This window comes from Ricinus communis, chromosome 10, assembly GCF_019578655.1.
Source record: "Ricinus communis isolate WT05 ecotype wild-type chromosome 10, ASM1957865v1, whole genome shotgun sequence".
NCBI lineage: Eukaryota > Viridiplantae > Streptophyta > Magnoliopsida > Malpighiales > Euphorbiaceae > Ricinus > Ricinus communis.
In genome coordinates this window covers 21,261,138-21,324,596 of record NC_063265.1, presented here as the reverse complement: position 1 = coordinate 21,324,596, position 63,459 = coordinate 21,261,138, and the positions used below count along the sequence as shown (strand labels likewise).

Genomic DNA, 63,459 nt, shown 5'->3' with positions numbered 1-63,459 from the left:
CTTAAATAATTCTAATACTTAAGTTCAAGATCCGGAAAATCTTAAGCAGATGTGCCCTATTAATCTTTGTAATGTAGGTCATAACATAGACAATGGTTAATAGACTAAAAGGTGTACTGCCTGAAGTTGTATCTCCTGCCTAATGTAGCTTTTTTCTTGGTTGATAGATTGTTAATAATATTATTATATTCCAAGAAATTATTCATATGATGCATAATAAAAAAGTTAGGGAAGAGTTTCATGGCTCTCAAAATTGACCATGAAAAGGCCTATGATAGGCTGTCATGTGGGTTTTATCCAACAAACTCATAAATTGTTGGGTTTGACTGATCCTCAGATTAGAAATATCATGAAGTGTGTCCCTAGTACTTCTATCTCGGTTTTATGGAATGGTTCTCCATAGCATAAGTTTAAACCTTTGATGGGGGGTTCGCCAATGTGATCCAGTTTCACTATATCTTTTTGTTCTTTATATAGAAAGACTCTCCCATTTGATTTTGGATCTAGTTTATAATAAAAAGTAGAAGTCATTTAAAGTTTCAAGGATGGGGCTTTAAGTTTCCCATTTATTCTTTACAGGCGATATTTTTCAAATAAAAAGAAAAAAAGAAGTCAGTTTTCACGAGGTACAACTAGGAATTCCTAGATTTCATTGGCTTTCGGGGCTTTATGACATTTTGTCGGGCTTCCCTCGACTCTTCCTTCTAAATAAAAAAGGCACCTAATGTTTCCCGTCTCTATTTATATTCAATTATACGCCTTCCAGGAGAGATAAGGCGAGGGCAAAAAAGAATTCACGCAACTATCGATGCTCCGTCTCCTTACAGACTATAATCCACACTGTTCTTGTTCTAGTTAAAGTCCTAATTTTGAATCATGCATTTTCTTTTAAGGTCTTACCCTGGAGTTCCATCGTTAACCCCTTGTTTAGCGCTCGCCAGCCAATGAGAAAGTTTTCAAGCATAATTTATCACCCGACACATAACGATAGGGGACTGATGAAGCAGTCCAAATAGGAAACCATTTCAAACCAGTCGATAGAGGAATCGACGAGAATGAAGGTACATATCTACTAATAAGTGACACAACCTTCGTTCTCAACTCTTCAAGAAGAGAGTCGAAAGAAGCGTAAAGCTCTTTTGTAATCGAGCGAAACTGAGAATATTGTGTCTTCTTTACTAATATCAGTTTCAACAATAAAAACACAGACAGATAAAATCTTACGAGCCTTAGGAATAAGATGAAAGACTTTCTGTATCACAATAATGGATGGATCGTACAAGTAGATTTCAAGATACGAGGACGCTGGTTCAAGAAAGAGAAAAACAAGAAGATTGAATGAATTACCCCAAACCTGCCTTCGCCGCCGTCGCACGAACTATTTATGATGGCCGTGTCTAGGTTAATTGTGGTGCTACCATTCCTTTATGATACCTTTCGGCTTCAGTAAAAACTCTTCCTCCTTAGTTTTTATCATGACTGCACTGTCTCATTTTATGCTTCTTCTTGCTCTATGCAGGATCATCATACCAGCGCCCTAATTAGTCATGGTCGTAAGCGTGGAGGGCTCAATTATATGGACTGTCTCCATCTGCCTTCTTCCGCTACTGGATTTGCTTGCGTGGGTGTGTCTTCCTCTTCTTTTTTGGTTAATCTATGACATCGTCAGCTGGGTAATTTGTCTCGTGATCGTTTGAGTCTCGTATTCCGTATGTACATGTTCTTGCTGCTCGGATGAGTATTCTTGTTTATATCACTACGGCTATCAACACTTTCTTTTTCCTATTAACAAAACATCCCCTTTTTCTTCGCTCTTCCGGAATCGGTACCTGGGGATCTATTCTTATACTTATATAGAATATAGAAGAATGACATTCCCTTCACCGAAAGCCTAGAAGTAAGCCATAACTCTTAATGATGCAAGGAATAGCTATCCTTTGATGCCCCCTCTTGTCTTTGCTTAACACACTCCCCCCGAATTTTCCAGCTATATATCAGGTTCGAACAGGTCATCATCAGGGCAAGTCCTGACTCGGCCTTAAGGTCAACCAAGACAGACAAACACGCCAAGCGGAAGTTTAGGAGAGATGGGGAGACCCAACAGCTGCCGGTCGGGGCGGGGATAAGCTTGCTTCTTCACAAACTTATCCCCCCAAACCAATCCTATCTATAGCGCTAGCGCTTCGCGTTCTTTCTATTCCATCCCATTTCATTCTAGGATAGGCGGCTAATTTGTGAAATCCTTCATGTATATGTCAAGTAATGTTTTTTCTCAATTGGCTGATGCTCTATCAAACATGGCCGATATTCCTCTTGTGTCAAATTTGGGCAGGTATCTTAGTGTAAACACTGTTCATGGTCGTCTTTCAAGGACCCATTTTAATAAGGTGTTTCAGTGAATCAATGCTTGATTAGCTGGGTGGAAAGCAAAAACTTTATCTTTTGTAAGTAGAGCAATACGGGTTGAGTCCGTGTTAACTAGCATTCCCTGTTTCACTATGCAAACATTATTATTTCCTTCTTCTGTTTGCAATGAGATTGAAAAACTTGCTCGCTAATTTTTATGAGGTAACAATAAAAATAATCCTAAATTTGTTAGTCTAGTTTACTAGGAGCTAGTGACCACTCTAAAGCTGCAAGAAGGGCTTAGTATTTGTAGAATCGAGCAAATCAATATTGATTTTTTAGCCAAGTTAAGATGGCAACTAATTTCTGGAGAAAATAGTCTCTGGGCTTAAGTCTCAGGTAACAAATACCTAGGGCCTGTGAAGAGTTTTGAAGGGATTCAAAATAACTAAATACTTCTTGTGTGTGAAGATGGATCATTAAAACAATATATGTGATTAGGAAAGAGTTCAAAATAAGAATTGGAAATGGCGGAAGGCAATGTTTTGGACAGATGTTTGGTTGTTCTTTTTCCTTCTAGCATCAATTGCTCTCTCCTATAACCTCCATAGATATTCTCTGAGTTGTGGCTGACTATTAAGTTGTTGGTTTGGGGTGGAACTAGTCCCTTCTTTAAAGCTTCTTGTCGTATGATTTTTTCCATATCTTAATGTTGTTTATCTTAGATTTAATGATGATGGTAAAAATTCCATTTTCCGGTCCTTTTTGGATAATGGTATTGTTCATTGTTCGCTCAACTTATCAGTCTCAACTTTCTTTATTTTTTAATGCTAATGAAAGATTGTGAAAAAAATTCCAGAACCTTTAGGTTCCCCAATGAGTTAAACCTTTTTTATTGATGGTTTGCCATGGTAAGATACTCTTTAATATAGAGAGGTTTAAAAGAGGTTTTTCTTCTTATGCCCATTGTGAGTTGTGTAACTTGGAGGATGAATCCCATGTCCATATTCTTATAGATTGTCTAAAATTGCAATAACTATGGAACTCTATTGTTGGGTGTAATGGGCAAGTTAGCTGAGGTAACCTGTACCTCGTTCACTAGATTATGGAGAACCTTTATTCTTCTCATTCTAAGCATATGTCATTTCAATGAGGTGTTTTCTTTGCTAATATATTATGGTGGTTGTTGAAGTGTCGATGCCAGGCTCTTCTCCAACATGAAGAATTAGAATTATATGCTAAGAAAATATAGTTGTACATTTCATTTAATCAAATCCAAGATGCAATGAACAAGCAACGGTTGGACTTAAGTTCCTGATTGAGAATTAGGGTAGTAAAATGGATTAGTTAGAAGAAGTCTATGACAGGTTGGTGTATGCTCCACATTAATGGTTGTAGTAATGGATTAAATGGTCAAGTTTGAGGTAGTGGAGTTCTTCGGGACTATAATGGACTTTGGCTTAATAATTTTGTCATCAACATTGGACATTATAGTGTTGTGGGGGCGGATTTATGGGTTGTATTATAAGGTTTATCCCTTACTTGGAGAAAGGGTACTCAATGTTAAGGTGGATTCATTAATAGTTGTTCATTGACTTTTCAAAGTTTCCATTTGTTGTAGTATTCATGTTAATATTGTCAAAGCTTGTCATGACCTTTTAGATCTAGATTGGTCAGTGGAAATATATTATAGGGAGGCAAATCAAGTGGCTGATTTTCTTTCTAATCATGCTTTAAGTTTCCCTTTGGGTATTCAAGAGATTTCTTCTCCTCCGGCTGAGCTCAGCTTGCTATTATGGAATGATTTTATGGGCATTTCTTGGCCTACAGGGTTTATAAAAGAGAATACTTAGTTGTTGTTTTTTACTTTCTTTTATTATCGTGGTTATTGCCTTCCAATGTATCTAAAAATGTACAATTAATTATTCATTACAAATTAAATTTCAGTAATATAAAATAAAATAAAAATAGAAAATAAAATTGAAGTATAGAAATATATAAAAAAATTGATGCAGTTTAAATAAAAAACTTAAATAGCTTTAGTATCTTCTTAATAAAATAGAGTATCTTTTTTCTTTTTTCAAGGCCGTTTATAGATAGAAATATAAAATAATATAAGAATATATAATATTTAAATCTTTTTATACAATTAATAAATAAAAAATAAATAAATCACTGAAAATGAAAGATAAAAGCTATAAATGAATGCAAATTATAGATTAAAATGAGTGAAAGCAAAAATAAAAAGAATAAGTAATTAAACTATAGCAAAATGAAAAATACAAAATTTATTATTAAACTCTCATTAAGTAAATAAAAATAAATATAAAAAGAAAATAAATCAAATGAATGATAAAGTTGTAAAGGAATTTTAAGACATAGTAAGAAATATCATAAAAAAGATAAATAAAGTAATTAAATCATAATAAGAGAATTACATGCAAGAAAAATAACATAAAATAAATGATGTTATAAATCAAAATTTTTAATTGATATCATCTCTCAATTATTTTTAAATATCTAATTTTTAATTTAAGATATGGCACTCAAATTATTTAAGAAATGTCTAATTACACAAAAATTATAAATTTAGTACCTTTTAACATTTTTCATAACTTTTTGATTTTTGTAATTTTATGTACAAATGTTTTAGTTGTTGTAAGCCGATACATCTACTAAAATTTAGCTTGATCTTGCTAATGTGACAATCCAAATGCATCCAAAAGTATTATTAAGTTAATAAAATTCCAAGATAGCATATTCATAATACAACACTAAAATTTGCATAGATTGCAATAAGGACATTTTACCAAAAGTTCACGAGAGATAGGTAGTTGAGTTTACCCAGGGGCGTGCTTGGCAATCCTTCACCGCAGGTGGAAATTAGGATGTCAAAACCATAAAAGCCTCCTCCTTTGTTGATCATACCCATAAATATCTTCGTTGGTTCATGTCTTATTCAATTTTTGGTAGGGGTGAGAGTAACGGTTCGGTTAGGAAAACCAAGTTGTTTTTTCTTTGATGTATGGAGAACAAGCGTCAAGTGCCATATAGTAGATAGTTGGCGGATCAACTTTATTCCATAGCCCAAAACAAGGTAGGCAATATTGTGATAGGGGGTTTGATGACTAGGATAGCTCTTGTTTTTAGTGCTTCCATCTGAAAGAGAATGCCTTCCCTCCACTTAAGCTAGGAGATAATGTCTATCTGAAAGAGAATGCCTTCCCAAAAGATAATGTCTATTTTTCTTGGTGAAGATGGAGGTCATCAAGGAGGTGGCACCCAATGAGTTTTGATTCCTTAAAGCTAATGGGGAGCCAATTTGGGAAGAGTAAGATTCAGAGGACTTTCGGCAAGGACGGGATGGGTCCTCTAGGAAGCATCCTCGAAGCAATAGAGTGGGTGACTCTTCTTCTGTTTGTTGGGTCTAACAAATTATTTCTCATTTTGACGCCAAGCTTGATGCCAAATTTGGTGAATTTGATGCTTGGTTTGAACATTTGGAAGGAAAATACGACACTCTTCAAGTCGATGTCAAGTTCTTCAAAGACCAATTCCTTAGCCCTCATTGATTTCTTTTTCATTATTTTTAAGCACATTTCAAACTTTTTATGTTTATATCTTTTAGTGCTTTTGGGAATATTTCTTGTATACTTTCCTATTTGGCCTTAGTTCTTTTTATTGGTGCTAAAGGGGGAGAAGTAGTTATATTTCTCTTTATTTCCTTTTATCTTTTGTTCATTCTCATTTAATCATTAATGAAATATCTAGTTATATTCGAGTTGTATTTTGTGTTGATGATTATCCATTGTGAATGAATAATTCTTATTGTAATTCATATTGTGGTTTTTATTATTTGAATTAAATTCTTAAAGAATAATAAGCATAAACTCCTTTTGAAATGGGGAGAAATTAATTTTAAAATAATTATTTGTCACTATTAAAAAAAAGAGCAAATGTTATGGTTACAAATCATTAAGAATGACTAATTTTATGTTTTAGTGTTTATGTGCAAGGAAAGAAAATTGGCTCTTCTAAGATTAGGCAGATTCATGGCTGTGAACTTTTTTATTCACGGCTATGAAACTTCAGTTTTCTACTTGTGAACAAAAGTTCCTAGTCTTGAAGATTTTCACCTCAAACAGCAAAAAAGGCAATAGCATTCACAACATCATTCCTAGCCGTAACGAGAGTTCATGACCGTGAAGAAATGTTCACGCGTATGAAAAATGCCTTCCTCCCAAAACTTGAAGAAACCACATAAGAGTTCACAACCAAAGTTCGCAAGCCGTGAAACCTGCATTCCCAGACGTGATCAAATCTTCCCAGCCGAAAAGCAAAAGTTCACGCCCGTGAATGATGGCAACTCTCTAAATCTTCAAGAAATCACAAAAGAGTTCACGATCAAAGTTCCCAAGCCGTGAAACCAGAGCTCCCAGCCGTGAAAGCAGTCTTCATGACCTTGAATAAATATTCACAGCCATGATGGGTTCGAGCTTTTAAAATCTGTTTTTCGCGCTAATGCTTCACGGCCGTGAAGAATTCTTCTCACCCGTGAAGCTGCATTTATGAAGGTTCTTGAAACAACTACTTTTACATTTAATAAGGGTGCAGTGTCCCTATTTCACTTAGAATTATTTAAGGATCATTTTTAAGTGATCTATGTTAAGCAAGAGCATTTATTTTGAGCCTCCATTGTGCATTAACTCTCAAAAATTTCAAATCTTCATCTTTTTCATCTTGTATTAAAGATTTAATTGGATAGTTGGGTATTTAATTCTTGCATTCAAAGCTCAAAAGAAGAGATTGAGTGTTTGGGTAAGGGTTTAATAAGCTATTGTAACTAAGATTGAAAATCTTAGAGTGGGTTAGTATCATGACTAGATCTGTGGGCCTGCGACCGGTGCTAAAGAATGGGTAAGCGTAAAGCCACCGAGACCCGTAGCAAGCCTGAATAATCAATAACTCAATTAAAAATATAAATTTATCTATTATAATAATAATTTGTTACTAATATTTAACCACACAAATACTACATATTTAAATCAGTCCTTCAGCATAATTAGATAACTATTGTCCAATTAGTTTAGCATGCCAAAGAAAATAAAAGGTTTTAGGATCATTTCTCCGGAAAATCTAGATTTTCAATAATCAGATATATAAATAAATTCAATTACATTAAGCCTGAAGAAGGAGGAAGTCGAGTTGCCAAGGAGAAGAACTGCGAAAGACCTAGTTGACACCTAAAAGATTAAATTGAGACTGTCAATCTCGAGAGTGAGCTGAAATCATATAATCAGACTATACTAACAAACACTCATACAAAATAAGGTAAATATTTATTTATATATACATATATATAAGAGTACATAGTATATATACACGTTATGTCATTACTACATAAAATTTAATTAATCAGAAGTTAGACGAGAACAGCAGTTGTTCATTCCATAATCCTCATGCTGTAAACTCAAGGCAGGAGAGATCCTCAAGCTAAGACCGTATAGAGGCACCTCACCATGTGAGGTCTTTCTGCTCTTTTGGATCTCGGTAGCCGAGTTAGCCCTTTTGGATCATAAAAGAACAGATCGTGCAGACAATTAGTTCATTACCATGGATCAAGAAGAAGAGAAGGAAAAATTTAGAAAGCCATAAGGGAGAATATTATGCTCATAGATGAAAAGAAAACTTGCTAGGTTTCATTACATATCGACTTCTCCTCTTATAGAGGAGTGTAAATATAAAACGACAGAAAAAGATAAGGTGAGAATCTTATCTTTGACACATGTCTTCCTTAGAGGAAGAGTTGAGATTTCCCACTTACAAAAGATAAGTCTAATAATATACTGACAGCTCACCGACAGCTCACATGCATATTAAGACGACAAGTCTTAATAATGCATTTACTTTACACATGTGAAAGACAGAAAATAATGCACCGAAAGATGAATTTGACACTTCATCTTTTATTACATATTATTATTGAGGAGAAGGCTTGTCTTCACGTCCAGCGCACACACCATTAATTTAGAAAACAACATCGCTAGTCATCGTCATCCATAGGTTGAGAATCTTGCATGATGGCATCCTTCTGTTCATTGGTCAGATCCGGATCATCTAGTGGAGTTGGAAGTATGGGAAAAATGGAATGCTCAATAATGGGATGTTCAGTCTCAGTCCATAAATGTCCATTGTAAGTGCAGACTAATGGTGTAGAGACATCAGTCGTCCCTAACTCATTTCTTAGTTGCAGAGCCTGCTTTTGATCTCTTGTCATTGTTGGAGGAGCAAGATACAAAGGCACTTCAATCGTCCTCCAATAATGACAGATATTTTGAGTTGCATAAGTGTCTTATGAAAACTGAAGGTAAGGCCTGTGAAGGATGAAAATGGCATGATATCCTAAAGCTTTAGGATTATTGTCTGTAAATAATTTGTTCTCATGAATAACCTTGAGAAGTTCCCTTGTCCATTGGTACGGGGTTTTGAACCAAGTAAGGTATCTCCATGGATATGTTCCAGAATTTGTCTTATTATTGAAGAAGTGTAAAAGATCCATAACGGGTATTTCAATAGCATGATAACAAACTATAGAAAGGCACCATAAGAACCACAATTCACTTTCGATCTGTGGATGGGTAGGAGAAAGGTGATAAATCAAACACCAAGGGTGATCAAGGTAAAAGAAGTTGGGTTGAATGGGCAGTGAGAAAGTTTGTTGGAAAGTTGCCAAATAATGGAACATCCTATTTCTGGCAAAATCAGTAACTTGTCTGGTTGTGAGGTTGGCGGGAAGATCTGGTGGAGAGGGAGGTTGCATAGTGGGTTTTGAGGACGAAGAGGCCATGAAGATAATAGGAAGATTGACTGTTGAGGTGAGGAGGACTATAGGCTGATTTTGTGGCTTTGAGAGTCTGGATAAGAAATCTGGAATGAGATTTCTCGTCCCTTTTATATGCTGGACTTCAAAATCATACCTGCTGAACCATGATTTTAACCTCAATAATTGAGGTTCTGGTAAGGTCTTTTGGTTGGATTCAAGGATTTTTGGGAAAGAAGAATTATCCATCCGAACCAGGAAGTGCTGTCCAATCAGAAAAAAACTCGAACTTCTTTATCCCATATTTGACTGCCAAGATCTCCTTGTAGGTTGTGTGGTAATATTTTTCTGAAGAAGAAAACTGTCCTGATGCGTAACCACACAGTTGTTCTCTGCCATTGAGATTTTCAAGGAGGATGGCCCTCCACGCATAATCAGATGCATCTGTCTGAAGGATAAGATCTCCTGTAGATGGGATAGTGACAGGTGGAGGATTGTGGGCCAACTCTTTTAGTTTTTGGACAGCTGTAGTCTGCTCTGTTCTCCAAGGAGGAGGGTCCTTTTTTAGCATCTTAGAAAGATGACATTTGTAGTTGGACAGGTGTGGTATGGCTTCTCTGATGTAATTGAGAATCCCCAAGGAGGAGGGTCCTTTTTCTGTCGTTTTGTATTTACATTCCTCTATAAGAGGAGAAGTCGATATGTAATGAAACCAAGCAAGTTTTCCTTTCATCTATGAGCATAATATTCTCCCTTATGGCTTTCTAAATTTCTTCATTCTCTTCTTCTTGATCCGTAAAAGAATATGTTCAATCTTCCTCTCTTTCTCAATGTTCTCTCTCTGCTACCACTCAGGAGCAGTATGTTACCCTTGAGATCCCAACTTCTTTTATAGAACAATGGAGGAAACAGGGATATACACATCTCCATCTTGGAGCTGTCAGGCTAGTCCTCTCATATCATGGCAGGATGGGTCTACCGGTTACGGCCCGTATGTCGCTACTAGACACCAGATATCTTACGTACGAACATGCAGTAATTGGCACGATAGTCACAACACTTAACACTGGGAGTGTTGTTTTGACTTTCTTCCCTAATTTTAATCTCTCTCTCAACGATCCCTATCTGTCAACTGCATTCAAGGTCCAAGTCCAGACAACGGGAGCAAATCAAGTGACTGATGCTCTCTCTGCGACCCTGCACCATCAGATAGTCTACAGATTACAAGATCATGCCTTTAATCTCCAGAGCCCAGGCTTTCAAGCCTCCTCGGATGCTTTATTCATTATGGCTGACTCTGGCCAGATTCCTACAATAGTCCAGGCCCCAAGGCAGTTGGAAAAGGAAGATCTACAGAAGCTGATCCCAACTGAATGGGTGACCAACTATGAAAAGCTTCAGGCATCTCAGGCCAAGCCTGTTCAAGCCACCGACCCTCTTTTTGTTAACCAAAAAGATGGTACAGTAAAGACGATCTTTACAAAGACAGGAGAATCTTCTTCTGCACCTTCTATCTTCCAAGCATCAATGATACAGCCTGTATCTAGACCTAGGGAGAAGATCCCTATCCACTCATTCCAGTCCTATGGACATCAGATCTATGCTGCCAGAATAAAAGGTCACTTCATCTGGAATGTTGACCCAGGAATGTGCCGACCAGGATGCGCTTGTTAAGATGATCTTGATTTTGCTGAACCATGTTTTCAATATTCTAAGAAAGATCCAAGAAATATGGCTCCAGAGACTCCATGTTCAGTCATGGAACCGAGGCCGGATGACCAGGATCCAGACGGTCCTCAGATTGGCATCCACAAGAGACAAAAAGAAAATCAAAGTAAAGCCCCTCTTCCAATGTTTGATGAAGCCTTAGACCTTCTTGCAAAAGAAGGAAAGACTGTCCTTGACATCACTTTTGATGAACTGAAGGCACTTTTAGCTCAACTAGGAGTCAAGTTTGAAAAAAGTTCTTCTGTAACTTGCAGAAAAGAGACTCAGTCTGATTTACCGGCAGTACAACCACCCCATACAATCCAAAGCTGTTTCATGCTCCAGCCAGAAGACTTCCCTCCTCTAGAGAAGACTGAGAATAAGAGATCAGAAATCCTTCCTTCAAGGATTACTCCTTCCGGATCCATAGAGCCCCTCACTCCTCCAGAAAAGGTTCTGAATTGGCAGACCTCAAATTCTATAGTCCAGAATTCCTATCTAAAGAAAAAAAAATGGAAAACTGGATCAGGCTCTACATTTGGCTCATAAGCTAGACCATAAGTTGGATACATTCTCTCAGGAAGTACTCCAACTCTATTCATCTCTCACTGCCAAATACCAGGCTCTGGATAAAGAGCTTCGAGTTCCTCAGCCGATCACTCCAGCCTTCATTCAGAAGGAAAAGGAGATTACAAGGCTAAAAAAGCAAATTGATCAGATTGAACATGATCTTAAAAGAGATCAGCCTCCTACAATTCCATCCTTCACATCAGTAGCCTCTACATCTTCTGCTATTACCCCCTCATATTACTCTTCATTTCCTTTCCTACCACAGCCAGAACACCAAGAAACCCTCTACCAACCTTTTGGCACTTTCTCTCATTTTTACCCAAAAGATTTCGCAACCCATCAAAAGAAAATCTCTCCCCCTCCAGTTTCTAAAGAAAAATTACCAGACCAATCACTCATCAGTCCTTATGATTCTGACTCCTCCTCAAACACTTCAGAGATGGCCGAAATTACAGAAATTCTGATGAATACCTCTACCACTGAACCCCGCCCAGAAGTAGTGGAACCTGAGGAGGAAGATGCACAGTCATTTTTTGCTCCTACTAGAGCTCCATACCCAAGGTCAAAACTAACAACTGGCGTGGATTGATCTCCAAATGACCTTTGATGGAGCCGCACTGAAAAAGGTTCTTACTGAGTTTGTCACAAGGTTCACAGGCAGCTTAAGAGATTGATTTCAGTCACAACTTGAGTATACCAGGCTTCAATTTGTGACACTACCAACTCCATCAGCGGCGGTCACAGTCCTCCATAATCAGTTCCTTGGAAGTTATGATCTTATTATACGACAACAAAAACAAGAATACTTTGATCGAAAATGTTGTTCGTTGAAAATAAAAGACCTGGAAAGACATTATTTTGCTATGTCTAAGCTTTATTATGTCATTGGAGGGCATGATGGTGATGATACGTTGAAGTATACTTTTATCACCTCATTACCAGATGAGATACAACCAGAGGTCAACAACATGATTGCTGCAACAAAGAAACCGGTCACCTCCATCACCCTTGGAGAAATTTGGCAATTCACTCTCTCTTCCATCAAGAGACTCTGTGACCAGCAAGAATTGTTCAGAAGGTTATCTCAGCGAGATTTGATACTACAAAAGGCCTGTAACAAAAATCATCTCAAGATTAAATGCAAGGCCTCAAATTGCGTCTGCTCCAATCATAAAAAGAAGATCGGGCATCATTTTCAAAAATACTCGCGCAGAAACAAAGAATTCAGAGAAAGAAAGACGCGCTCAAAAGGGTTCAGATTTTTTCGGAAAAGGAGGAATCAAGGTCACAAATCTGACAGATGTTATATCTGCAGAAAAAAGGGACACTATGCTAAGAATTGTCCCCAGAATCCGGAAAAATCAGCAAGGATGATACAACAAGTCAGCATGTCTATGTCTCTTCCAGACTCATTTGAAGAGGATATAGAGTCGCTTCTATCAGAACAGGATAATCTTACTCCAGAGTCTTTTTGGGATCGAGACAGAATATTCAGACTCCACTGAATCCTTAGAAGAGTCCTCTTCAGACTCGGATGACAGCGAGATCCTAATTCTAATGATCAGTCTCTCTTTGAGAGAAGAAAAAGAAAAAGATATCTTGAGAGATGTAATGCAGTATCCCTTCTTTCTAGATCCACTTCCTAAGTTATCTCAACTTTCTACCAAAATTCCTCCAGTCCCCTATGTTCCTATACAAGTTCTGCCTTCAAAATATGTAAAACTTGTTTCAGTCATAGCTTTCTTTGACACTGGAGCTCAAAGAAGTATGATGAATCCCGAAGTCCTTCCATCTGAATACTGGAAGCCTCATGATCAGTTTTTCAGGGCAGCAAATGGTCAAACCTTCAAGACTACTCTGATTACAAAGCAGAAAATCGGGATACAGTTTTTTCCTGATTGCGTGGTATGGACGCATATCATCGGTTCAGATCTTCCAAGCAAAGACCTCCTGATAGGGTTTGATATTTATTATCAGGCTCAGAAGCTCCAGATTCTTCCTAATGGTATAAAATTCAAGAGGCAATTTCATCCATATACAGAGACCTCTAATCTGTTCACTATAGCAGATACAAGTCCACCATTTTTACAATACACAGAGAAATTCCTTCTCTTTTGCCCAGAATCCCATTCACATTTCCAATATCCTCTTCCCCCGTGGAAAAATCCCCAGTTCTATATCAGCCTCCCTTTCAAGCTCAATGAAGATATCAACCCAACAAAGGCCACACACCTAAGATTGTCCCCTACTGATCTAGCCCTTGCTAGATCAGAATGCTTAACCCTGTTACAACAAGGCCTCATTGAGCCCATAACCTCACAATGGGCCTGTCAAGCCTTCTATGTGGAGAAAAGATCTAAAAAGATCCGAGGAAAAAAGAGACTTGTTATAGACTACAAGCCTTTAAACCATTTCTTGCAAGATAACAAGTTTCCTCTCCCTCGAATCTCGAACCTTAAGGTCCATATCCAAAAGGTCCAGTTCTATTCCAAATTTGACCTCAAAGCGGGTTTTTGGCAATTGGGTATCCATCCCTCAGAAAGATATAAAACAACCTTTTATATCCCAAATGCCCAGTATCAATGGACAGTCATGCCCTTTGGGCTCAAAACGGCCCCTTCACAATTTCAAAAGACCATGATAGAAATCTTTGGACCTATCCTTTACTCCTCTTTGATCTACATTGATGACATTCTCCTATTCTCAGAAACAGCTGAGGAACATCATCAACTCTTGAAACAGTTCCTCGCTATTATTCAAAAATATGGCATCATGCTGTCAGAGAAAAAGAGTCTTATTGGCCGGCAAGAAATAGAGTTTCTTGGCATGCATTTCAAAAATGGCCAATACACGTATGATCCGCATCTGACAAAGGAGCTTGAACACTTCCCAGAAGAGAATCTCTCAGTAAAGCAAATTAAACAGTTCCTTGGGATTCTCAATTACATTAGAGAAGCTATACCACACCTGTCCAACTACACATGTCATCTTTCTAAGATGCTAAAAAAGGACCCTCCTCCTTGGGGAACAGAGCAGACTACAGCTGTCCAAAAACTAAAAGAGTTGGCCCACAATCCTCCACCTCTCACTATCCCATCTACAGGAGATCTTATCCTTCAGACAGATGCATCTGATTATGCGTGGGTGGCCATCCTCCTTGAAAATCTCAATGGCAGAGAACAACTGTGTGGTTACGCATCAGGACAGTTTTCTTCTTCAGAAAAATATTACCACACAACCTACAAGGAGATCTTGGCAGTCAAATATGGGATAAAGAAGTTCGAGTTTTTTCCGATTGACTTCGGATGGATAATTCTTCTTTCCCAAAAATCCTTGAATCCAACCAAAAGACCTTACCAGAATCTCAATTATTGAGGTTAAAATCATGGTTCAGCAGGTATGATTTTGAAGTCTAGCATATAAAAGGGACGAGAAATCTCATTCCAGATTTCTTATCCAGACTCTCAAAGCCACAAAATCAGCCTATAGTCCTCCTCACCTCAACAGTCAATCTTTCTATTATCTTCATGGCCTCTTCGTCCTCAAAACCCACTATGCAACCTCCCTCTCCACCAGATCTTCCCGCCAACCTCACAACCAGACAAGTTACTGATTTTGCCAGAAATAGGATGTTCCATTATTTGGCAACTTTCCAACAAACTTTCTCACTGCCCATTCAACCCAACTTCTTTTACCCAGATCACCCTTGGTGTTTGATTTATCACCTTTCTCCTACCCATCCACAGATCGAAAGTGAATTGTGGTTCTTATGGTGCCTTTCTACAGTTTGTTATCATGCTATTGAAATACCCGTTATGGATCTTTTACACTTCTTCAATAATGAGACAAATTCTGGAACATATCCATGGAGATACCTTACTTGGTTCAAAACCCCGTACCAATGGACAAGGGAACTTCTCAAGGTTACTCATGAGAACAAATTATTTACAGACAATAATCCCAAAGCTTTAGGATATCATGCCATTTTCATCCTTTAGAGGCCTTACCTTCAGTTTTCATAAGACACTTATGCAACTCAAAATATCTGTCATTATTGGAGGACGATTGAAGTGCCTTTGTATCTTGCTCCTCCAACAATGACAAGAGATCAAAAGCAGGCTCTGCAACTAAGAAATGAGTTAGGGACGACCGATGTCTCTACACCATTAGTCTGCACTTACAATGGACATCTATAGACTGAGATTGAACATCCCATTATTGAGCATTCCATTTTTTCCATACTTCCAACTCCATTAGATGATCCGGATCTGACCAATGAACAGAAGGATGCCATCATGCAAGATTCTCAACCTATGGATGACGATGACTCTGACAGTATTTTCTAAATTAATGGTGTGTGCGCTGGACGTGAAGACAAGCCTTCTCCTCAATAATAATATGTAATAAAAGATGAAGTGTCAAATTCATCTTTCGGTGCATTATTTTCTGTCTTTCACATGTGCAAAGTAAGTGCATTATTAAGACTTGTCGTCTTAATAATGCACTTACTTTACACATGTGAATCTTAATATGCATGTGAGCTGTCTGTGAGCTGTCAGTATATTATTAGACTTATCTTTTGTAAGTGGGAAATCTCAACTCTTCCTCTAAGGAAGACATGTGTCAAAGATAAGATTCCCACCTTATCTTTTTCTGTCGTTTTGTATTTACGCTCCTCTATAAGAGGAGAAGTCGATATGTAATAAAACCAAGCAAGTTTTCCTTTCATCTATGAGCATAATATTCTCCCTTATGGCTTTCTAAATTTCTTCCTTCTCTTCTTCTTGATCCATGGTAATGAACTAATTGTCTGCACGATCTGTTCTTTTATGATCCAAAAGGGCTAACTCGGCTACCGAGATCCAAAAGAGCAAAAAGACCTCACATGGCAAGGTGCCTCTATACGGTCTTAGCTTGAGGATCTCTCATGCCTTGAGTTTACAGCATGAGGATTATGGAATGAACAGCTCTCGGCTCCATATTAGTTCCTTAAATCCATTTTGATCACTTAATTACCAATACAGTCGGTGCCCAAAGAGCTAAGTTTGACCAGGGACCTTTCCTCTGGCTATTTCTGAATCCGTAAGCTCGGAGAGCTATGCTCAAATTGGGCATATCGTATATAAACATGTCTCTATTTTTTACCGATGTGCATGCAGTTCTGATGTAACCCATCAGGTGGCACGTTCTACTGTTGTTCTTATCTCAAAATATTTATAGACAATAATAAAAATATTAACCACAATAATAGTTAATAAATTATATTTCTAAAGTTAAAATCAAAAATTATCATGGAATAATAGAAAAATATCAATAAAATAATAATAATAATAATAATAATAATAGTGACAATGACACCAACATTAGTACTAATAATGATAATAATAATAGTTCTAGTAATAATAATAATGATAAAAATAAAAAACATGGGAATATTGATGATAATGATAAAATTAATAATTATAATGATAATAAAGCAAATAAATGACATTAACAGAAAGCTAATTGACTACATAATTTTAACTCACAGATACAACGTTCTCTTATTATTGCTCAAGCGTTTAGTGCAGCTGCCAGATGGGATGAAGGATTTAGGAATCCATAAATATTAATTAATAATATTATTTTTATATAAAATAATCCTCCTAACTCTAGACTCTTTAAGAAGCTTTGGGTTATCTCCTACTAAAATCCCGTCTAGGTGGTATTAATAGATTTTCACCTAAATTTCAGAATAGGACCAATAGCTATGAGTCTTCAATCTTTATTAAATCTTAGAATCACTAATCTCAATCATTATACAAGTATAATTTGTCATCGACCTTAGCTTAAATTAAAATTTAAGTTATATGAGCATTGCCATAATAATTAAATATTAATTTATTCCTTGATATTATTTAGTCAGTCCAAACTAAAGTCTTAAAAAAAATTACACATCGACTTGATAACTAAATATCAAACCGTAATTAAACATAATAACAACTAAATAATAATTACTCCTAAAATTGATATTTTGACTAATAACATTATTTAATTAAAATAAAATTAAACGCTAAATTTAAATTTCTTGATTAACTGTAATTAATCTCAATCAAATCTCCAATTATGAGTCTAATTTTTTTCACTACTCGCAAACTTTTACGATTTAATAATAATTTTCTAAATTCTAACTAATTACACAAAAATGAATAAATAATAAAATAATAAGCTCGGGTTCGAAGTTTACTATACTGAGAGGTAAAATAACTCCATACGGTCACACGGACGCCTAGAAGCACAAATTAGAATTTCGCCCATCGACACGTTTGCTGAGGTCACCGGGCCCGATCGCTGGAAAATTTCAATTGGTGACAAAAATTCAATCCGAAGGTACCAAATTGAAGATCGATACATAAAGAGTCCAAATATGTGGTTACTTCCGCCTAACAACCATAAGAAGGCCATCAAATGATCCAAAAAATGAATATCTCTAGGGAGACAAGTCCACATCCGATCATCGGCTGAAACGCGTCGTTGGGGGTTGCGAATCTCTAGACACAAGTTTTTGAGGGTGAGAAAACTGATTCTGGTCTCAGTTTGACCAAAAAATACCGTCATGAGGGTGTTCTAGCGACGACAGTGAGAGGCGAGCTTCTTGTTGGGTTTTTTTTTATTTTTTTTATTTTTGACCCATGAGAAAAGCCCAACTATTGAGCCCATTAAAGTCTTATTTAGACTTTCTATTTTGGAAGCATATTATTAAAAAAACCGGGTCTGCCACTATCTAAAATATAAGGACAGAAAAGAGAGGAGAAGTATATAACAAACACATAACAGAGAAAGAGAAAAGAGAGAGGTGAAGAGAAGAGAATAGACAGCAGCAGAAAAGTTCCATTTTCCGTAGATTGAACCGTTGGATCGTCGTGATTTTTGGACAGCAGCTACACATCATCTGGGCCAATATTTTGGACGGTGGAGATCGGGTTTTGAGGTCCGGAGGTCGGGTTTCGTCGGTCTGGACAGTAGCTAATTTTCTGGTGATATATTTCTTATCTTGGCTCTATTTTGATTCCATACACCTTGATGTGCTTACTTCCAAGGATATGATGATTTTGTATGCCTTTAGTATTATCTAGAGAAGACTTTGTATTGCTCCTTTGATGATGATAGTGGATTTAAGCGGCCAAAATGGTCCCGTGGTTTTTCCCTAGTTTATGGGTTTTCCACGCTAAAATTTCGGTGTCTTTGTGTTTGTTGTGTGCTTACTGTTTTAGCTCAATATCTTGGTGCATAGCAGTGGTATTGTGTGTGTTCTAATTACATTAAGAACACTCTATTTGTTTGCATCCTCAGGGGTTCATTCAAGTTGGGAAAGTTTAGACAAACGGAGATTAATTCCGCATTTATTTGTTTACCGTTTGTGACTGTTTTTCCCATCACTTCTTCCCTCCTTGTTTCGTCAATCTCTAGCAATTTCAGGTGGAACTAATGGTGGTGATGAGCTCGCAACGTTGAGGAGGCTCTATGGTAAGCGTTTGACGTCGAACGACGCTCAGAACGAGAAGAACAGAGGGAATGGTGGCAGCGGTGGTAGTGAGGTATGCTGTCGGTGAGAGATATTGCTCAGGGGCCTCATTGTATATTTTGCAACAGTCAAACTTACCATTGAGCTCCTAAGATAAAAAGAAAAAGCTACAGTACTCCTAACATATATATATATATATAAGCATATAAAATTTACTAATTGTGGGGTTTAAATAGTAAATTCTTATTTTGTGTCTAATTAAATAATAATTCATTAATTTTCACCACAAAGAGGCACCTCGCCATGGGGGTCTTTCTGCTCTTTTGGACTTCGATAGCCGAGTTAGCCCTTTAACTCAAAAGCTACATTAAAATAATATATATATATATATATATATATATATATATATATATAAATTAAGTTAATTTACATGAAGATAAAATCCAAATTAGAATAAAAATAAATTCAAAATACAATGAATTAAAAATAATAATAATAATAATTTGAGAAAAATATAATTATTGAAACATAAGTAGTAAAGATAAATAATAATAATTTAGTACATCTAAATATGCATCAAAATATTTAGTGGTCCAAAAATATTAAATTACTGCAATACCCCTAGAAAGTAACATTTAAATAAAATAAAATAAAGTAAAATTTAGAGTGTAAGCCTAGGAAAACACTTCAGTCAGAGTGTGAGTCCTTGGAAAAATACTTTGATTTATTCTTAGCCGTGTAAAAGAGTTAGGATTGTAATTCTATTTTTGATAGTAGAAATCTCAAGAGAATTCTTGAGGAATGGATGTAGGCAAAAGTTGGCCAAACCACTATAAATTTTAGGTATTGTGAGTTGTGCTTATTTTTCATTCCTTGTTTATTTTGTTTTGGTTTTTGATTTCAACCAATTCACTCTCCTCTTAGTTGCCTTTAGAATTACACTATTTATATCGTAATGAAATATACATTCGTAATCCTATAAGAAGTTGATGGGAAATTTTAAAACTTTAATTTCTTAATACTAATAGAATTAATTAATAATTAATCTTCTAATTCTAATATAATTAATTAGTGATTAATCTTCTAGTCCTAATAGAATTAATTAGTGATTAATATAATCCAATCCTAATCCTATCTTAATTTTATAAACATTCCTAATTCTAAAAGAAATTGATGAAATTTTTTTAAATTGATTAAGAGACCTTTATAATTAATCAGTAATTATTAATTTTATCCTATCCTAATTATACATGTAATTAATTGATTTGTTAATTCTAATAGAACTAATTAGTGATTAAATCTAATCAAATCCTGACCCTATCAATTTTATATATATTTTTAATCTTATAAGAAATTGATGAATATATATACTTATAATAGAATTCAAATAACTCACTACAAGTTTAAAAGAAAAAAGTATAATATTTTTAATTTAATTTAATTAATTAATTAATTTATGTGTATATTTTTTAATCCTATGATATTCCCTTATACATTTTTAATTCTATAAAAAATTGATGAATTACTTTATATCACATTATATATATATTTATGATGAAATTTAAATAATTTAATATAAATTTTATAAAAATTAAAATAAAAAATTATAGAAAAATACAATATTATTATAATAATGCTTTATTAGTAGAATTATTTACTATTTATTATTATATTATATACCAATTTTTTAAATAAAATTATTTTATAATTTGATAATAATTTATATATATAAAACACGTGCGACCGGGACTTAACTAAGTTGTTAAATTGGGGGTTGTTCCTTGCGGTTGTGTTATTAGAAACGAAATTATAGAAACATATAGGTGGTGGTGATTGATTGGGACTATCGTTGCTATCTATCGGACTATTGTTTGTTGGTACACCACTAGGTCAAAACTTGGTCAATGTCTTTTAATTCTCTTTTACTTTTGGATAATTATTATAGTTTATGTTTCAGTTTGAGTTTATTTTCACCTAGTTTTGACCCACTTGTGTCAAACAAACAAAAATCCGATAGTAAAGATAGTCCCAATCAATCACCACCACCTGATCTCTTACGTGGGTCCTAGACTTTCACCAGGTCTCCACGTGGCAGATTCAGCCGCTTCATGCTCAAATAATGTTCTTTCTTTTAATAAAAATAAAATCAAATAACAGCATGATCAGAGGAGAAGGAGCAGAAAATTTCCACTTAGAGGAGAGAGTTTGATAGAAACGTAATTCTTTATCGATCAAAAAGAGTCCCTTTTCTCTCGCGACTTTCAATCTGATTGTAAGGTAAAGATCAATCAAAACCTAAAAATTATCCAATTATTCATATATTTATTGCTTTCCTTTGTTGTTTTTTTTCTCTCTTTTGGCTTCCAAATGACTCATGTTGATTTCGTTTTCCTAATACATGAATTAATGGATGAATTTTCTGTTTTTCTATTATTAGTATCGTTTTAATTATATGCATTCAATTGATCGATATCTGTTTAAGCTTTTGGTTGGGGTGTGTGTGTGTGTGTGTGTGTGTGTTTTTACATGTATTGATCTCATTAGTATACATGTCGTTTTCTAGGGTTACGCTTCTATTGTGATCAGTGTAGAATTTGATATTTATTTGGTAATATTTTTTTTTATATCTTTTTAGTTATGAATTTTTTATTTGTGCATAAAGTTCTCAGTTAAGGTGTTTCTTTTTAGGGATTTAATGTGATGCAGTTAGGGTTTCATTTTAATTTCTAGGAGTATTGATTTTGAAAAGTTCAAATTTTCCTTCTACTTTGAATTCAATACCTTGGCTTCTAAAAGAAAGAAAAAGAATCAGCAATTTTAATTATAGTTTTCAGTTTACTTGCTGCAAGATAGACATGCTTTTAGTTTTGATAGATAGAAGTACTTTGGGCTTTTATTCTTGCTGATTATGTGATATGCATGATAGTATAAGTTGTCTTTTTGGATGATTTGGTGTATACAAGTACAGGTTGCTTAAAGAATATAAAGGTGGTGTACTGGCTTGCATGTCAGACTTTCTGCAGGCTTGTCCAGAGGAGGGTTGTCATATTTGGAAATTAAACTGAAGTCAAATTTTCCCTCTTCCTGGGTTTTCTTGGGGTGGAGATTTACTTCGTTGACTCCAATATTAATTCTAGTTGTGACTGTTTTGGATGGCACGTTATATGATCCAATTCCCTTTATTGCATTATTGATGAATATGATTTTGATATAACCTATACTTTCTGAAGAATTTCACTATTTATATTTAATTGAAGAGTAGTTCATGTGGTTTACTCGTTTATTCTTGCCACAGGTCGGACATGATATTTTGATGTTTTAAGAGCATTAGTATATGAAGCTTACTGCATCATCTTTTTAGTGTCAGAAGTGAATTGCAGCTGCTTTCTTAAACAACTATCATTGTTTCGGAATCTCAAAGAATGTCGAGTGGACCAGCAAGAAGGGTCTCACCCAAAGATATACAAGTGGTCAGCAATTGAGCATTGAAATTTTTATTCTTAAAGCTCTTCTATTCTTTGTAGTTGGACTCCTAGTTCTTGTTTGCACTTGAACTGCGTCATTTTTATTTTTTCAGTTTTGGAAATAGAATTGTTATGTGCCACGTAAACGGCCAGTGGGGAAAGTCTGCTATGTATAACTTAAGAGAAGTACAGGCAGAAGACAGGAAAAGAGACACAGATGTTCAAATTTCGGCTTTCCTTATCAACTTAAAACAGTCCTTAAAGTTCTATTTGTTATACACATTATTTAGGTAGTATAGGTGTTACGGGCCTTCTTGAGCACCTTATTCACAATCACTTTAATTTTCTGAGATATTTCTAAGGCCAATGAAGAGAAATGTTGTCGTATTATGATTGTTATAGTTGATTTTGGAGGTCAAAAGTGGAAAAATACTTTATAAGATTAGGCTAAAACCTCCATCCTTTCCTTTTATTTCTAAATTCTCTGGTCCTTTGATTTTAAAGCTGAATAGGGGTGAGCACAGTTAGAAGCTCAGCAGTCGATGATTGGGTTGATCTTGGGCATTTCCTTAGTCCGGCTCATTGACTATGTCAATGAATGATTGATCATCTAATTGTGAGAAGAGTATCGAGTTCTTTGATTAAACTAGATATTATTTAATAATAGAATGTCTTTAAATTAACCTTGACATTTAAGCTCAGAGCTAGCAATTTAATAATTCCATAATTCTTTTGTTTGCTGACAATTTAAAATTTGATTTTAGCATGTATTTTAGGACTGCATGTTGATCAATGAAACAAGCCTATGCAAGCCCCAAATTATCTAGGGTAGTTTCGAATGTTATTTGTTTATTTGGACTATGTTTATATACAGTTTGGGTTATAAGTTCAAATGATCAGAGCCTAGTTCTACTTACAACGAACATTCATTCATTTGTCTACAAAGTTTTCTCCAATTCCATTATTTTTAAATCTGTGTCTAAGAATCAGATGCGGTTGGTGGTTGTTGAAGAAAAAGAGTACCTACTTTAATACAAAATAAGGCTGGAAGGAATTTAGTGAGTAGAGATTTTTTCTTTTTTTCATTATACATTCCAGAGTTTGCTTTCTTGTAGTCTGCATATCAAACAGCTATATATCAGGTGTGATTAGAAAGATTACAAACTTTGTTGTTCTTCTATTGGGGTTTCTTATCAGTAGTGCAGAGGTTTTTATTGTTAGTCCAGATCTGCAACTTGCTGATAAAAAAAGTAGACGCTTATGGCAACATGCTGAATTAAAAATCTGGAAAATTTGGTATTGACTACTCAAATGTTTATTTCCAAGCAAGTCACTTGAACATTAATATGTCCAGCAAAAATAATAATAACAGAAGGGATTAGAGAGAAAAAAAATCTGTGCCTCAGAATATTCTGCATTATTGATACCTTCTGTAGCTCCTCATTAATTCTTTGAACCTTTTTTTAATGTCAAAAGGGGACAAAAGTGGAAGGGTTTCTGCACTCATTGTATTTTCTGTTTCCTTCTTTTTTTCTTTTTCTTTTTTGGTTGTATAAATTGGCAGTTATGAACATTGATTTATGTATTATGCCATTTCTCTTTGTTTTATGGCTTATTTATCTCTGGTTCCAGGTGCAAAATCTTATAGAACGCTGTCTTCAGTTGTACATGAACCAGAAGGAAGTTGTGGAAACTCTGTTGGCTCAAGCGAAGATAGAACCGGGCTTCACTGAACTTGGTAAATATTGAGTTTTTTTTTATCAATACTAATGATAATTCTGGTTTTTTTTCTTATTATATATATATATATATATATATATTTTGAAACATCCAATGAATAAAACTTAAGTTGTATTCTCTACCTTCCTTTGGTATTCAGTCAGCTTGCTACTACAGTTAGATGAGACTTGAGAGCAAGGGCGGAATGATTTTTTTGTTTTCTTTTTCTCTCTAGGGTGGGGTTGGGGAAATGGTGGGGACAAAGTTTAACATTCAGGTACTTCATGGTAGTCTAGAACAGCTTAAATCATCTCAAATAAGAGAGTGGTGAAACAGAGTAATTATGAGTAAACAGTAAAAGAAAATAGGACATCAAAATTGAAATCGCATGAGGGGCCAAAAGAGTGGTAGTGAGTGAATAATAATAATAATAATAATAATAATAATAATAATAATATTGATGAAAAAAGGTAAAAAGTAGACAGAAAAAAATAGTTATGCTTTTAAATTAGAACTTTGCAATGAGGCATAACAACTATACCAATTTAATATCATTTGCTAATTGATATTGTTATTTTAAGAGGTTGTTTGATTCAGAGGTTTGATGTAGCTGATAGTTGTTTTTCACTGAATAACTATATTAAAGTGTTTGGTAAAGTTTTAAGAAACAACAGCTGATAGCTGATTTAGTCCCAATAAGCTGCAGATTGTATTAGCTTTACTTTAGAGTTTTTTCTTATCAGCTGATAGCTTGTTTGTTTTATTTATTTATTTGGACACTATTATTCTTATTAAAACTTATTAATAATAACTTACTTTAAGTTGATTTCATATAGTTAATTTTTTATATTTTATAATAAATAATTGTTATTTTGAAATTATTCTTAATAGTTAAATAATTGTAATATTTATAATTATGGTATTTAAAGTTAGAAATTTTTATTAGTAGAATTTAAAGTTAAGTTTTTACTTTTAAAATAATTTTTATAAATATTTTTAATAATTAATACAATTGAGCTAAAAAAAATTAACTACAATATTTTAATTATTGTAAGCTACTTTTATTAATTTGTATCATTGAATATAATGTAATAAAATAAAATATATTTAACGATAAATTATACCCTCAATGGTTATTTAATATACTAACAGCAACTGCTAATAAAATTTACCAAACGGTTTAATTTATCAGCTATCAGCCACAAGCTACCGGCTGCATTGAGCAGCCGAACCAAACAAACCCTAAATATGCAAATTCATTGGCAATTAAAATTACTTATATATCTTATATATTATCCGAGGATATTTTTTACTCAATTTGATTGCTATTTATTTGTTTAGTACTTTATTTCATTATAAATTCATTGCAGCTTGATCCATAGATTGTCCCATAATTGATTTTAAATATTCCAATTAAGCTCATCTTTAAAGTAATTGAAGGACCAGCGTCTCTCAGAAAAGGAATTAGCAATTATAAGACGTTCCCTCCACTTCCTTTTCTTATTAGTTTTTGACAAGTAGGAAATGTGGAGGTGGCTGACCTTGGCTGATAGGGTATAGTGAACTATGTTTTATCATTTTCTGAATAAATACTTGTACTACATTTCTGTATATTTTAGGATATTTGGTGATTGGTGGTTTATTGATTGAGGACAGCATTGGTTGAACTGTTCTCCAGTTAATTTGCGGAAAATAAAGTATTTTATAGGCTGAAATCTGCTTTTAAGCAGGGAAAAATCAAAGAAAAGATGCTAAGCTTCTAAGGCCCCTTTTAGCATTATGGTAGGGCAAAGCGCTTTTTCTGAAAAAAGAAATTCTGTTTTTGTTTTTTAAAGTTCTGAAAACTGCTTTTGGAGAGAAGCAGGCCAATTGATACTTTTCCAAAAGCAAGTTTGACAAAAGCAGTTTATAAAAAAATAAAAAGTTCTAAACCTGCTTTTTTTAACACAATAAAAATCCCAAATAGGCCTTAAGAGTTGCACTTAAGTAGTTCTTAGCAGTCACACTTGGGGCTTCAAGGCTTCACACTTAGGGTTGAATTTAATCAAACAATTTTATATAGCAATACTGCAACTAGAACTAACAATTTTTGACATGAGTTAAAACAACACAACATGTATTTTAACAGGTTTGAGTTTGGGATAAACATGTTTGGGTTATAAGTAGGTTGACCTGTTTGTGACATGGAAAAAAAACTAGGTTAAAATAGGTTGATGTACCTAACCAACGAGTGACATGAATAAACATATTTATTTAAATAGGTTAACTGGTTAACAGGTATTACACGATACATATTAACATGTTTAAATACATTTTCTCTCTCTTCATATATTTATATAAGTAATTTTATCATTTATAAATATCCAATTATGTTTTAAAATAATAACTCAAATTATATCCAAGTATGTTTTAAAATAATAATTCAAATTTAAGTCATTTTATACGTAAATAAATATATTTTTGAAATTTAAACAATTAATTTTTTATTTAAGAATATATTTTTCAAAATTTAATTCTTAAAAGGGTTGGATGGTCTACTCATATAATCTAGTTAATGAACGTGCTGGTATTTGAATTTGATGTTTTGAGATGATTAGTTAAACAGGTCGTGTACGGGTTAGTCATTTTTATGTTATACATGTATTTTGACATGACACAACACGAAGTGCCAATCTTAACAACAACTTCTATTAAACTGAAATCTGAAAGTTGAAAAGTTACAATACAAGCCTAGAATTTATTGGCTAAAAATAATCTTAATACTACTAGGATAAAAATTCTAAATTAGAGAATTTATGATTGAATACTAATGAGGAAAATATTCTACTAATTCTAATTATGATAGGATTAAAATTTGTAATATTACTAGCGCGAATAGAATTCATAAATACAATTGAATTCAACTTCCTAAGTAATAATTTAGGAGAAGATTCATAGTTAAGAATTAATTGTTATATTTTTTCCTGCATCATTCTCCCCCAATTGAGTAAACTTGATCTCGAGCTTTGAGTAGCCGAAATAACAAAAACTCTTGGTTTTTTGCATCCTCATTCTGGATGGAATTAAGATCAATTCATTTCACATATGTTTAACAATAACAAGGATGACATGACAGTACTCCTCTTGATTTGACTGTCAATTGAGGCTGAATGTTCTTGTCAACAATCATCTTGCAATTGGAACATAAACTTCCCCCTCAAAATCCTTGATGCTTTGATTTGTTCATCATGTTTAATATCTTCTGCATACAAATTTCAGAGCAGCTGCTCACTGCCTTGAGATGTAATTTCTACATTTGCCTCTTTCTCATGTGAATAAGCAGCCCGCAAAGTCTCCCCTGGTTGTTCCCTTTGTCATTCCTCCTTTGCTTCTTAATATTTTAAAACCACCAAATTTACTTCTTCATGCTCATGTGCATCTTGAAAATTCTGATCAATACAAAGAGCTGGCTTTTGTGGCAAACCATGACTACCAGTAGTCTTGAGAGTTAGGGGTTTGAAGGCAACCTTCTAGCAACTCATCTGGCTTAGCTTCTATTGAATCCATCTTAGGACTTGTTGAATTTCTTCCATCATTGGATCAATCAAACTCACCATTGGCTTGCTGATACACACTGAAGCATACCTATTCTCATGCATCTTTCAATGATATTATAGTGGTAAAAAATTTTCTTGAAGCATTCTTTACATCTCTTGGCAAATATTTGTGGCTTCCTCAGTCTTTTAATATTGTACTTGATACTATACCACCACATTTTAGTTAATCCATGAACTTTATTTTACCAAACCTTATCTTTCGATCATCAGTTATATTATACCAATCAAAGTAGGATTCTGAAGAATGTAGCCAATCCCTAAATACAGCAGGATTTATTTTACCTTCAAAACATGGAAGTCTGGCTTCACTTTCTTAGTGAAATATCCTGCCTTGGCATTGTTATACATTAGGTCTAGCTCCAAATTGCAAAATTTGATTAATTCATTCACATTCTTCAACAGTCCTGCATGCAACTTGTTTCTTCATAATGTTGTCCTGCTTTATTTGTGATAAAGACATGGAGTTTTACATAGTGATCAGACTCATAGAACCATATTGTCTTTTTTTTGGTTTTTTTTTTTTTTCATTTATGGCCTCTCTTTAGAAAATAAAATGAAGTGAAAAGGTTGTAAAATATATAAATAGGAGTTCCATTCTTTTTAATGTTTTTGATAGACAACCCTCCTGAGTGGTGTCTTTCATTGACTAGGGAGACATTAAATGATTTATGGATACCTTTATTTTTTTTTTTTTGGGTATTTTTACTGAATTTTTCCATTTGTTTCAATTTTCATTTTGTAAATTAGGATCTCATTTCATGATTTAAGATTTTGGTCCTTCTGGAGTATTTTTACTGAATTCTTCCATTTGTTTCAAATTTTCACTTCTCATTTCATGATTTAACAATTATGCTTTCTGGTCCTTCTGGAGTCTTGTATGTAAGTTTATCAAGTAAGTGTTCTTTTTAATCTAGGTTAGAGTGGTACTTTCATTCTAGTCCTTCTGGAGGCTTGTTTGTAGATTTATGAATGATATAGTTTCAGTTCTTTAAATTAATCTTTGAGTAGTATTTCACTAATTTTTGACCTTATATCCATTCAATTTATTCGGATTAAAGTTTAAATTCAAATTATCACATTTATATGATTGGATTGAAGTCATCTTTTAGTATAAATTAGTAGATTTGGTTCTATTCATCACAAAATTGAAACCTGTAAATTCACTCCCTACACCCCACCCACCCACCCACCCCTACCTACTCTTTCTCCTTTTGTTCCTCTGATGGAAATTGTGATTTTGTAGCATGAAAGTACACCTTCAGGTCATAAGATTTCATTTTATTCAGTTTGTAACTTTGTTTTGTAGTTTGGCAAAAACTTGAGGAAGAGAATCGGGAATTCTTCAAGGCATACTATTTGAGACTGACAGTGAAACACCAAATAATAGAATTCAACAAGCTGCTTGAGCAACAGGTGAGATTGATGCGTCAGATAAATCCTGCTGCTTCGATGCCCACTTCTAATGGTACTCATATTCCACCAAGTAAGACTTCTTTTCATCTGCCTGGACAATGTTAATGCTTAGCTCAAGTGGAATTTAGGTATGGAAAGTTTAGAATATTGAAGTTACAGGAGAAAAAGAAGGCCGGGAGTAGATTAGGAGGGAGATAAGGGGAGGTAGTGAATATGAATTTAACTCCCTTAAATTCCTTTTGAGTTGTAGCTCTCTCTCAACTGGGTGCAATGGAGAAGGGTCCATATCAATGACCCAGTTAGTTTAGAATTGAAAAGTTTTTGCTGTATAGCGAAATTTTGAAAGATAAAAAGGTTATCTGTAGATTAAACGAGAGGGTACACGCCTGTTTTCTCTTTGTTGAAAACATGTTTATGAAATTCCTCATCAACTTTTTTATTCTTTCAAAATAATCATTCAAGATGGCTGAATTCTTTTTATTACATGTTAAAAATAATTTCTATTCTGACATTCTTTTATAGCAGATGATAATACTAGGTTTCTATTATTTTGGCTTATTTATGGTGTTACCCTTCTTTTCCCTTTCCTGCTGTTTCTTATTAGCTTTTGGTTTTGTGTTGAAGAGCTGTACATGATGTCAACTTATATTCCATATTTAAAAGTTACTCTTCTCGTAATTAATTCAATACATCAATAACCATAGAGCTTCGTGATCACAATTTAATATTTTGATTTTGGGAATGATTGGTGATTTCCCACTGCAAGATAGGGTGGAAAAAGACGGGATTTGTTAAACGTCGGATTTCTTGGAAGTATCACTGTCTCTAATCTCTGTGGGGGATTCATATGCCTTAAGAAAGGAAGATTTATAAATAATTGTTCAATGAGCATATTACAGATTTGCTTATGGAGAGTTATTGGTTCAAGAATCATATCACCCATCAGATGTTTAGATAAATTAATTTTTTCTCTTGTGTAATAGTAATTTGGGAATAAAGCTTCATTTACAGCTCTTGGCTAAGAAACACATTTTGATTAGCTGTATTCTATTGAAAGCCTAAAGAATGCGGTCACCATCTGTTCATGCAACAAAATGTAACAGCACTTAAAGTCATTTGTAAAAGGAGGTTAAATAAGTTATCCTTTTCTCTTTTCATGCATAATACTCTCGATAATATTGTTTCCTTTTGAATTCGAATTTGTTTGTTACTTTAACAGAAAAGAAAATGTTTTGCATGACAGTCTGAGTAATTGATTGCTGAATCTACATCATCTGAATGGCCCTGTTAAATTGATTACAATACGCATTTGATGCCCATGGAACCAGTGGCATTTCATTTGATGAATCATTTTACAATATGATATGCTATGTCGTTCCAAACCTGTCTTAGTTACTTTGGCTCCCATGATCTTGGCAACTGAGTTTATTTCCCTACAGTGCATCAAAATTCGGCATGCTATGCGTCGGATCACAGTGGATCAGCTCTGAAGCCCGAGAACATGCATCATCTCTTTGGTTCCAGTATGACTAATGCATTCACCAATGTTGGTTCATCACTGCATTCAAGTATGCATACTGCTGTTGAAATGTCTGCTCACGTCAATAGAATTGATGCCCCTCCAAACATGCTTTCAACGCAGAGCTCAAACATTGGTTTGATGCAAGGATTAAATGGGGGAATGATCAAATCTGAAGCTGGTTATTCAGGCACTAACCCTTATATGTTTGGTGCTGACGGAAATGTCCTGGAAGCTCGCCCATCACTTGGAGATGCATCTGTTGCATCTTTCAGTAGTGTAGAGTCCAATTCACAAGCTTTGAATGAACCACTTTTGGATGCAGATACTTCTTCTTATGGATTTTTGAATCATATTCCTCAAACTTTCAGTCTTTCTGATTTGACAGCTGATTTTGCTCAGAGTTCAGGTATGTATATGGTACATTCTTTTGCATGTTTCTCTTGACCACAATTATTTGAGTAGTTGGTAGGTAGAATTTTTATTAAATTTAATAAAGCCAACATCGAACTTGGTCTCATGCATGCATCTGTATAATATATCAACTAGCCTCGTCTTGAGAATTACATTTACATTTCAATGAATTTCTTGTTTTGTAACTCAGATATATTGGAGAACTATCCCAGATCACCCTTCCTAGCGTCAGACAATGATAACTTCCTAGATTCACGCGAACAAGAACATCAAGGTTTTCCTTTTGCCATTTTCATAATGCTTCGAATGACACAGAACATGAAGCTAATATGGTTCCTGGCCTTGCAGGTGACAATAAAAGGTTGGACACTATATCAGAAGGCGTGAGCTATGATGATTTTGGAAGCGAATAACCATAAATTTCAGTAGTGAGTTCTCTGTAATGCATTTTTTTCTTTTGTGTTATTTAGTTGCTGCAATTTGATTTGGTACTTGTGCATCCTGTTTGTAAAAAATAATTCCGCAAAGTTCTGAGGAACTCATGTTATTATATTGACAGTACAAATGAAGTTAATTGGATGCCCTTTCCTGAATAATAATATTATGAACTAGAGTACTCTCATGCAAGTGGATCTTGTGAGCTTTCCCTTGTCTCTCACATTGCTCTATCTGAATAGAATCAGGTTTTAGGACAATTATTTTATGTAGAATTTAAGAATTTATATTTTTCGAGACATATAGCTGTGTGGAATTCAACTGGATTCCTTATGCTAATGTACAGGAAACTGTAAACTTTATTTGCAAGTAATTGAAATAAATTAGTGACATTCTCTCTGGAATTATTTTCCAAATGAAGTGGTGCTCTTAATCATTCATCAAGAAGCTGGATGTATTGTGCTGCCTTTTGCTGCATCAGAGCTAAAATACTTTTTGGGAGTTCTTTTTCAGCCACCTGCATGTAGAAGATTCTTTACATCTGATTCTTTCTACTTGTTAGATGATGTTCACTTTGAAAAACAAGCATGACTTATGCCCTGTAGATTAGGATGTTAGGATTATCAGCGATCATAAAAGTCTATAATTCTCTAGGAGAATTAAGTGATCTAACATGTGATTCTGTGATTGTTGTATATCAGGATAATAAGTGAGACAACATTTAATTGTGAAAAATTTGGATTATGATGCATGCTAGGAAATCCATAATGAATTCTTTATCGTGTGGGAATCATCTGCCTAAAGTTTTCTGAAAAGTGAGTAATGTCAAAGTTGCCTAATAATAATAGACCTTTTCAAACGATAACTTAATTGTAAAGGAAATACGTTTTTCAAACATGCAAGTCTATGATTATTAGGGGAAAGTAAAGAAGGGCGTGGTGTGTGGAGCTGAAAGAGATGAGTGTTACCTATAGGGTTTAGTTCATGAAGTTGTTTCTTGAATTTTCTTCAAGGAAATAAAACAGAATAGATATGTTACAGTCTCATTCAGGTATCCTCCGATTAGACAGCCACATGCATGCACACTAACACACTCTCACACACATAATATCAAAATTCATTCCAGGTACAGTTTTTTTATTTTTCAAATTGTAGGCTTGTCATGATAAATTTGCATACCTTAATTTTGTTCCTTACTGTGTTCACTCATTTACTGCAGGTTCAACTTGGACCCCTTTGGCTGGGTTTGTACATAGCATTTGAGAAGAGCCTCAGACTTCAGATGTAGAACTCTACGGAGGTATTTATTGTGTGTGAAATTTCACTGACTACAATTTGTAGCATATTGCACTTTGATTTAGGATTGTTTAGGGGGAAAACGTTTGAATAATTTACTCTTCCTTTTGCCCTTCCCCGACTTGATAATTACAATGGAATCATAGGAACAATTTTATGTCAGGTCTCGGGAAACGGATATTTTCTTATTCTGGTGTGATGGTCCTTCATAGGTTTGTGTTATATGGGAAATTGTGCTTCCTTTTGAAATTAGATTGTGATATATGATGGAATAAGATCTTCCACTGATTAATATGGAACGGTACAAAAATGTCTAAAAGAGAGATCTGATGGTTCATATTGGAGTGTCTGTTGGTGTCAATCTTTAATAGATAACTGTAAATGTCTGCTGTTACTTGGAAGACATTTATTATCCTTTAAATAAATCTTATTGTCTCCTTCTGCCAGTAGTTGACACTTTAAATTCCTGAAATTGAAGCTGAAAGTGACAATTTTCTGAGTCGGGGCTCTCTTGTGGAATCTTTTGCCTAGTTCCTGGAGCTCCTTTTTGCTTCTGATGCAATTGGCTTGTAGTTCTTTCTCTTGTTAATGGACCCACAGGACCGACCATTAAAGTATATGCATCAAAGATTATTTAGAACTTATTTGTCAAATTAGAATCAATGAGACTCATAATGTTAATGTGGTGGGCTTGTGTGTGTATATGGTTGTTGTTTTCAAAGTTTGGCTTGCGTTGGAGTTCCACAGCGAAGACCACAAACATTATCTTCGTGCAAGAGCAAAGGAAATGGGAACTCAAGAATCAAAATTTGGATTGTTAAGGGTTGGAACTCGAAAATTCAAACACTTTCAAGGAACTCCCGGAAAAAAAAAAAAAAATTCAAAGCAATCAGATCCAGGTATATGGAACAGGAATAGAGCTCAATTTTCTAAAGAAAGTGAAAGGCTCAAAAATATATATAGATATCATGTGTTATAAATGGATTATTACAGGGATAATACAGACTTACAATTCGGTCACTTCTTTGATATTGATAATAAAACAAATCAAATGTCCAAAATTAATTGTCCGGTTTGATTTAATGGGTAGTTTCACAATTGATAAAACTTTTTAAAAGAAAAACTCCAATTTTGAATTTGATAAAATTTGATGGAGTCTAGTGTTAGATATAATTAATTTTAAGAATTTAATGAACTAAAATTTCAAAAAATTTCTTTTACATCAAACATTTATAAAAAAATATATTATAGTTTTATACTGAACCTTTAAATGTTTTAAATGTGACTTTTTCGATAGTCGTTTTTGGATGATGGCTTTTAATTTTCCTTTTCCTTTTTCCTTTTGAGCCAAAATCAGATTCAGCATTACGGAAATTATTTTCAACTCTTTTTTCTTTTAAAGAAGAAAGATTTATGGGTTAGTAATTTAGGAAATGAGTGACACCAGGAGGAATATACTGTCAATCAACACTGAAATAAAAATCACATGTGAATCTTCACTGAGTACAGTTTGGTAAAGCAGAAACTGAAAGGGACATGCAAACAGAGAAGAAATACATAGACAGGAAGACAAAACTCAATGGCTTGATATCCAATCACTTGTACATTATGGTAAAAATTGGACATTTTCTGCATAATATATTGATCCTAACAATATATTGAATTGTTACCTTCTTTGGTCATATCTCAACTCTGCTAAGGGTCTATAACATATACTGAAAAATTGCCTTTATATTATTTATAAATTAAGGCTTAATTAAAAACGTCTTGTTTTCAAAGATTTTCTAAAATGCTTGTGGATGAAATAATAATTTTCTTTTAATTTAAATAAGATTTTGAGTTTAAATATTACTCACTTTAAAATCTTAACTTTCAATTTAACCTGACAAACATTTAAGCTATGTTTTTATATCCTATAAAATATTTTTAGTTTTAAATTTAACCTAACAAACATCTAAAATTTTTATTTTATAATAATTTTAAAACACTTATATATAATACACGTGGACTTATTGAATTGAGCTATATATCAAAAAGTGTTTGAATATCATAAACAATACAAATTAAAGCGTCTATCAGATTATATTAAAAGTTAAAATGTTAAAATAATCAAATGGTTCAGATTCAGATGTCTAAATATACAATTGGCCAATTTATTACTTGCATACATGTATTCTAAAAACAGTATAAATAATAATAAAAAAAGAATTGCCTATCAATCTTTTTATATTTGATTTTTTTCTAGTTTTACTTTTTGTTTGCCCTTTCTAGGTCTAATTAGCGAAAACAGAATTGGAGTGAAATAGATTCATGTAAAATGTATACATGATCTATATTTCTATAGAGCCTTGTATTAACCACCACTAAATTCTACAAGTGGAAAAGAAGGAAAAGTTAAAATTGTCTGGATTACATTGTTAAAAAGGAGAAGAAAAAATGAAAAGAAAAGGAATAACAGTGAATTTAATTCCATGATTAATCATCATACAACAGTGGTAATATCATTGTATCTGGGTCTTGTTCTTTCTGGTGAAAGCCCTTCTTCCATAGACTTCCTTTTGTTATTGTTGTTTAATGGTTGTTGTGGTGGTGGTGGTGGTGAGAGTAAGTGTTGTGTTTGTGATGATTGCAGTTGTGATTGGACCTCTGATTCTTCTAAAACTTGTTGATTTTCCTGTTTTTCTTGTTTGTCATTCTTTGATTTTGTTTTCATCATATGAGGTCTAAGCCTATTTAAATCTGATAGTTGTACCGGCTTCAAGAAAAATTCTTCTGCTCCTTCCTCTAAACATCTGTCATCAAAATTATAGCACCTTCTAATTAGTTATTACCTCAAAAACCCATGTTCCAGATTCCTTAACTTTCCCAAAAAGGGCAAAAGAAAAAATTTGCCATCACTTGATTTGATTATTTTACCTGGTGATCCTTGCAGGAACATTCTCAGATGACATTATCACTACTGGTATGTTTTTCAGAGATGATGATTCCTGCAAAATCAAAGGAAAGAAAAAAAAAAAAGATGAATACCATAAATTTCTTGAATCAGAGTATTCCCATGGGAAAAAATATATTTACAAATAAATAGAATAAAGGGTTTGTTTCCATTAATGAATAAATGAAGGACACTTTGTTGAACAAAATAAATCTTTGGATATCTTGAGCCTGATTTGTTTAGATGGGTATTAGGTGGCAAAATATTCCAAAGAGATTTTCCATTGACATTCTCTAGCAAGTGGGGAAAAAAATAGGATCCACTTAAGCAACCAATTAATGATGGCATCTTTGATATTACAATTCTTTTTCATTGTTGGAAAGAATTCCAAAGAACCTATATTTTCCAATAATAGATATGATTCTTAGTGGAAAAGATTGAGAAAAAGAAAAGAGAATATAATGATAGCAGATGAAAGAGACAAGAGAATAGGGTGTAAAAAAACAACCAAAAAGCATACCTTTATTTTCTTAAGCAAATCATAGCCTGTCATGCCAGGCATACAGTAATCTGTAATAATAAGATTCACCTCCACTTCCTGGAAATTCTCAAAAAAAAAAAAAAGACAAAAATCTCAGAGACCCAGGGAAGGTTCAGGAAATTTTATGATAAACATATGAGAAATTCCTGACATTGCAAGAAAATCAAGAAAGGAAGAAAAGAAAAGCATACCTGATGACTGTTTGGAGAAACAGAGGGTATTTCTGGGCTGCTTCGGTCATCTTCGTGTAAACCCAGAAATTGTAGTGCCTTGCTGCCAGAATCAACAGTGGTAACTGCCAAAATTTAAAACATAATACATATGAAAATCAGAACCCAATAAAGAAATATTACATAAAACAATGAGAACCCATAAAGGCAAAGCCTTTCCTTTTTCTCTATTCGGTAACCAAGAGAGTAACTGTACCTTGATATGATGAGATCTTAAGGAGCTTCTCAATAAGTTTTCTGTCTATTAAGCTGTCATCAACAGCTAAAACATGAAACTTTGACTCTGTTGCTACAGACATTGCAGCTAATTTCAAGATCCAAATACCCACTCAAAAAGAAGAAGAGAAAGGAGAAGGCCAAGAAATGAATATAAGTAAGGTATTTGTCTTGGTGGATTAGTTTCTCTGTTCCTACGAGGAAAAAGAAAAGGAAACAGAAGAAGAAGGTGGGAATTAGGAGGAGAAAGAAAGGCTTTTTTCTTTTTTTGTATTGAAATGAGACCCAAGAAAAATCCACACAACCCACAAAGCAAGATCCGACCAGATTTCTTTCCAAATCTTGGAAAATTTTACAAGGTGATTGATTATATTTGAATAGAATAGAATTACAGGGCAAGCAATGCAAAAATAAAGAATAAACAATAGAAAGAAAATTGACACAAAACAAATAAAGGAATAAAATAAAGAAAACAAATCTTTATGGGAAATGTTTAAGGAGAGAATGGAGGTGGGTTTTAGTGGTGTATATATATATATATATATATAACTGAATAGATGGACAAGACCCAATTAGTAAATGTGAGAAAGAAAGAGTTACATGAGGAAATGAACAACTTAAAAAAGAAAAAAAGAAAAGAAAAGAAAACAGAAAGAATAGGGAAGTTTTGGATGAAAGCAAAAGGGCAAGAGAGAGAGAGAGAGAGAGATGGAAAGGGGCCCATCAAAATCCTCTAAGAGATACAGGTGATGTCAGCAGAGGAGGCTTTTTCTCCCCAATGTGAAATCATGTGGCGCTTACCATATCATATCTTGAGCAGGTGGGGAGTGGTGGTGGGCAAAGAGAGGCCTATTTTCTCCCTTGATTCCCTTTTAAGATTTGCTTCCCATGCCCATACATACATTTACATTACATTCCATCATTCATATACGTACCCCATCATTCATCTTATTATTTGGAGGTATTATGTATTTAGATATTTGAATTTTGATTATTTAATTATTTTAATATTTTAATTTTAATTTAATTTGATAAAATTTAAATTCTATTTTTGTAATCTCTTAAAAAAATTTATTTTCGATTTAACCTAATAAATTTTTGAATTCTATTTTTGATAATACTATAACACCTATTCAGAATATATATGGATGTGTTGAATAAAGTCACGTATTAAAAAGGTGTTCAAATATTATAAAATATATAAGTTGAAGTGTTTATTAGATTATCCTAAAAATTAAAATATTAAAGTGACTAGATGGTCAAAATTTAAAATCTAAATAATATATTTATTATTATTATTATTATTATTATTATTAGGACAAATACATATTAGGTATCTAAATTTTGTCAATTTGGTTACTTTAGTACCTTAGCTTTTGATATTATCTAATAGACACTTCAACTTATTTTTGTGATATTTAAACACTTTTTCATATGTGGCTTCATTCAATACGTCAACATATACTATTCATAAGTATATAAATGTCATCATAAAATAAAGCTCAAATGTCTATTAGGTTAAATAAAAAATAAAAAATATTAATAAAATTATAAAAATAGATTTTAGGTGTTTTTTAAGTTAAATTAAAAGTTAACGTATTACATTGACTAAATGACTAAAATTCATGTATTTAAATAGGGATTCTGCCCTTATTATTATTACTATTGTTATTCATCCATGCATCTAACCTATGTTTTGTGATTTGCAATTGTTATCTTCAACCATTGAACTAAAGTTTATATTGGTTGTAGTTTGATGCTTATATGATAATTATTTTTTTACTATCAACATTTGTGTACTTCTCTTGTTTTGTGAAGCATATATTGTAGGACGACTAAATGGTAGCCTTTTTTATTTTCTTTTTATTAAGGCAAAATCTACAACTTACCCCTTTATCAATTTAGTTTTAGCTATCAAACCCTTTGGATGAAAACTAAATCTGTGCCCTTTTTGGTATTACTGTTTTTAAAAGTGCTGAACAGAGAAAAACTGTTCAAGTGTTTGGTAGTAAAATATAAACTTGATGTTAAGTAAAAAAGTTATTTATTAAGTGTTTTTAAAATTACTCTTTGAAGTGTTGTTATAATTAAGATGACCAAAATTGACAAATATTTATAAGAATAAAATATTTAATAATTTTTATAAACAATTAAACTTTTCATGATTAATTTTAATTATATAGAATTAATTAATTTAATTTTAAGAATATTAAAATGATAAAATAATAAAAAAAATTATAAAATGAAACATTGTATTTAATTACTTAATAAGAGATTTAAGTTATTTAATAAAATTTGTCCTTACCTAATATTATACCATAAGCTATTTTATCACAAATAGTACAATCCATCGTCTCTTTGACTTTTATTTGAAGCATTTATTGAAGGATATAATATAATAATTTTAAACTATTAAGATTATTTCTATCAATATTTATCTAATAAAATAGCTGCATATTAAAATTGAAAATAAGTTTCGAAAAAAAGTTAGTAACATTTCTTAGAAGCTTTTTAACTCTCTAATAGTAATATCAAACGCTCTCTTTATTAAGTTCCTAAACCATGCCAGTTTTAATTAAATGAGATTTTAAGTAAGAAATGAGCTCATTTAGTTTATGTGTCATTTGGTTTATGAAGAATTGGGTGAAAATAAAAATGAGAATGAGCTATTAATGTTGATTCTGAAATTGAAATGCCATCCTTCTATTAGTAAAAAATCGCCCATTATTCTTCTCATTTGAGGAATCAACATTTTATTCTTATAGGAATCAAAGCAAATCAATTGTAAATAGTCAAATAAATAAAAAGAAAAATCTATTATTAAGTTTCTGAATTTTTCGGTTTTATTCGATTGAGGCTTTAGATTTTTATTTTATTCTGTTAAATTTTTATATTTTTATTTTTATCAAGAATTTTCTTTTTTGTAAATTTCATAACAATTTTGTTTGTTCTATTTAAGTTTTGTAGTAATGTTGTTGATTGATGCTGGAATTGTCTTTGATTTGCTTTTATCTTTTATAGAAATCCCCAAGTTTTAGTTTATTTGGGGATATGCTTCTGCCTTTTGTGCTTCCAGCCTCATTATCTCATTTTACTTGGAGAGTTGAGGTATAAAATAGAGAAAGTGGAGATAATTGTTATAAAACTTCTTTTACCATTTTCTTCACGTGTGTTAAATTATATAATTGTCACCCTTAATTATTAACTAACTAACTAATTAATTAATTAGGTTAATTATTATGGACTTCCAGCTTTGGGTAATGGTACCAACAATTTTCACAAGCTACAATTTTCTCCGCTTGTGTATTGGCCAATTACACATGTAATTTAGTTTCTGTTCTCATAGAAATCCGGAAACTAAAATTATATAAAACCTGATGATGAGAAGGTTTAAATGATTATGAGTCAAAAGAAAAAAAAGGGATTGTGGCCCCCAAAACTTTAAAGAGATTGCTCGCAGTTAAATAGAAAGAAAAATAAAAGAAAATGTCAAAAACCCCAGTCCTAAGCATGAGCACACGCGAGTCCAGAGTGACCTTGCGTGATTCCAAGGTGAGCTGCTTGTGTCTGAAGTAAGCTCGTGCAAGTCCACCTAGCCCTCGCATGAGGAGAGTCTTGACTTAGGGGCAAGGGCCTCTAGCCCTAACCTTGCGCCTATTCATGCTAAGCCCGCATGAGTCCACCCTCGCTTCGTGAGAGGATAGAGTGAGGACACGCTCTGATCTCGCACACATTCATTTTTGGCAGAAGTCAAATACGAGTAACGTGTCAATCATTCTTTGGAGGAACTTTTGGGTGGGAAATTTTTCTCTAATCAGATCTTGATACATGTCAAAGACTCACTATAAATATTTGACTTCCTCCAATGAGTAAATGGTTGGTTGATTGACTTGGTTGTTGGGGTTATTAAAAAATTATTTATTAGAGAAAGATAAAAGTGCACTTTTCATTTTTACTTTATTTTCTTTTTTTTTTTTAAGAAAAAAGAGCAATCAATTTAGGATTTGAAAAGGTAGCTCTTGAAGGCTCAAATTCAGTCTTATCTTTTTTTTTTTGCACATTCTTTTCCATATATATTGCATTTGTTGTTGTTCATTTTGGTTTTTGTGTTCATCCTTCGTTTTTTACATCCCATATATGATTGCATTTTGATTCATACATGTTTTGCATTTTTTCTTATAATTCTATTTTAAATTATTTTTTGGGTCTGTTGACCTCGCGTGGGTGGAGCGCGAGGTCAGCTTATGTCCCATATAGCCTCATCATGTTAAGTTTCACATTTCGCATTTTCTGCTAAAACAGAGTAATTTTAAGGCCATTGGGACTTGTGCCACTAAGCAGGCGTGAGGTTACCTTCTGCGCGCGTGAGGTCGGGGAGTCCAAGGCCTAAAAATGATATCGCTTGGCTTAAAACACTGTGTTTAGCGTGTTCCAAACCCTGGTATCCTAAGCTCGCACGAGGTCACTCTATGCTTGTGTGGGTCCAAGAGCCATTTGAACCTAGATGACAGCTTCTGAGCCAAAACGACACTGTAGCTTCATGTATTGACCTAGGGACTGACCTCGCGTGAGTGGACTCTATACTCACGCGGGGTTAGTCTCTCTCCTCCAGAACAATAGATTAATGCGTAGAACAATGTCATATATCCTAAGAGGACTGTCCTCATGGGTGCAGCCCGTACCCACGCGAGGTCAGCCCCAATGATGACCATAACAGTTTATTTTAAATTATTTTAATACTTAGCCTATATTTTATCTTTATTCTATTTTATTTTAATTCTACCATTCGATCATCATTATTATGTTTCTCCTTACATTCAGTTAATTAATTATTATTTATGTTTAAACACTAAACCAAAGTGCGGAGTAGTTGGTTTTTGAAAATCCACCCCCGAGAAGGAATGATTATTTATTTATTTGTTAGTTTTTATTAAGGCCCTTGGCATGTTTAGGCCCTCTATTAATCTCCAATCTCCTTAATCCCTCTCTGGTTTCTATTCTCCTCCTCTTTTCTCTATATGTTCTAATTATGCTTAAGATATCATCTTGCATGTAATAATGTATAAAATCGGACTTAGCAATTATTTGAACCACCTCACATGCAAAGAAAATAAAATGTGCTAAAGCTTACTAATGTAAGCTCTCGTGCCCCTTTACATGTTCACTTCAAATGTTAAGGCTAAAATGAATCTGACATTCAGAATAGGGCTAACAAAAATTGTGAATGTTGTGAACACCATGGCATGTTAAGATAAAACCTAAGGCACCAAAATGCCTTCCGATTAGGACTAGCAAAGGTACCAATGTGCTTTCCATCTAGGACTTGTTAAGGTACCAAAGTACCTCCTCTTTAGTTTAGTTCTTGCCTCCATCACCTCACATGTTAAGAAGATAAAAGAGGTTAGTGTGTAAAAGTATACAAGTTAAAATAGGCTAAGACAATGTTATAAGGATAGGCAAAGGCTCGTCTGCTTTGATGGAGGCTAGGCTCCACCGCCTACGTGAATAGGTGTGCTTTTGTTAATCTTCCCTAGCCGCACCTAACTTTCCAAACATAGAATCTCTGATTTTTGGCAGGCTCTCTACAAGGGGTACAAAACTTGAAAGTGCGGAATAAACGTCCAAGAAGGGGAGTGAATTGGAATTCTTAAAAATTTATGGCTTGAATAAAAATAAATGATATGTTACATGTATGGTAAAACTTAGCAGGAGTTTGATTATAAGCTTGATGCTCACTGTACAAATATCTAGCTAAGCTTCATGAGCTGATTGTTAGATACCTTTTAGCAGTAAGCCAGGTACTTCAACATATACCTCAACTATAACAGCTTATATACTATGTTTCTTTGAACAAGTGAGAAAGATGAGATGCAATAATTCTTGATAATAGTTAGATGTTTGAATTAACAATTATTGAACTTAATAGTAGTCAGACGACTAATCAGGTTTTGGAGATAGATATTTTATAAATTAAATAAAGATCAATACAAGTATTTATACTAGTTTGATACAAAGACTTATATCTAGTCCTTAAGGATCATACCCCAAGATTATCTCTACTATTTTAACTCTGTTAATGGCTAGAGATCAAGCCTTACAATGTCTAATACTAAGACATCTCATATAGCTCGAGATATCACTTTTCTAACTATCCTACATAAATTATTAGGCTTCTGCCAACCTCTCACTTGCTTCAACAGGTGCAAATGGACCTCTCATAGACTTTGACAAAGGAGGCCGTGTCACCCTACAAATTACAAGCTTTACTACAATGTGCTTGAAAACCTTACCAAAATAATTTTTCTTTGAAATGATCATTTACAGAATTTCTATATAGATCAAATGCAAGATAAATACAAGGAAAACTAGTTTTGGAAAGCAATAAATGTAAGAAATCAAGAATGGAAGAAGAAGTAGATAAAGAGTGATTACTGCAACTTTCGGCTCTTGAGAATCTTGAAGTATAAATGCAATTATTTCCTTATTGATTTTGGTAGGTGAGTCTTATTATTTATAAATGCAACTTTCGGCTCTTGGCATGTCATTGAAGCGGCCATGTCTTAATAGATTTGGAAATACTGACTTTATGAACTAGTAAAGGCATATAAAGACCAATAGTTTGAGTCTTTCCTTAACTGTTTGACATATATAACACCTAGCCACAATATTAGTAATATCTCCCCTTATTTTGGACCAATAGTAACCCCCCTAGACAACCTTAATAGTTTATTCCTACCAAAGTGTCCTACTAAATCATCACCATGCAAATCTCTAATGACTTTCCTATGAAGGAATGTGCAAATGACATACAATTGATTATCTTTATAAGAAAATCACCATGCATAGAAAAGTAACTCCTTGGTTGCTTAGACATGCACTTGCTTGAAGTTTTCATCCTGAGCATATAAATACTTCAGACACTCAAGATCTACAATCTCAACATTAAAAGTCTTAATCAAGGCTACATGTCTACTCAAAACATCCACACCTTATTCTATTGTCTTGACTTATGCATAATCATGTATAAGAACTTACCAACAAAAGCAGACTACCTTATGTGCACATCACTCCTCAACAGTTTTGACTACTCAAATATTTAAGAGCTTAATGATCCGTGTAAATCAAATAGTATTCCTATGTATTCAATGCCCTCACAAAAACATATAACTCTTTAACATAAGTAGACCACTTTCTTTTGACCTTATATAACTTCTCACTAAAGAAAGCAATTGTCTATTCTTTTATGACAATATAACATTAATATCCGTTCCACTAGCATAACACCTGACTTCAAATAAATTTTTAAAGCTTGTAAAGCTAAAACAAGAGCGATATATAACTTTTCTTTTATTAGAGCAAAACTTTTGTTCTTGTTTCTCACCCTAAAGGAACTTACACTTCTTTAAAAATTCAGTAATATAAGCGATAATACTACTAAAGTATTTTAATAAACTAGTTATAAAAAAGGCGCTAACCTATGAAACTTCTCACGATATCTATATTCTTTAGAGTTGGCCACTCTCTAATAGCTATCATTTTCTACTCAGCTACTTTAACCTCATCTTTGCTTACAACAAAACCCAAGAACAGTAAACTATCAATGATAAAGGTACATTTCTTCAAATTAGCATAGATATTTTTTGACCGCATGCATACATGTCCCCTAAACTTTTTGAGAATAGTCATTTCACCATTTGAACTTTTATTTAGTCATTATAGCTACATGAACTAGCTCTTTTGGACCATATAAATTTTGTTGTATTGACTTCATATGCACGTGTATCCACACAAATAAAAGCAAGTGGAAATAAATTAAGTCAATGAAAAAATATAATATAGACCCTAAAGTATCCAATTTATTTGAAAGGAAAATATTCAATGTGCCCATTCAAGTGTTAATCACACACACAGATCATTAGAAACAAAGGAACTCTTTCTAAAACTCGAATAAATTGATGTTGAGCGACTCGTCTTTGAAACAAAAACCAACTCCCATCTTTCTTCATTGTCAATAAAGCTGGCACTATATAAAGACTCTTACTAGCCTGAATATGCCCCTTATTTGACAACTCTACCTTCTCCTATAAGATCTCATTTTTTTTAAGACTCATCCTATAGTATGGTATATTAGATAGATTAACACCAAGAACCAAAAAAACTTCTAGATTTGAACACATTGTCAATAAGTGGAGAACAAGTTGTGAAATTTAAGGAAATGGAGATATATAAAGAGGAAGTTATAAGTACGTTCAACATGTGTAGGCACGTTCAAGTTGTACAAGGCGGTGGAGGTTATTGAGGAGCAAGCCAAATTGTGGAAATAGTACTAATGTGATCACCATGCCATGGACACTTTATAAATAAAGGAGGACCTCTTGATGAGCAAACTCCAACAAGCCTAACAATAAATCAAATTAACAGACCTGGAGTCTATCGATAAGTCTTTAGTCTATTATTCTTTAGTATTTATAAGTATAGTCAAACTTTCAATTTTTAATTTTCAAGTAATTATTTATATTTTTATAATCATTTATTTTATGGGATCAAATACTTAGTTGAAAATTTATTACTTTTAAATTCTTTAGCTTTTAAAGTCTTTAGCATTTAATTTACTGCAATATGTATTTCAACTTACTGTCCATATCTCAATTTAATTTCTCAGCTCATTTTAGTTCAATTAATCAAGCTTTTTTTTTTATTACAAATATTTTATTTTTGGATAATAAATGCTTTGAGTTTAACCTCCTTAATCAAAATTAAGACTAGCGCGTTAGCACAATTCCTCAAATTTCTTACTTTCATTTTCATTAAATAAATTCTTCAACTTATTTATTACGACATCTTTAGTATCTAAATTAATCATTAATTAATATCTTTGAGTCCACGAGTTTGTATATCTTTAGGATTTAGTAATATCGCATCAGCTTAGCTAAGAATTCAGGATAATTTAAGTTCTTTTACTTTTTATATATTTTTCCTATTTTAGAAGTACAAGAGTTGCATATTTATATTTTTTTTACATTTGATGTGTAATAATTGAACTATTTCTCCTCTGACATGCTCGAGAATTATGATCGCACTTGAAAGGGTCAAAATTGTTGTTATTCATAATAACCATGATAACTAATTTTTATCATATATATTCAATAAATTATAATTAGATTCTACTATAGAAATTTTTAAAAAAAGGAAGTATAACTTTAACTTTTCGGATTAAGAAAATTAAGTTAGTTGATCAAAATAATAGTTATGACACAAAAGATTACTAGTGGATATATATAAGTAACATTTATGCCAATACAAATTCACAATACCCTTTAAAGTACGAAAGCCATCACATCTATAATTATTTCATTGAAATATTTTTTTTTTAAGAAAAAACTTAATGCTACAAGCATAGAAATTGACAATTATTCTCCTAGAAGTTTCATAAGTATGAGACTGAATTGTACTATATTTTTCTAGAAATAACATAGAGATCTCATAGCCCCATTCAAGATTCTTTGGTTGAATACTATCAAAACTTTCACCAAATGGGGTCAAAGAATCTATAGTTTATATGAGATCTCAAGTAATAAGAGATTGACCCTCTAGAAATATAAAACCAAATTTTCTATGATCATGTCTCTCTTATGTCAAAATCTAATCTTTGTGATTAGACCTTTATTAATATCCCATAATGTTGTAGTCTTAACACTAGAAGATAAGGATCAACCCCATTTGACAAGCAAAAGAAAGAAAGAAAGAGGGGTCAAAATTTTGTGGGCCAATTTTGGCCTAATTGTTCAAATTAAAATCTTTAGATCCTGTAAAAATTTTGACAATCCTGTCTAAAAACTTCACCTTTGTTTCTTGGACTTAGGGTTCCATTAATTGCTCTCTTTCTCTTCCTACTTTTTAAAAAGAAGATTTCATTTCAACAAAACAGAGAAGATTTTCTGCTGTAAAAAAGAAAAGTTTTGTCAAAGATTTTATGTCATCAAAATATTAAGGCATTCATTTTGTATGTTGACATTTAGTAATGCATTGAAGAGACAATGGCATACCTTATAATTATATTACCTTTCTAAAAGCAACACTTCTAGAAGTTATACTATTTCTACAATTAAGTTCTAAAAATTACATTAAAATAACTTCATTAGTCCTTTATATTAATTTTCTATACTAATCTGTTAGTTAATGATGAATTTCATTAGTTAATGCCTGGATATATTTCTTTTTACTTTTAATTTTTATATTTCCATTCCATCGAAGTTTTTTTAACTAAAATTATGAATCTTTCATTTATTAAAAGAAAAATAGAACCTGATCAATGATAAAAATATAACTAAGTACAATTAAAAAGTATATAAAGGAATTCTCACTTAAATAGTAAAAAATTATTGATCATATTATGTAATCGTATTAGCAGAAAATTCTTCTAATTTATAACTCGATAATTAATACACTGTATTATGTAGCTTTTTTAAAATTATAAACTCTTTAAATGAAGTGCATTGTTACAAATTCCACAAAAGGAATAAAAACTGCATAAAAGAAGAATTAAAAATCTTACTATAAGCAAATGAGAATAAATAAATTTTGAAAATCTGCATTTATTGAATTAAATAAATTTAAAAAAAAAAACTATAGCAGATCTAAAATAATTGGCAATGGGCTAAACTAAAAAATCTAATCAACAACAATCCAATTTTAAAAATCTGCATTTATTAAATTGTTTATTTTAATATTTTTTTGATAATATTATTAATCATATTTATATAAATTAAACCTAAAACATAATCAATATGCTGTTTTAGGATGGAATTATTGATTAAATTTATAATAATTCCCAAAACTTAATTTACTAACATTACGTATGTTAGGATAATAAGTTTTATATAAAAGTACACTTAGAACAAAGAAGAGAAAAATAATATCTAAAATTTTTAAAAAAATATATATAATTGCACGATAATAATAATTATTAATTAATATATTTTCATAATAAAAATAATTATTAACTAATTGATTAAAAATTTATTACATAATAATAGTATTTTAAAATATAATATTAATGTGCAACTTCTTTGGATAACAAATTATGTTTTAATTGAGAAATAAGTCATTTACAGTTCACTTTAAAAAAATCTAAAATTAGTGATAAAAAAATCCACCGATAAACCTAAATAGCGGCGGATTCCATTTGTCGCAATCTTTGTTTCAACAAAAAAATTGACCATCTCTACATTTACTTACGGATTAGCTACAGAAAATATATTACTTATAACAGAAATCTATAGCTAAAATTTACAGAAATTTTTCTCTAAATTAGAAAAGATTTTTAATTATATTTTAAAAATTCTTTTAATCTATCAGTAATATTTCAGTTATATTAAATTGATATTATTATGTAGTTTTTATTTTAATATGTATTTTTAAAAATTAGTTGTTGGTGTTTCTTTTAAGTTTAATGCTTAATTAATTTTCAGTAATAATAAGAATAATAATATGAAAGAAGAACAAAAACATAAAAGGGTAAAAAGACAGGAAGAAAAATTAAAAAATAGAAAAATGAAAATAAATGAGAGAAAATGAAATAAAAAGGTGTATAAATCAAAAGAATGAAAAAATGAAAAACAAAATGAAAAAAAAAATGAAAGAGAAAAAAAAAGGAAATGAAAAGAGATGCTAATAGAAAGATAAAGAAAAATAATAAAGAGAGAAGAATGGTAAAAAAAAAAAAAGAATAAAGAAATTGAAGAAGTAATATGAGAAAACTAAAAAAACAGAGAAAAAACAAAAGACAGTGAAAAAATTGGAGAGTAAGAATGGAGAAAAGGAAAGAAAAAAAGAAAAAAGAAGAAAGAAGAAAGTAAGAAGAGGTTGAAAGAAAGAAAAAAATACGATAGAGATAAAATATGAAGAGAGGAATAAACAAAATGAATTGAAAAAATTTTAAAAAATTGTAGCTAATTCGTCACTAAATTTCAGAAAATTAAAAGCTTTATAAATTTATTGCTAAAGTCAAAAAGTGAGATGGGAAAAGAAAAAAGTTAAGAAATTTGTCAGTAATTCCGTCACTAAAATCGCTGCTAATTTCGTCGCTAAATCTATGTTTAAATCTCTTTTAGTAACGGCTTTGCAATTTGTCGCTAAATTTGGTTAAAAATCAGTTGGCTATATTTTAGCAAAGGATTTCAAATATGTTGCAAAAATCTATCACTAAATACCGTTTATATTTCGTAGCTAATCTGTGTCAAGATTTTAGTTTTTCTTCTTTACTTTTTTCATCTCTATGTCATTGTAATTTTGTTGTGCTAAAATTCATCGCTAAGGGTAGGATTTCTTTTAGCGATTAAATTTATAAAAAATTGTAAAATCTGGATTATTTGAAATAATCTTTTTAAAGTAAAATTAATTTTAAATGTAATATACAATTTTAAATATCTACAAATTTTGAAGATAAAAAAATCTTATTGCATGATATAATAATTGAATAATTGGCTTATCTTACCAAGTTTAGTATTAAAAGGAGATGTTCTTATATTATAACTGGATTAGTGTCCGCCTATAAGGCGAGTTATTTTAATAATAAGGTTATACTATTAAAGAAAACAATTGCAATAATATTAATGAGACGATTAATTCCTATGAGCATAGGAAAAGTTATAAATAAGATTATAATTAAGAGTTTAAAACTGAAGAAGAATATAACCAAGAATTTGAAAAAGATAAGGAATATAAGAATTATGCCCTTAAATGATACTAAAAGAGTGTTTGGGTTAAAGGTTTTATCCAATTAATTGTTATTTTTCACTCAAAAGCTACAATAAATACATTTAGTAAGAATTAAAAATCAACAGTTAATAATAGAATTAATCTCAATTAGATGTTGCTACTGTAAATACATTATGCTAAGATAGTATATTTATTCTAAAAATTAAGAAAATAGTTTTAAAAGTCATATCGCCTTCCACATAGAATAAAGAAATCAATGCCAGATTTTTGCTTATATATATATATATATGCTAGACTAATACTTGCATAATGCACGTTAATTATATAATTAAATATTTAAAAATTTATAATCATAAATAATATAAACATATAATACTAAATGAATGTAAGTAATAAAATATAATCCTTTTAGCTTTTCTAACTGCTTATTAATTTTAATAACACTAGAATCATTTCACTAAGAAAAATTTATTCTTTTTTTATATAATATTTAATACTCTTTTGTAGTTTGCACTTTTTAATTTTCCATTTATTTTATTTATAATATTTATATGAACTTAAATAATTAGGATTATCTCATAAAATTGAATAAATTAAGTATTTTAAGAATATAAACCAATTTAAATTATTTCATCTCGTTTGATTTGATATTTTATAATTTTAATTATTTTTAAGATTTTCTTAGTTGATTTATTATTTAGTATTTTTAAAGATATAATTTAATAATGTTCTTTTACTTTACATGCATGAAAGTAAAAATATTTTATTTTATTTTTAATTTTCTAAATTATATTAAATCTAATTTAGAAATTAATTTTTAATTATATATTAAAAAAATTATTTATTAATATAAAAATTAAGTTTTATTAATTGAATCTTTTATTTAAAAATGTATTATATCGACTTAATTCTGGTGGAATATATGTGAAGAATGAAAAAAGTGATGAAGGGTGTGAAAGGATATAAATATGACAATTAAAAAGAAAACTAAAAAAGTGAAAGTAATATAGTTAAAATTATAAAGTATAATTTAAAAAGAAAAGACTATAAAATAATTAAGATGTTGTATGTAGTATACTATACTTGAAAAAAATTATCTAAAATAGAGTTATGCATAACAATTTAAAAAGGTGAAAGAATATAAAATAATTATAAGGTGTTAAAGTTGTAATATAATTTTTTTTAAAACAGTAAAAAATATATTAGTTTTCTAAAATTTAAAAAAATTAGCTTAGAAATCATATAATATTGTCATATAGAAAAAGATGTTAAAATATTACTTACATATATACATAAATATTGATTTTTCATACTTAATTTTATAACGGTACTCTTACTTTTGATTTATTAATTAATAGTGTACATGTACATTTTGAAATTTTTACTAACTCTATATAATGGATGAGTGACGTACAAAGTACGCTAATGAAAAACTAGTAGATACAAAAATACAAATGAAGAGATAAGTTCATTATTAAAGAGTCATTATTGGGTTATTAAAATTACGTTATAATTATATTTCAATTTTGTTCATTTAATTAATTAAATATAATATTAAGTTTATATGAAGTTAAATGTAATATTGATGCAATATCTTATTTCTAAAACAAATAAATTATGCTATTTTTTAGGATAGGGAATTACTGTCTAATTAAAAAGAATAAAAAATCTATTATATACTAGTAAATTAAATAACAAACTAATAATATTTAATTTATTTAGCATATAATTTTTTAAATAAAAAATTATTAAAGAAATAAATTTGTAATAATTAAAAAAGGCATAAATTAAAAGTTTCATGGGAAATTAATTCAAGTTTTTGAAAATCTGAAAGGATGATTTTGAATATGCGTAGTTGAGTTTGATTCTAAATATATCAAAATTTAAAGAGAAAAATAGTAAAAAATTAAGATAGCTTGATTTGACTTCTATTACTTAATTTTCTTTCTCTTGTTTAAAATTGGTGCAATCTGAATTCTAATGCCACTCGTACATAGTTTTTTTCGGTTAAGTTAGAACGTCAATTGTTCCTCAACTTCTACAAATAAATTCATGTGAAAGGGTGTGTTTCATAATATTTTCAGGCAACTATTTTAACAATTAAGACACCCATTCCAGAAATGCGGGAACTAGATAAAGTTAAGAGTCTCCCAAAATTGCCATAAATTTAATTGTGGTTTATAATTATAGCTTTCATATTTATTTATCTTTTTGAGATCATTCAACGGTTTAAAGAAAATAAAATTCAAGAAAAAGATGAACAATTTAAATTAAGACATTTCTATGATCCCAAATCAAATTACATAAATAAATAAAAATAAATTTTCTTTCAGAAAACTATATGCTAAATTACTTCTTTTTGATTCTATGGCCGTGCTTTTGGAAAAGGAAAAAAAGTTGAATTGGATATATAGTCGAATTAATAAGAAGGGTCGTCATCTTTTTATATTTTTCATAAAAATAAAAATTTATCTAATACAGAAAAGAGAAGTCGAACTCGATATCTAACTCTTAAAAAGAAATACTTTTATCACTTAATCTAAACTTCAAATGTAATTATTGACTTTTTTAATCTTTTATATATATATATATTTTTTAAAAACGAGCTAATTACAATATTACTTGATAACAAAAAAAGAAAAAACTTCTCAATTGAATGTTATTTCACTATTACAAAATCTGTTTTCACTACAAACACAAATAAGAATTTAGGATTCTAACCCTCCCTAATCAAGAAAGATTGAGGCCAAGCCATCATCTCTATCTTTGTACGTAAACAATATATAAATTAAAGTTTTTCTTTTCCTATATTTTCTCCCTGATTGCAATGATACATAAAAGAATTTCACAATTAAATCCAAACATGGGTGGCACACAATAATCATTGTTCATTATAGTGATTGATCTTGGATCCGAGTAAGATATGAACACCTTAATTTGCCTGCAATCCTACAAGAAATATTTCAACAATTATTTATTAGGCATTCACATTTGGAGTGATCCCTACGCAGTTGTGATTCCACAACAAAGCTTAAGTGTCTCTATCAAATCAAATCTTTTTGCAATCAAGTGTCCTTTATGATATATATATTAATTTACGTTGACCTTTGTTATTTGTAATTAATAGTAAAAACAGATTGCCAATAAGTGGAGAAGAAATGATTAGCTTAGACTTTTGATTTTTATTTTTGAAATATAAATACATATACCTGGCCAAATGCCTGGTTTGGATTCCAAATATGATTGAAACTAGATGGATCAAACTCGAAACCAACCCTAATTGATTGTAAAAGGGGAAGGACCAGTTAAGACTTAACTTCCTGTTGAACTTGAACCCACTGTTTGGATCAGTTCAATCCTAAATAAAATAGAAATGTTAATTTAGTAAAATTAGATTTTTAAGTTTATGAATATAAATATGTGTTTAAATTTGATCCATATAGGAAAGTATTGACTATATTAAATTATTAAAATTTTATTGAACTGATTTGAACCTTAGTGTCTCATATAGAATCAAATTCTAATCATGATCCACATGAAGAAAGCTAATTAAATCATAGTTTCTAACTTTCATGAAATATTTAATAAAAAAATATAACAAACATTAATAAATTATATAATATAAATAAATTAAATTGTGTAAAGAATATAATCTTTATAATTATTTAAACTTAAAACGGAATTGAACCGAACCCAAATCGTAATTTAAACCATATATGAACCACATAAAACTGGTTCTGTACTGTTCAACCCTTAACCTTGAAATCGACCTTCTACATGCAAGTTAGTTCATTGTTCAATTTCCTAATAAATACACAAAATATATTTTATCTTGATTTATTAACTATATATAATTAATCTATTATTTTAGAATTTAAAATTATTATATAATCAGAAAACTAATTTATGAGTTAAATGTAATATTTAAAATATAATAAAAATACTATTTGAGATTAGAATAATTATTTAATTAGAAATCTCATGAAATGGTCCTTTTGACAAAGACCAAAAGTAGGTTTAAGAAAACCTGTTGGTCGCCCATTAATAAGAAAAGAAAACGAAGTACTAGAGAGATAAAGACAAAATGAGATGAACGAAATAGTAAGAAAATCTCATTTTTTGAAGAACTTGTTCTAGGTAACCTCACTCCACCTTGTTATACGCCTTTAACATATTCAATTTATAAGCATATAAACTTTTCTTACTTTTGACTCTATGTTTCACGGAATGAAATACTTCAAATGCAATGATTGCATTATCAGTAATTAGGCGATCTAGAACAAAAGCACTTTGAGAGATATTTTTTTACACAAGACAACACCATTTTCAGTCTATTAGCCAAAGTTTTAGATATCAACTTGTACACCACATTACAACGACTAATAAGTTGAAGATCTTTCATAGAGCAAGGTAACTTAATCTTAGGGATTAGAGTGATTAATTCCATCAAGCATTACCAGAATTTAAAAACCAAGAACTAAGTTAGTTACCTCTTTAACAATAATATGCCAGAATTTGATAAAAAAAGAGGACCGATATCCCATATGGTCTAGGTGCCTTACAAGGATGCATATGTTGTAACGCTGCAAAAACATCATCATGAGTGAAGAGGAAGACATAAAAACTAAATAGACTTGGAGGATACGCAACTATCAATATAGCCTCATTAACATTTCAAGAATCAACCGGATTTTGACTCTTAAAGAGATCAACATAATAGTTAAGAACAATCTTCTCTACTTCATCTTCTCCCTCCCTCTAAACCTCCTGACCATCCTGCAATCTATAAATAGAGTTTTTTTTTTCCTCCGCTCAGATACTTTTCTTTGAAAAAACTTAGTAATTTATCCCCTTCCTCTAGCCATATCACTCTGGTTTTCTTTCATCATTTCCTCTTTCTTCAATTGTTCATCTATCACTCTCTAAATATTTTTCCTCTCATTCATCACCTCCACCAAAGTCTTTCTTTTCTAGCTCACTTAGCTTTTATAATTTGCCCCCCAATTCTCAGTGGACATTGTGAAACTTACTTCTATTTCACTCAATTAACTTCATCACAGAAGCTGATAACTTTCCACTAACTAAACCCATATTAATAGACTCAAAGTATTCAACCAACCTTCCTTTATAACCTCTTCACATTGAGAGTCCCTTAACCACATAGATTCAAACCTGAATATATGACATTTATCGCCTTTCTTTTTGAAGCGCACCTGAACATTCAATAAGAAAAAGATTATGATCAGATGTATGCCTCGACAAATGATGGACCACAGTTGATAGAAACATATCATCCTAGGGCAAATTACAAAAAGCTCGATCTAAACGATGCTTTATATTTTGCTCACCAATCCTACAGTTATCCCATGTAAACATATTACTAACATAACCCATATCTTTAAACTCACAAGCATCAACCACATTCCTAAAACTTTGCATGTTGTTGTCATTTTTTACTCGCTTGCTTTTTTCTCAAATCCTAAAAGAATCTCACTGAAATTTCCAAAACATATCGAAGGCAAAGAAGAAAGGGAATTTAATTTATTTAAAAATTTCCAATTACAATATTTTGGTCCAGAGTCTGGCTAACCACAAACATGAGTCTTTCGCCATTATGACCCATTATCATCAATAACAAAATTAATGAAATTACTACTATATTTAGTAACCCGAACATCACAACTTTTATTCCAACCTAGCATTAACCCACCACCCCTATGACCTCTAGCATTAGTTGAAAATAAATAAAAAGTCGAAAAAGAAAATCTAATAGACTGAACATCGACAACCTATAACCGAGACTCCATAACAAAGACAATTTCTAGCTTAAAATCCCTCACCAATTCTTTGAGGGCCCGAATTGTCCAAGGATTGCCAAGACCTTAGAGGTTCCAGCTTAGCATTTTCATAGCTGCCAGCGGGACTAACTAGCAATCTCCACTGATCTCTCATTGATGGTAATTTTGTTAGGACCACTCACTTTCACTTTCTTTAATTTCCCATTATCATTTTGTGTGTTTAGTTAGGACACATGTTATTTAGTTAGTTATGTGTTTAGGCTGAATTATGTCATTTATTAGGCCCTTCCAGTTTGTTTTAAGTTTAAGTTAGAATAAGTTTAACTTTGTGGCCAAACGCTACAATTAGGGTTAATCATTCCTTGTGACCTTTATATATTCAGCCCCATGTAATCTTTTGGGATATATTATATTTTGAAGAAAAAAATTAAGAATGCTTTCTCTTATGTTTTTTTATTCTTACTTGAATCAAGGTTCATACAATCAAAGCTAAATTACTTTGAGAGTATTTTATTCCAATATTCTCTTTCACAAGTTGAATTTGAGTTGCGGACTTGGTTAAACCTTATTTAGCTTTTCAAGGAGGCTCTTCCATGCATTAAGGTATTGGGTCTCAAGTTAAGATATTTAAGGTTCATATCAGTTTGGCATTAGAGTTTCAGCTCTAAATCAGATTATATATCTTCTTTTTGTATCAATGGTGTATTTATTTCTTCCAATTTCTTTATTTTCGTTTGTCTATAACATAAAAATTACTCCAAATTTTGTTTGTTTGAGTAGTCTTTCATTCCTTTTTATTCTAATCTTTCTTTTCTTTATTGTGTTATTCTTGAGTGTTTTGAGGGTGAAAATCATTAGATTCACATTGTTAATCAAAATCAAATTTAAGGAAAAATGGGAAGATTATTCGGTCAAACAAGATTGAAGAATAAACATTTGGGTACTTCTCGATCCTTTCTTTATAGTTATGATTCAACTAGTCCTTTATTTTACAATACAAAATAAATGGCAGTCGACCAAAAAAAAGAAAAAAAAAAGGAAAGAAAAAAGAGAGCTTAGCAAATTAAGGTTGCTTATGATTATACATAATAGTCTATTCAAACCTTAGTTTGAAAAGGAAAATGAGAATCCAAGGAAATCAAGGAGAATTAAGAAATCAGCTTGTTACAAAGATTTTGGCCAAATCAAGCATATATTTTAAAATAGGCTAGAATTTGCTTCCTAATCTCTTACAATTCGGTTTGGATTTTCCTACTCTATATTAACTTGTTTCTGTCCTTTTCTTATTTTTTAATCCTAATTTCTCGTGCTTTACTATTTTTTTCTTTCCTGTTTCCTATTTACATTCGTAGTCATTTTCTTTTTTTAGGTTCTGGTAAAAATCAAGGACCTCAATTTTCGACAATAGCTTTCATTCAAAAACTAAGGGCCTCGAAAATTTTATACCTTTAAAAATTAAAGACCTCGATTTTCGATGGTAGTTTTCATTCAGAAATCAAGGACCTCAAATCTTTATGCCTTGCTAAATCGAGGATTTCTATTTTGAGTAATCTTGATTTTTTTACTTTATCTTAATTTTCTTTCTTACCTTGGTTTATTTTATTTTCATTGTAATTTATTAAGCTTGTATCACTTTTGATTTTTGCAACTAATTTTAGTAAGAGAGCTAGAGTGGAAAAAGGCTTAGTTTGAGATCATCTAGAGACAAGCCTATTTGAGTGAAAATACAAGTTGAGTGTCATTACTTGACTGTTAAACACATGAGCTTTGAGCAACATTGAGATGTTCATTATCAATATGATAGTTTTTAGGATCAAAGAAATGATCATTATGAAGAGTTTCGATAAAATTTTGTTCTCTTAAACCTCAGCCTAAGAGGTTAGAAAGAAAACGAAGCCAAATTTTGAGTGATGAATTTGCAACAGAGTTAAAATATTTAAGAAGCACCCTTGAATCATTTAGGCATGGTTTGAAGGATTTAAAAGGTTGATTGATAGTTATTCTAAGCATATCAAAGATAAAATCGATCCTAAGCCAATATTAGAGACTATTTTGATGATGTAAAGGAGGTAAATTGCTCTACTTAAGTCAATAAAGATTTTTCAAATGTGATTACTAAAGATGATGAGTAAGACAACGATTTGCTATCTTTGAGTGAATTAAAAATTGAAGAAATTATTGATGATGATGAGATAAAGGTTGAGTTGGTAAGAATGAAGATATGTTGCTTGATGCAATTGAGCCTATTAAGCATGTTGACTTTATTTTGGCATTTAGAATATCATTTGATATAAAGTTCCTCTAACCATTATTGTGCAAGTATTGCAGGTTGATAATCAATTCTTATTGTTCTTTAAGATTATATGTTTGTTTCTTTCACAACATTAGCAAGATTCGAGGTGAATTTTTTCAAGGAAAGGGGGAATTATGAGAACTCAACAAACAAAGTTTGCCATGATTATTCAATATGATGGATCAAGCCAAAAATGCCACATAATAATCTTGCAATAATTCAAGAGTGCAAGAAAAATAAAATATCAAGCTTAAACTTCAAAATAATAATCAAAGCTTTAATAACATTAACACAAGTGCAAGAAGGCAAAACTTGAAGATTAAAGCTTCTATAGGGTTCTTGTGGTACAAATTTGAATTCCATCGCCATTAGAAAAATATCAAGCTTGAATGTTAAGATAAAAATAAAAGCTTGGTAACATTGACACAAGCTCAAGAAGGAAAGACTTGAAGATTAAAGCTTCTATAGGATTCTTATGGTGCAAGTTCGAGTTCCATTACCATGAGCTAAATTTGTTATCTAAGCTCATTATCTATGTAAACTTTAGCTAAACACATGTTATTTAGTTAGCTATATGTTTGGGCTATTATTATATTATTTATTAGGCCCAAATCTAGCTTGTTTTAAGTTGAAATTAGAATAAGTTTAATTTTATCGTCAAGCATTGCAATAAGGGTTAATCATTCTTTGTACACCTTTATATATTCAATCGGATAAATTGTCCTGTTAATACCAAATTTTTGCCACTTGTTTTCAATTGGTACCAAACCTTTTTGATACCACATGTATCATATCAATTGGAGATCAAAGTACCAATAAGGATTCCAGCCAAATCTTGATGATGTGGCAGTCGATTGTCCAAGTAAGCCTTCTGTCATATGCTCCGTAGGATTAATAAATCTGACTCAGCATATGGTACCTTTTGTTTCCCCTAAATTAATTCCTAATTGAACCCTAAAATGTGAATATAAGAAACCCTAGCCTCATATTCACCCCACTCCATCCTTTTTTGTCTGTCTCACTCATCTAGAATAAGACCTGCATATCGAATATCACTCAATTCTCATTGTGGATCTTTCAATAATGGAAGTTGAAGATGAAAAACTAGGTGACCTACTTCATATTGAAGATGAAGTCCTCACAATACATACGTCTCGTTGCATATATGGAAATCAACCTCACCAAAGAATCTCAAGGACATAAGGAATCCAGGTTGCAGGTTTTGAGGTTGCCCTTATACTAATGTAATTTGACTGTTTAACATATTGAATGAAAGCTATTTTTCATATTAATGAAAGTTTTACTCAATGAAATGCTAGGAATCGGGCTGTGGTTTTTTCATATGGTATGATGAATGGGTAAACGAGAGGACAATAATGGTGTTGACAGAGTTGAGAAAACTGAATGAAATTTTAGAGAGATTTGAGGCTACCCCTTTTGGTAATGTTGGTAGGGATCGTACAATGCAGCTGAAGGACGATGTAACAAAAACTAAGCTGAAGAAAATGACAGAAGAGTTAGCAATATTTCAGAGCAGGAGGGAATTTTTCAAGATTAGATTTTATGTTATAGTTGGTCTTTTATTTTGTAAGTCGTATTATGGTTAGGGATTTAAGCTGTAGTTGGTCTTTTGTTCTGTATGCAGAACTTTGTGCTATTTGGTTACAACTTTTTGTGTAAGCTATATTTATGTTGCTAACTTCTTTGGAATAGTACTAATGATAATAATGTATTTAATCAAAGAAAGTAACTATTTTCTTCTATTTTATTTGGTTAATGTCGAATGTTGTAAATGATGTATGTGACAGGAAATGCCAGAGTTTGTTATTTTTAATAAAAAGAAAATGGTAACAATTGGACAATGAAATTAAGACAAGTGATTATAAAGGAAGCATATGTTTAGGTGTGTAACACAAGAACATGGGAGATAAAATAAAGAAATGGTTATTTCATTCGAATAATGTGACTAGTAAAAGATAAAAATGTTTCAGTTCAAAATACATAGTTAAACACATAGGCACATGAATCCAATAACTAATGTTGTCTACCAACTATTACAAAAGAATTTGTCAAAGGACCACCCAAGCATTTCTGGTCGACACAAATAGTAACATCACAGTAATAAAAGCACACAACAACTTAAAAACTAAAGTTTTTAGTGAATTTAAAATTACAAAAATAAAAATTAAGTCTAGGCATCATTGTCTAAATTGAGTGCATCTATTTCTTCTTCCCTAACCTAATTCCATTTTTTTCTACGAGACCAGTTACATCTTGTAGTGCTAGGCAACCTGATGAGTAATCATGTGAAGATTCAAATGTAATAATGTATGCTCCATCATATGAGTTGCTTTCATGCTTTTTAATTATGATAGTGATGCAGATTTAAAGAAGTATAGGTGGCTTGTTGTTAATGGGGAAATTGACATTGCTAATCCTCAATTCAAGATTGGGATGCTATTAAGCTCATTCAAGTAATTTAAAGATGTTGTCAGGAACTCGTCAATTAAGAACAGAAACCATGTCATCTTTGGGCCTTCTAAACATAAGTGTAAGGCCAAGTGCAAGAAAATAGGTGAATTATTCATATGGACGTACCTTATGAACAAGGATAAGTAAACCGTTCAGATCAAGTCTACCTGTTTTTAGCACAACTGTACAACAGAGGCATACAACATGCGTATTAATACCAAGTGGATTGCAAAACACTAACTAGAGAGGTTTAAAGTTAATCCCATATGGGCAATTGAAGGGATAATTCAAGCAGTTAAAGAAGATGCTAAGGTTGATGTCTCTAGACTCAAGGCATGGAGAGCAAGAAACCATGCATTGAAATTTATCATTAGGGAAGAGACAAAGCATCTATCAAGACTTCATGACTACAAGCTAGAACTTTTGGAGCAATCCTGGCAGCAACATTGTTTTGGATTTGAATGAAGGTGTATTTAATGGCATGTATGTGGATTAGGCTACTCTTAGGGAAGGGTTTAAGTATTGTAGACCTTTAATATTAATTGATGGTTGCTAGTTGAAAGGAGTGTTTGAAGGATAAGAATTGACTATTGTAGTTATAGATGCTAATGACTACATCTACCCTACGGCTCAGGCTGCTGTTCAGAAGGAGAAAAAGTAATATTGGAAGTGGTGCTTAGAGTTACTTGCTGAAGACTTGGAGATTAGAAACAACTATGGTTGGGCATTCATGAGCAATAGGCAAAAGGTGAAGATTTCTTTATGTATTGTATTTACATTGCATTAAATTTGTTTGAATAAGGCAGTTACTAATAGTGCTATTTTGTGTTGTTTGTCATTATGTATGAAATAGGGTCTTATTCCTACCATTGAGGAACTCTTTCCAAACTATGAACATAGATTTTGCATTAAACACGTGCAAAAAACTTTAATAGTCTTGGGTTAAAGAAGCTAGTGTGAGGTGCTGTTAGGGCAGCTATGTCTAAATCTTCTAAAAAATTATAGACAAGTTAGCATCTGAATCTAAGTAAGGGTATAATTAAATGAATAACTTTCATACACACCATTGGTTTAGGTCTCATTTCAAGATTGATGAGTGTTTGAATAGTTTCATATTAGATGCTAGGACTAAGGGAGTAATTTGTATGAATGAAATAATTATAACTAAGTTGACGAAGAGGATACATAAAGAAAGAGATGCAATAAATAAGGTAGCTTCTGATTATTACTTAATAGTTATGGCCAAGTTGGAAAAATCCAAAGAGTTCTATTGGATGTTTAGAACTAAGTGGTCATGGGGTAATAGGTTTTAGGTAGTTGGTCTAGGGGGTTAGTTTGTGGTTGACAAAAAGGAAAGGAGTAGTACATGTAAGAGGTGGGATTTGAAAGGGGTTCCATGTTGCCACACAGTGTGCGCACTTTTGTATAATAATGAAAATTCAGAAAATTACCTACATGACTCCTACTCAATTAAAACTTACATAAAATGATATATCTCTATTTTCTTAACCCAACAACCAATAAAGAGTTTTGGCCTAAGGCCATTGCAACACTAGTACTACCCCTTGTACCAATTAAACCTGAAAATGTGGACCACCAAGGAAGAGAACACTAGAGGGGGAAGAGATGAAATCATTGATAAAAAATGGAAAAGTGATAAAGAAGGGTCAATGCATAACTTGTGCTGCTAAAAGTCACAATAGAAGGATTCATGGGATAGGAAAAACTCCAAGTCAGCAACATAGCGACACAAGCTACCTGTAAGTGAAATCTAGGCAATCTTATTATATGTTTAACATAAGGAATGCATATTAAGTTGAAATTATTTTATATTCTTAAGAGGTTAGAAGGACTTCTAACCAAGGTCATAAAAAGAAAGGACATAATGCTGGAAGTAGTGTAAACCAAGTATGTATTTTCAAATATTATACAATTATATGATTTTGCATATGCTATAAACTACGGTATTCACACTTACAGGTTCCAGAAAATATGAACAGCTCAGGCAGCAGCAGTGCTAAAAATGATGCTCCTTTAGACAATGAGAATGCACCAAATGTGCCATCAAACTACTCAAGGGAGCATTTAGACAATGAGACTACTCCTATAGGTACAACATCAACATTTGAGAACTTGTCTCCTTTGGTGCCATTTTCACAGGTACATCAACTTGCCTCCTTTTTGTTATCTCAAATATGTTTAATGTGCTCCTATAAATACATAATAACTTTGTACCTCATATGCATAATAATTATGTTTAATCTGTTATCTGCAGTTGTTTAATGTGACACCATCAATTAGATAAATAAAAAACAAAGGAGTTGAGTTAGGGATACCTGCTAATTTGATTGATTTCAATGAATATGCTTTCTAACGGAGATCAAGCATGAAATCTATTATATCTCCAACAGCCTCAACCATAAAGACTAAAAGTATTAATGACCTATCATAAAGGTTTCATATCATACTCAGTGATTTGCCCCTATATCTATGAATTAGAAGCAAAGTATCAAAACAACCAAAATCAAAGAACACACCTGCAGCGGAGAAGAGGAAAAAACATTAAGCCTCATAAGTTAGTTAAATATGAAATTGAGATTAATACTACAAAATCTGAAGTTCCTCTAACTTCTTTCCAACTAAATGAACAAAATAAGGGAAGATCCACTGCTACCATAGAAACAAATATAAACAAAGGAAAAGAGACATTAGATACAACTACCATAAAGAAGAAGAGAGCTTCGGTGTCCCTCTCAAGCTCCTTACCAATAAATTTCTCAAATATGGCATTGTCATCAACATCTTCATCCTTTAGTTATAATCAGAGTCCATAAAAGTCATCAACATCCTTACTATAGAGTTGTCATAATCAACATTTTGTTCATTATGTGGTTCATCTCCTTCCCTTTCACTTACATGCTGCTCCACAACTTCTTATACTCCATCAAACTTTTCCCTGCTAAAAATATGCATGATCCTAGAATCATTTACAACCATTGACATTTCTATTCTATCACTATCAATTTCAAGGCTTCTCAAGCCATCATGCAACTTTTCATTGGATGCTTCCACATAATTATTTTATGTTCAAGTTCCATTCCTAAATCTTTAGCCATTGAATCAATTTCTAACCTAGACATCTTAGCTGAGCTGCAAAAATCAACACATTCCAAATCCCATAGCTTAGGTTGACCTTTATCAACCCCATAATCATGTCAATACAAACTAAAGTAATTAGAATTAGGCACTGCAAAATACAATATTTTTGGATAAATATAAACACAAAGCTTATAAATAGTATACAAATTAAATAAATTTTCATTTTAAGCACATAAAGCAGTAACCAATGAGAAAATCCGAATTCAAAATGCACATTTAAGGTTTTGATAATCAAATATATTCCAAAATGATAGAGCACTAGATAAACATAAAAATATGCTTATTTTATACAAAT

At 32.0% G+C, this 63,459-nt stretch overlaps 2 protein-coding genes across 4 annotated transcripts; one reads left to right on the top strand and one right to left on the bottom strand.

The window, feature by feature from the left end:
- The first annotated feature begins 20,921 nt into the window (after positions 1-20,921).
- On the top strand, positions 20,922-33,097 carry LOC8279875. 3 transcript variants are annotated; one of them, XM_015727494.3, is made up of 8 exons: positions 20,930-21,224; positions 22,243-22,417; positions 24,044-24,149; positions 29,033-29,209; positions 30,579-31,067; positions 31,263-31,346; positions 31,421-31,500; positions 32,727-33,097. In XM_015727494.3, exons 2-7 carry the CDS (start codon positions 22,370-22,372, stop codon positions 31,483-31,485), a joined length of 969 nt encoding a protein of 322 aa, XP_015582980.1. In that variant the 5' UTR covers positions 20,930-21,224; positions 22,243-22,369; the 3' UTR covers positions 31,486-31,500; positions 32,727-33,097. The 3 variants fall into 3 exon arrangements, with proteins under 3 accessions (XP_048225637.1, XP_048225636.1, XP_015582980.1); XM_048369680.1 differs by having other exon boundaries at positions 20,922-21,224; positions 22,309-22,417; positions 31,263-31,500; XM_048369679.1 differs by having other exon boundaries at positions 20,923-21,224; positions 31,263-31,500.
- A 1,998-nt stretch (positions 33,098-35,095) lies between these two features.
- Positions 35,096-37,234, bottom strand: LOC8279885 (two-component response regulator ARR8). Its single transcript, XM_002532542.4, has 5 exons — positions 36,703-37,234; positions 36,468-36,571; positions 36,256-36,333; positions 35,720-35,790; positions 35,096-35,595 (listed from the first exon to the last, which is right to left on the bottom strand). The coding sequence occupies exons 1-5, from the start codon at positions 36,803-36,805 to the stop codon at positions 35,286-35,288; spliced, it is 666 nt and encodes a 221-aa protein (XP_002532588.1). The 5' UTR covers positions 36,806-37,234; the 3' UTR covers positions 35,096-35,285.
- Between the last annotated feature and the right edge of the window lie 26,225 nt (positions 37,235-63,459).

Excerpts from the sequence above, each read along its gene's own strand:
- LOC8279875 (XM_048369680.1), top strand. The coding sequence starts at position 22,370 with ATGTCGAGTGGACCAGCAAGAAGGGTCTCACCCAAAGATATACAAGTG. Across the intron at positions 29,210-30,578 it reads TGGTACTCATATTCCACCAA|TGCATCAAAATTCGGCATGC; the intron begins GTAAGACTTCTT and ends ATTTCCCTACAG. Across the intron at positions 31,068-31,262 it reads TGATTTTGCTCAGAGTTCAG|ATATATTGGAGAACTATCCC; the intron begins GTATGTATATGG and ends TTTGTAACTCAG.
- LOC8279885 (XM_002532542.4), bottom strand. The coding sequence starts at position 36,805 with ATGTCTGTAGCAACAGAGTCAAAGTTTCATGTTTTAGCTGTTGATGAC. Across the intron at positions 36,334-36,467 it reads TTTCTCCAAACAGTCATCAG|GAAGTGGAGGTGAATCTTAT; the intron begins GTATGCTTTTCT and ends GAGAATTTCCAG. Across the intron at positions 35,791-36,255 it reads ATTTGCTTAAGAAAATAAAG|GAATCATCATCTCTGAAAAA; the intron begins GTATGCTTTTTG and ends TTGATTTTGCAG.